This window comes from Oryza glaberrima, chromosome 7 (assembly GCF_000147395.1).
Source record: "Oryza glaberrima chromosome 7, OglaRS2, whole genome shotgun sequence".
NCBI classification, from domain to species: Eukaryota; Viridiplantae; Streptophyta; class Magnoliopsida; order Poales; family Poaceae; genus Oryza; species Oryza glaberrima.
Window position 1 is genome coordinate 16,916,980 of NC_068332.1, and position 70,472 is coordinate 16,987,451.

Here is a 70,472-nt window from a genome sequence, read left to right on the forward strand (position 1 = left end):
AGATGCTTCTATTCTTCTGTCTCAAGCTTTTGTACAATTGATCGCCCGATCCGTATCATATCGTGTAGAAGGCTGACTCGAAAACTTTTGGTGTGTCAGGGAATCAGCCGGCCTGTTCATGTGGCACTATACATGATGCATGCTGCGTTAGAATGCAAGTGCTGGTTGGTGTTAAGACATGTCATGACACGGCGATCTAGCTAGCTAGCACGGAGAACCAATGCATACGGTGGTCTAAGGTCTTCCCTAGCTAGCTAGGTTCGGTTCTCACTGCACCGGCCGGTTGGGACCCCTATCCATACCATTTTCCCTTTCATTTTACGTACTAACCCTTGTGTTTCACGAGTTATTATCATATCATTACTAATATTCTACTAAAACATTAAAATGTCAGTATTTATGTTAGTTAATTATAACTTGCTAATTGTTGATAATCCATTACTGGTATCGTACTTAATTAGTAATTCTGAATTAATTCTAGAATCATTAAATTTTGAAAACTGAAAACTAATTAGTCCCTGCTGAGTTTCCTTTTACTCGATACGTGTCTAAAGTGCGTTCTGATAACACTATCCACCTATTCAACAGTTAAATCTTTCTGTTTAATGTGGGATCATCAGTGTGCAATTAGTAGTTGGACATAAAGATATTTTTTCTAACATCATGTGTTAATGTTTTAGTATTAGAAAGATCAAATTCAATATTTCTGCTCGGGTTTAACCACAATTTTAAATTTCACATTATGACACAAATAAAAATGTTAGTACAAAGTGGCATGCAAAAATCATTTGATCTTTTTTTAATAATAGAATAAATCTGACCATTGCTTCAAAGAAACTACAACCCCCCCAACACACACACACACACACATATATATATATAGAAAAACTATTCTACGGGTATAGAATAGCTATTCTATACCCCCCCTCCCTCCCAAGGGTCAAACCTACCTCCCCTCCCTTTTAAAGGCTCAAAACCCACCTCCCACCTCAGTCAAAGGTCAGTCAAAGGTCAGTCAAAGCACCCCCACATCGGTCAAAGCCCGGTCAAACTGCCTACCAACTCCCCCACCACCCACCTCTTCCCAGCTCTCGTCTTGCGGAACAGTGCGGTAACGCGACAGTCATCGTGCAGTAACGCTGTGTCTTACGTGCAGTAACAACACTCAAATTTAGTTGAAATATAGTCATGATGGATCTACTTTTGATAAGCACTTTTTTCTAACATCATGATGCAAACGGTTTTAAAAAATCATACATCACATAAGAGATATTATTATTCGAAGCTTGGGTTTTTTTTATCTTAACTCTCCACAAGTAGTAATACTATAGCATTACTACTTGTTACTACTATCTGTTATCTGTTACTACAATCCCATCGTGACGTTACTGTAAGTGTGAAGTAAAGACCATAAGTTTTGTAGTAACAATGCGTCTTACTGCAATTTATAAATAGTGTTACTGCATAAACTGTGGTAACATGTACCTGCCATGTAGTAACACTTCCACTTTGTGCGGTAACAAGTATATTTAGCACGTGAGACTTTTAACCCATATTTTTCTTTTGATTTCTGGTTTACTATAATATCACCAAGATGTTACTGCCAAAGGTGCAGTAACGTTCTATATGTTCTACAGTAACAATGTGTTTTACTACAGTTCTTAGATTGTGTTACTGCATAAACATGCGGTAATGTATAACTGTCAGGTGGTAACGTGTATCTTCTGTGCAATAACACTTTCACTTTTGTGTAGTAACAAGTATAAAATTAGCATTTGAGACTTTGAATCCATATATTTTTGTTTCAATTCCTGATTTACTGCAATTCACCATAATATTACTGTCAGAAGTGCAGTAACATCATATACATGCATGCAGTAACACTATATTGGAGGGAGGAGACCGGTTTTCTTAAAAAGATGGAGGAAGAACGGTTTCTTGAGGAGGGGAGTACGTAGATGCATTTTGAAGTTTAATCCTCCGCATGCAGTAACACTATAGCATCATTGTGAAAATGGTTTTAAAAAAATAATACATAACTTGTGAGATATTGCTTTTCAAATATTGGCATTTTGAACTTTAACACTCCATATGCAGTAACATAGTATGTAATTTGCAGTAACATGCGTATATACATGTAGAAATATGGTTTTACCAAATGTATAAAATTGTTCAAAACACTTCTACATCAATCAGACCTCGCTCAAAGCTACCTACAGACTTTACCTATAGCCCACCTATTCGATCTTTATCTTGTAAAAATGACATAGTAAAACTACAATTATCGTGCAGTAACATAGCTACTTGAAAGTGGTAACATATACCTATTATGTAGTAACACTTCTACTTTTGTGCAGTAACAAGTATATGGTTAGCATGTGAGGCTTTAACCCATATATTTTTATTTCAATTCCTGGTCTACTAAAATTTTACTATGACATTACTGCCAAAAGTGCAGTAACGTCCTATGTGTTATACAGTAACGTCACATGTTACTGTACTTTTATAACAATGTTACTACTAGAGCATAGTAACATGTTATGAGTTTTAATAGTGAAAGATATTAGAATTAATAATCATATTACTTTCTCACAAAATTCTTGAAACAAATAGCATAATTAGATGAATTGGTTAGAAGAATGTGCTTTGAACTATGAGGTCATGGGTTTAAGTCTTGAATTTGGCAATTTATTTTTTATTGTCCTAGAAAAGAGGAAAAAAAATATTTCAGGGAGAAAAAAACAGAAAAAAAACGAGAGAGATCGGGAGGAGGGAGGGGAAGGAGAGATCAGGAGGGAGGGAGGGGGAGCGAGAGAGATAGAATAGTCTCACCCTATATATGTATATATGTATATGTGTGTATATATATATATATATATATATATATATATATATATATATATGTGTATGTATACGTATATATGTATGTATATATATATGTATATATATGTATATATGTATATATATATATGTGTGTGTGTGTGTTGTATTTATTAAAACAGCTTTGAATGGGGGCACCACGTTTGCTGTGGGAGTTAGAAATTCCCACATTAATTGGAGAAAAAGAAAAAAAAAGAAAAAGAGAGTCCAAGTAGAAGTACAATATAAAAATAGCTGAAATTCGGAATTAAACATAAGCAATATTGAATAAGCAATATTGAAAGAAGTTTTCATATAAGAGCCCAATACGAGATTAATGAAAATTCGAAATAAAAATAAAATAAAATCCAAAATTAGAAAATGAAAGGAGAGTCCAAGTAGAAATACAATTTAAAAATAACTAAAATTCGGAATTAAAAATAATCAATATTGAAAGAAGTTTCCATATAAGAACCCAATACGAGATTAATTAAAATTTGAAATAAAAATAAAATAAAATCCAAAATTAGAAAAGAAAATGAGAGACCAAGTAGGAATACAATTTAAAAATAGCTGAAATTCGGAATTAAAAATAAGAAATATTAAAAAAAGAGTCCATATAAGAACCCAATACGAGATTAATTAAAATTCAGAATAAAAAAAATAAATCCGAAATGAGCAAAAGAAAATAAAAGAAGAGTTCAAGTAGGAATACAATTTAAAATTAGCTGAAATTGGAATTAAAAATAAGCAATATTGAAAGAAGAATCCATATAAGAACCCAATACGAGATTAATTAAAATTTAGAATAAAAAATAAAATAATATCTAAAATTAGAAAAATTAAAAGAGATTTCAAGTACGAATACAATTTTGAAACAACTGTACATCTCCACGTCGCTGATGGCCATGATTATCATCTCCTCTGATCTGCTTCATTGAAGAAGTACCACTGTTGCTTGGGGCACCTGGATGCGCTTACCTAGACCTCCTCGCTCCTGTCCTGTCCTCCTCGACCGCCCCATCGTTGTTGTGTGGGGAGAGAGAGAGGAGAGAAGAGGGGATATAAGGCAACAATGAAGGAGAGGCCGTGGTGAAGTAGAAGCATAAGAAGCCCAACGGCAGGAGAACTCATAGTCGGGTGGATATTATGGTGCCCTCATCCGCTGCTAGGGGTGTTGCTGGGGGAGCTACCATCATTGGAGAGAGAGAGAGAGAGAGAGAGGAATGGGGAGAGTAGACAATTTCACTAGTTGCACCGCTGAGCTCACGTAAGAGGCTGCCACTTAGTCGTATTCTTCTTATTGGCCTACTGCATTTTTTATTATTAATTGAGAGTATGACATGTAGGTCCTTCCTATGTTTAATTTGTTTTTAACTAGAATGTCACATAGGCAACACGTAGAAGAATAGGTCAAAGTACCATGTTGGTGCCATATAGGGTGAAACCGTTGTCAAAGTCATTCAGTGGGGTAAATTAAACCGGATTTAACAATAGAGAAAATTCGATCAATAGCATAGGAAAGAAAGCGGTACCAAAGAAAGCGGTACCAAAGAAAGCGGTAGCAACAGGGCATACATAGATGAGAAGGTGGATTGGTTTGATAATGTTGAGGCAAAAACTTGGTGTGCTATTAGTTTAGATGGTTTCTTAGAAATGCTTGGGTATGATAAGAGTCCAGGCTTCAAGGTATATTGGTTGCTACCAGGCAAAACTCTTGAAGATGGTCTTAGGGTGATAGAAACACAGGCAGACTTTGAAGTAATGGCAAAGGTGGTTGACAGGGCAAACAAATTTGTGATTTATTTTGATCAGGATGATACAATTGCTGGTGTAGACTGGGATGATGTAGTTTCTCATCCTATTTGCCAGCTTCCCAAAGTGATGAGTCCTGGGAAGAAGTCAGTGGCTGAGAAGGCAAAAGGGAAGTTGTTTGAGGTAGTGGGAGAGAGTGATAGTGATGATAGTGCCAGTGATTCTGATTATGTTGACAGTGACTATGATTTGTCTGATTCTGATGATGACTTGTATGTGGACAATATTGATGTGGAGGTAGAAGAATTAACTGGAAAGAAGAAAAGGAATAGTAAGAAAGCTAGAGGCAGTGAACTGAAGGGCAAAGAAATAGTAGTTTGTACAAATTCAGAGGGAGATGATGAGGACTATGACACTGATGAAGGCTTGGAGGCAGCTGATTCTGATGGGGATGAAAGTGGCGTTAAGTTTAAGTTTAAGTCATTTAGTAAGGAGGATGTCAATAATCCAGTGTTTAAGGTGGGCATGGTTTTTTCCTGTGTAGAGTTGCTTAGGAAGGCAATCACTGAATACAGTATGAAGAATAGAGTTAATATAAAGCTTCCTAGGAATGATCAGCAAAGACTTAGGGCTCACTATGCAGAGGGTTGCCCTTGGAATTTATATGCTTCAAAGGACAGCAGAGCTAATGCTTTCATGGTGAAGACCTACAATGAAGAGCACAAATGCCAGAAGGAATGGATCTTGAAAAGGTGCACTGCCAAATGGTTGGCTGGAAAGTACATTGATGCATTTAGAGCAAATGAGAAGATGACATTTGGTGGTTTTGCCAAGACAGTGCAGCTGGAATGGAATCTGACACCATCTAGGAGCAAACTTCAGAGAGCTAGGAGGTTGGCTTTCAAGGCCATATATGGTGATGAGATCAAGTAGTACAACCAGCTTTGGGATTATGGGGCTGAGCTAAGGAGGTCTAATCCAGGCAGTTGTTTATTCCTGAACATTAGTGATGGCTACTTTGGCACATTGTATATGTCACTTGATGCATGCAAAAGAGGGTTCTTAAAGGGCTGCAGACCTCTTATTTGTTTGGATGGGTGCCACATAAAGACAAAATTTGGTGATCAGATTTTGACAGTTGTTGGAATTGATCCAAATGATTGCATATATCCTATAGCATTAGCTGTTGTTGAGACTGAATCTCTAAGCTCTTGGAGGTGGTTTCTACAGACCCTGAAGGAGGATCTAGGCATTCATAATACTTATCCTTGGACAATAATGACAGACAAGCAGAAGGTAGTTCTCTAAGCTCTTGATTTATTTCTTCTAAATGTCACCAAACTGTTTTGTGTTAATTGTTGTTCTTGGCTTGTGCTTGATTGCAGGGTTTGATTCTAGCTGTGCAGCAAATTTTTCCAGACTCAGAACACAGATTTTGTGTTAGACACCTCTACTCCAACTTTCAAGTTCACTTCAAAGGTGAAAATCTGAAAAACCAGCTCTGGGCATGTGCTAGGTCTAGTTCAGTTATAGACTGGGTGGCAAATATGGAGGAAATGGTTGGTCTCAATCAGGATGCACATGATTGGTTGAAAAAAATGGAACCTAGTACATGGGTTAGAGCATATTTTAGTGACTTCCCAAAGTGTGATATACTCTTGAACAAGAGTTGTGAGGTTTTTAACAAATACATCTTGGAGGCTAGGGAATTACCAATGTTAAGTATGTTGGAAAAGATTAAGCAACAGTTAATGACTAGGCACTTTAACAAGCAGAAGGAGGTTGCAGAACAGTGGACAGGTCCTATATGCCCCAAGATTAGGAAAAAAAGTGCTAAAGAATGCAGACCTAGCTAACACATGCTATGCTCTTCCAGCTGGCAAAGGAATCTTTGAGGTTCACGATAGAAACTTTAAGTACATTGTTGATATCAATGCAAAACATTGTGATTGTAGGAGGTGGGATCTCACTGGGATACCTTGCAGCCATGCAATTTCTAGCCTCAGATATTAGAGAATCAATGCTGAGTTAGTATTGCCAGCTTGTTATAGTGTACAAGCATTTTCAAATGCATATGAGTTCAATATTTGACCCTGTCAAGACACAGCTAAATGGGAAAAGACAAATGGGCCACATGTGAAGCCTCCTGTCTATGAAAAGAAAGTTGGCAGGCCAACAAAGTCCAGGAGGAAAGCACCACATGAGTTCCAGGGAAGGCATGGGCCAAAAATTAGCAAGCATGGTGTGGAGATGCATTGCAAGTACTGCAATGAGGCAGGCCACAACCAAAGGGGTTGCAAGTTGAAAAAAGCTGGACTCAGGCCCAATCAGCAACCAAAGAAGTCTATTCAAAACCCTGAAGTCATCACAACAGAGGTAATGCCATCTTTTATTCAATGATTTCCTTCTAAAATCAAAACTTTACATTTACCATGTCTTCTCTGTAGGTGCAATCTCAATCTCAGGTGCAAACTCAGTCTCATGTTGAATCTCAGTCCCAGCAGTTGCTGACACAGGTTAACAATGCAATGGTATCTCAGATGTTTGAGGAGTCCTCCCAAGTTACTTAAATGAACTTGGCACCTGGGCCTCTGCCTGACAACCAATTTGTCATGGCAAACCAACCAACAGCCAGGCCAATGCCTCTAACCACAGCAACAAAGGAAGGAAAGCTGAGAACAACAAAAAGAAAGGCTGCAGGTGATGGTCCTGGAAAGAGAGCTACCAAGAAGAAGTAGAACTGCTGATAGAACTGCATAAGAGCTAGGCTAGAGAGCTATCAGTACTTTCTTTTGTAATGACAAATGATAGTGTCAATCTGATTATGGTTGCCATGTCTCCTTTAGTAATTATGGAAGAAATGGCTGACATCTTTTATTTTGTAATGCCAAACTGAATCCAGGCATTAACTACATCTTTTCTGTTCTGGCTACATATTCTCTGAATGCAATTTCTGATTATGGCTTAAATTTCTCATTCTGTCTTAATTTTGCAATGCTCTACTATCATTGTCTGAACTTTGAAAAGTTCTACTGTTTGATGTGCACATGTATTATTCTGAGCCATGCATGTGCAAATGAACTATAGATTCAACAGAGACTGATGGATGTGCACATTATTTGTTCAGTGCAAACATAAGAAAGTTAAAAACTTCATCCAAAATTCAGAATTGAAATCTAACATTGCTCATTCATAGCACATTGCACATTGCACTTCATTTGAAACATCACATTTTTTTTCTGCATTGTTTTTCCTGAATACAAATTCACTTCACATAGCACATTGCACATACATCACTTAAACCACAGAACAATGCAAATACACAGTAGCAGACCAACTAAACACACACCACCAGCTTGGATTAGCTTCAACAACACCATCATCTTGGTCAAAATGAAAATCATATTTTCCAGCTGTTTGAAATGTCCAACATCGAGTTCCTTCTTGAATTCCTGAGCACTGCTCTTCTTCATCTCATCTCCATCCTTCATTTTGGCCTCTTTCAGCAACTCTGCACATGTAGCTTCATCAATGAAGCCACTCCTCTTCAGGAATTTGATGTAGGCTTCCTCCCAATACCAGAAATTACAACCACTTCCATCCTTCTATACATTTCACAGATTGCAACATGTAAATTTCAAGAAAAATGACAAAAATCCACAAAGGGCACTTTATCAGAGGCAAGAGATTTACCACGTGGTCTGGGCATGTGAAGAAAATGCGACCTCGATTAGCTTCCGTGGTCGCGGTTAGCTCCAAGATCTGCTTCACCCCGCATGAAGGGCACTTAATCAGCGGGATTGAGGGCCTCCTCCTCCTGCGACTTGAGTGGCTCGAGCTGCTTGCAAAAGCCATGCCAACGACGATGAACACACCTCGGTCGAGTGCCCTCCCTCGCCGTTGACTCTCAGCCGGAAGCCCTCCCTCGCCGTCGACTCTCAGCCGCCCTCCCACGCCCTCACTCACCGTCGACTCTCAGCCACCCTCCCACTCCCTCACTCGTCGTCTAGAGGAGAAGAGAGCAGAGAAGAGAGCAGAGAAGAGAGGGCTAGGGTTTGGAGAATTCGAGGGAACTGAGGGGCTTAGATGAAAAAGTGCACGGTGCGGGGCAGTGCGGTGTGGCATCACACGTGTCGCGACACGTTGCTGTCTACGTATGCACGAAACGGGTCAAAGTGTTCTCTGGACCGGATTGATACAATAAAACAAGATTAGTGACCTTGACCCCGTGTTTGTAAGTTCATGGACCTGGATGAAACCTCCTCACAAGTTTAAGGACCGCCAGTGCAATTTACTATTATTAATATATACTCCATTCGTAAAAAAAAACCAAACTTGATCAGTGGAAAAATACTCGGATGGCCTCCTTCGGTCTTTCCCAATTAAAAAAAATCAAACTCATACCATAACGTGAGACATTCTAATACAACAAATCATACATGATGTGCTACATCCTAATATGAGGTTGATCTTTTTTAGGACGAAGGGAATACTACTAGTTGCTAGAGGTAATTAATACGTACAACCTGTATATATGTGGTACAAGATCTATTCAACTTCCGACAAAGACATGAGGACTAAACTACTCCTAGTAAGATTTGTGAGCGAGTTAGGTGATGTTTGAATTCAGGGGCTAAATTTAAGTTCCTGCCATAGGAGATGTTTGAACACTAATTAGAAGTATTAAATGTAGACTAATAATAAAACTTATTGCATAAATGAGAGCTAATTCGTGAGACAAGTTTTCTAAGCCTAATTAATTTATTATTAGCACTAGCATCACATAGGCTAATCATGGATTAATCAGGCTCAATAGATTCGTCTCGCGAATTAGTACATGGTTATGGAATAGATTTTATCAATATTCTACGTTTAATATTTCTAATTAGTGTCAAACCATCAAATGTGATGGCATCCAAACAGGCCATTAGTAAGATTCGTGAGCGAGTGGAGGGTGGCACCACGCGACCAAATTGGCAAATTGTCGGATCAATGAAGATCCATTATCTAAAAGAAATTGGCAAATTGTCGGATCAATGAAGATCCATTATCTAAAAGAAATTGGCAAATTGTCACATCGTACAATCGGAGCGCTGGCGCTCCACGGTCCCCGTCGCGGGCAGCGTCTCAATGCGCTGAGATCACGGCTAATTATTCGGCGAATAGTCTTCAACAGGGAAACCCAACCAGCGAATCACGACGTGCCCAAACTCCGAATTGTTCTCGATCAAACCGTCTTTTCTGCTCATTTTTCCACATTTTGACCACCTAGTCGAAATTCGCCACCTCTACTGCGATACTTCTAGTACAAGTGTCACTGGTCGTGTAGTGAATTTTAACCTTATCTCGCAGGCAGCTAGTGTGATCAATCACGAGTTGTTGTATTCAATTATCCATTATTAGCTACTAGCTAGCTAGTCCAACTAATAGAGTGTTGCGCCGAACGAACACTACTGCTGCAGACGGTGATCAGCTAGAGAGCGAGAGTATGGCGACGCCGGCGCCGGCGCTGGTGCTCCTGCCGGAGTGGGGCTCCGGCCACCTCATGTCCATGCTCGAGTCCTGCAAGCGCGTGCTCCTCGCCGGCGCCGGCGGCGGCAGGGAGTTCTCCATCACGCTGCTCGTCATGCGCCCGCCCACCGACGAGGCGGGCTCCGAGGTCGAGGCGCACGTCCGCCGCGAGGCCGCGTCGGGCCTCGACATCCGCTTCCACCGCCTCCCCGCCGTCGACCCGCCCGCCGACGCCGCCGGCGTGGAGGAGTTCATCGCGCGGTACATCCACCTGCACGCGCCGCACGTCAGGGACGCCGTCGCCGGGATGGGGCGCCCCGTCTCCGCGCTCGTGCTCGACATGTTCGCCGCGCCCATGGTCGACGTGGCGCGCGACCTCGGCGTGCCGTCCTACGTCTTCATGTCGTCCACCGGCGCCATGCTCGCGCTCATGCTGCACCTCCCAGTGCTCCACGACCGGGTCGCCGTGGAGTTCCACGAGGTGGACGGGGAGGTGGACGTGCCCGGCCTGCCGCCTCTGCCGCCGGCGTCCATGCCGTGCCCGGTGGTGGACAAGAAGAGCCCCAACTACACGTGGTTCGTGCGCCTCGGCGACCGCTTCATGGACGCCACGGGCATCATCGCGAACACCGCCGACGAGCTCGAGCCGGGGCCCCTCGCCGCCATCGCGGACGGCCGGTGCGTGCCGGGGCGCGCCGCGCCGCCAGTGTACCCCATCGGCCCCGTGCTCTCGCTCGGCGGCAACGACAAGAGGGACAGCTCCGAGCCGCCGCACGAGTGCATCGCGTGGCTCGACGGGCAGCCGCCGGCGTCGGTGGTGTTCCTCTGCTTCGGGAGCATGGGCTGGTTCGAGGCGGCGCAGGTGGTGGAGATCACCGCCGCGCTGGAGCGTTCCGGCCACCGCTTCCTCTGGGTCCTGCGTGGCCCGCCGCCCGCCGCCGAGTCAGGCACCGGCGCGCCCGACGGGTCGGAGCACCCGACGGACGCGAACCTCGACGAGCTCCTCCCCGAGGGGTTCCTGGAGAGGACCAAGGGGAGGGGCATGGTGTGGCCGACGTGGGCGCCGCAGAAGGAGATCCTCGCCCACCCGGCCATCGGCGGCTTCGTGACGCACGGCGGGTGGAACTCGGTGCTGGAGAGCCTGTGGCACGGCGTGCCGATGGCGCCGTGGCCGCTGTACGCGGAGCAGCACCTGAACGCGTTCGAGCTGGTGCGCGACATGGGCGTGGCCGTGCCGCTCGGGGTGGACAGGGAGCGGGACAACTTCGTGGAGGCGGCGGAGCTGGACCGCGCGGTGAGGTCGCTGATGGACGATGCGTCGGAGGAGGGGAAGAAGGCGAGGGAGAAGGCGGCGGAGATGAAGGCCGTGTGCCGGAGCGCCGTGGCGGCGGGCGGCGGCTCGTCGCACGCCGCGCTGCAGAGGCTCTCCGAGGCGCTGCACCAGGGCGCGGCGCTCCCGAAGAAATGAGCATACGTGAAAATTGTTGCACGTCACGTTTTCGAAGTCGAAGTAATAAGAGATGATGCCGCTTGTACTGTTTGTGCCATATGCGTGTCTTGTTTGCACTACAGTAACACTGAAATGCAGTCTTGTACTCGGGTCATTATTAATGATGATTTTCTATGGACTTAACTCCTCTCAGGCTCTCGGCACCGTTTCTGCTGATCTGCACTCTGCAGCCTTACTCAGTTTAGTAATCAACTTTTTCTTCAAACTTTCAACTTTTTTATCACATTAAAACTTTCCTACATACATAAACTTCTAACTTTTTTCTTCAAACTTCTAATTTTAATCAAACTTTTAATTTTGACGTGGAACTTGAAAGGGTCAATTAGGCCTAGAGGGGGGTGAATAGGCCAATTTTAAACTTTATGCGAAAACTAAAACTGAAATAAGGTCGGAAAGTCTGATCCACAATCAGACTATCCGAAAATATCAGATAGTCTAATGTTGGATCAAACTGTCTGATCCACTAATAAAGCACAACAAGTAGATCTATCACACAAACAAGAGTAAAGCACAAACAACGACTAGATCTATAGCGGCACAATTAAGCAAAGCTAAAAGGAGGATGAAGGGAGATCACCAATGATGAAGTTCACGAAGTTGTTCCCGGAGTTCAAATCCTTGAGGGGATTCTACTCTCCGTTGAGGAGCTCACTAAGAGCCGGGTCTTTGCTAACCCTTTCCTCAAGAGGTTGCACTAAGCACTCCTCCTTCCACTAAGGGTTATCTCTTTCCTTGCGGAGGCGAGATCCGGCCTCCACAAACTTCTCCCGGCCAACCACACGTAGATCGGTAGCTCGGGAGTGACACCTAGCCGTCTAGGAGTCCTCAACCTCCAAGAGTAACAAACACCACACAACTCTTGGTCAAACCCTAGTGCTCAAGATCAAGTGAAACACACACTAGGCCCTCAAACACCAAATCCACAATCACCAAGATCCACCATACAAAGAACGAGGAGGGATTTGAGAGAGGGAGAAAGAGCTCAAAGATCCAAAGCACCTTAGCACCAAGCTCAACCCAAAGTAAATGAAAATGACATGAGTTGGGTAACCTAAAAAAAGGTTAGGTGGGGGGGTTTATATAGATCCCCAAAATATGATTGTTGGAGGGGAATCTTTCAGCCCACGTCGGATAGTCCGATACAAGATCGGATAGTCCGATATTTTAAACCTCCAAGGCAACGAGAAACAGAGAACGAAGTTCTATGAAATTTCGGACTTTCCGAGACATTGGACTATCTGATGTTAAATCGGAGTGTCCGATATTGTAGAAGCAAAAACTTCGTCCTCAAACAGAGACTCAAGTTCCATGAAATTTCGGAGTCTCTGTATCATCGGACTATCTAATCCAACATCGGATACTCCGACACATCGAAAAACTCACTCGAAAGGATTTTTCAAACAAAGACAGAGAGTGAAGTTATGTGAAAAATCGGATAGTCCGATACATCGGATAGTCTGATGTTGCTCAAGTAAAAATGCAATAACTTTTTACTCCGAACTCCGATTTCGAAGATCTTGGACTCTATGGAAAGCTAGTTTCGTGGGCTATCAAACCCAACATAAAACATGGTCCAAAACCTTCAAGAGATGTTGAAAAACTTGAAAAGAAACCCGGTGTAAGTGTTGTGACAAGTGAAACAACTCGGAATTGAAATTTTGGCTTAGGTTTTTCAACTCATACAAAGATGAAGCATTTTGAGCACTAGTGTTCTACCAATAATATGCATGTGGTATCCCTCTTAATAGTACGACATTCCTACGACATAATGCAAGGTAAAAGATACAATATACCATTTGATCATTGTCGCATTGCATCGTGATGTCGCATTCACGGGGTATGCATCTCATTACAACATGTCGAGGACATAACAACCTTCACATTTGCTTGAATAAAAGTGTTAGTCCTCTCTAATCGCATTGTAATCAATCATCAAAATTATTAGGTGCCTAGATGCACTTTCAGAACTAAACACAGTCTCAGAGTCTGGACACGACCTTATAGACCTAAATCCAGATCCTTTAAGTGCATCATCAACAGATTAGTAATAATACAACCCAAAATTCTGCTTTTAGGTTTTCTAAATTGAATATAAGAAGTGAAAATACTCACCCCTCCAAAAGAAAACCTAAAATTGATTTCCTAAAACAAAAAAAAACTGGGTCAATTAAACTAGGAAAAATATCGAATTACGACCTGAACTATTGTGGCAATCCGAATTACCCCTCTCAATTCAACAAACAGACATTCTTCATTCTCAAACTATTCATACTGGACGAATTACTCCCTCCTCGACTCCAAAACGATTTTGGTCTTATTTAACGCACATGTGGCAGTCCACTGAGCATAAAAAAGTTAAAAAAAATGGTGGGGGTCCACTTATCAGTTTAGCTTCTTTACTCGGTCACCACCTTTTTTATATTTTTTATACTGACTGGACGGTCACGTATGTGTCACGTAAAATTAAAACCGGTCCGAAGTTTGTCAGGAGTAATACGTTCTATAAAAAGTTGAAGGTGAATAATGTTTGGTTTTTGAATTTGCTAGGGGACGGGATACCGTCCCCCAACGGGATGCTCCTCCTCCACGACGCGATTCTCACCCACGCGACGCGGTCGAAGCCTTCAACGCGCACCAGGCCTCCTCTGTAGTGCCACACCTGCCCCCTGCCGCCGCCGTCGCGCTCGTCCCTGTCGCCGCCGCCGTCGCGCCCACGCCACCCGTCTTTCACCCTCAACGCGCACCAGGCCTCCTTTGCGGCGCCGTCGGCTCAGGCTCGGCCTACCGTGGGGGCGGAGGTCCCAACATTCGCGGAGTTCTCGCAGGCGGAGCTTCGGGTCGCCACGGGCGGGTTCGCGGCGTCGAACATCGTGTCGGAGAGCGGCGAGAAGGCGCCCAACCTCGTCTACAGGGGACGGCTGTAGGGGGCTGGCCGCGCCGTCGGGATGCTCCTCCCCCAACGGGATGCCCAACTATATCTAGTAGGAATCACCTGATACCTGATAACTCGCGAGTATCATGCGATTCATGGTAGAAATCGTCTGATACCTGACATGTATCACATGATACCTCACGAGTATCATGCGATACGTGGTAGAAATCGTCTGATACCTGACAGGTATCACATGATACCTCCCGAGTATCACGTGATACGTGGTAGAAATCGCATGATACCTGATAAGTATCACCTGATACTCGTAAGTATCATCTGAAACGTGTGTAGAATCGTCTGTTACCTGATAGGTATCACACCTGATACTTATTCAGGATCATCCAGTTCGAAAACGGGATTCCGTTATATAGCAACCCTCTTTATATAACCATAATAGTTTAGTTTGAGAGGGTAATTTGGATTTTTTTTTCCCACTAAACTACTAACAGAAATCCCGTTTTTCTCCTGCTCCCGTGCGGAGCGCGATCGCGCGTCCCTGCCCCGAAACCAATCTCCCCCCACGTGCTCCTGCCTAACGCAGATCTCCCCAGCGCCATCAGGAACCAAGCAGCAGGAACCAACAGTTGTTTTCAGCTAGCAGCCATCATGAGCGCTATTCCAGCGGCTTTCGTCATCAAACCGCCATACTAGGAGTAGCTTTCAGCACAGTACAGTCATCAACCATCACGAAGAAAGAACAGCGACAGAGCAACCACACATCAACACGATAAGGTGCATCAGGCAACTCAGGAAATTGAAGCAATCAACAGCTCTGCTCCATAGCAGCAGCAAGATCAATAGAAACACAACCCTTATGAGAGTTACACCTCATGCTTGCTGGACAGAAATGAACTAAATTTGAAACACTAAATCATTGCAATTCCCTAAATGCTGGATGTATCTTAAAGAGAAATATAACATCAGATCAGCTTCTGTAGTCCGAATGGAAACTCAAGTTAAAACAGAAATGACATACTGAACATTTTATTTGTCAGACCAAAATTTGCCAAAATGTTCTATATATCTAAATCTTTGGGGTAACAAGAAAAACACTGAACAATTATTTATCGTCTCATGTTTTCAGCTTACTATTTTCCAGAACAATCAACCTACATACCATCTTGTGTTCAGAAAAATCAACCTACATACCTACACACTGCATTTTTCTTGATGAGTGGAAGACAAAATTATTTCCTTGGCTTTGCCACATCTCTTTGGTTCATCTAATTCTACTGTACTGCCACTGCTAGTGTACTACTCCTACTTACCAGCTTATCCATAAAAAAGTCCCAACTTAGTTTCATCAGCTACATCATTCCATCACAGAGTCATCGCTGGAAATTTCATAACAGTGAAAATTTACTTATAGAAAACTTACATGGTTTAAGTTTCATTTTTATATCACAGGCAATTTCATTGCTCAGCTTTGAAACAAAACCAAAAACAAACAGGAACAGAGTCTCATGGTACTGGCATAAAAAAAGTTCAGGTAAACACAAAAGCCACTACCGGGGACAACAGCAACCATCAAGCTCATTCTCGCCTGATAGACCTAGCACACAATTTCATACATACACCAATGTCATGAACATTTGTCAGTTGGTAGTACATTTGTCACCGAGCTATAGCACGTGAAAAGAGCAAGTACAATATTTTTTGAATATTTATTGGATGAACGATAGAGACTAGAGAGAATTACAAAATGATCCCATAGCAAGTAGTAACATATTACAAGATAGCTATTGCATTACCGATATAGGTCCCTTTTGGTTCAGATTAGATTTCTTTTCTAATGGTTTGTATTAGACCTCAAATTAATTTAAGATGAGAATCCTAATTCTATTTCATACAAATAAAAAAATTATTAAAACCATTTCTTTTTTGATATCCTCGTTAGGTTTAGACTTATTAGTTTAGACTTTCAAGATGATTTCTGTTTTCCTTTCAGAATTTAAAAGTCAGTAGCTTTTTACGACTTAAGTTTAAAGGTAAAGTCCTACCTTCACTTTTTATAAGGAAAAATTAGAAACCTACAACAACCTATCTTTTAGTGTAAAAATAATTTATGACTTAAAAAATCAAATGAAAAGATACATGCTTGTTTAGCTTGATTTTTTGAAATCCTGCTTTAAACTTTTGAAAAATTGTAAAAATTCAACAGTTCTGTTATATGTTTGCTTTGGCTTTAGGGTTTGACTTGTAAGCCGACTCACCTCGTGTGTTCGTTTGGTCAGGTTGGGAACTAGCACGTAAAATAGAGCGACTCATTAGCGCATAATTAATTAAGTATTTGCTATTTTTTTTAAAAAAAGAATTAGTATGATTTTTTGAGAGCAACTTTCATATAGAAACTTTTTACAAACAACGCACTGTTTAACAATCTGAAAAATGTGTGCGTGGAGAACGAGGACGGTGAGTTCCGAGGATGGATTCTAATCTCTCGGGTGGACATCCACCTGTTTCTTTCATGCCACCTAAATGATTATGAAAAAATTCGAAAAAATTTTATAAGATAGGTTAATATGTAATATATCACTTCACAAACATACAAGTTCAAATTCGACTTCTACAAGTTGTAATAAAAATAACAAATTAAACTCTAACTAGTATACGTATATTCACAGTCAGATTTGTTATTTTTGTTACAATTTGTAGAAGTCGAATTTGAACTTGCATGTTTGTGAAGTGATATATTACATATTAACCTATCATGTCAATTTTTTTTAAAAAAAATCATAATTATTTAGATGACATGAAAAAATGGGTGGACATCCATCCGAGTGTTTAAAACAGTTTTCCGGTGAGTTCCTCGTAGACAAGACAAGGATGGCCTCACTTGAGGGGAGTGGATTTTGATCTCTCGAGGGGATATCCCCTCATTGTTGAATGTCACTTAAATAGTTATTAAAAAAATTGAGAAGATATATTAACATGTAATATATCAGTCCACAAACATAGTTCAAAATCAACTCCTATATCTCATAAAAAAATGTTTTTTCCCCTCACGTGAGCTATAGCCTATAGTCAGCGGCTACCGCTCTTGTTGTGCTTGCTCTAAACAGTCTTGCGGCTATATTTATTATTTTATTTGCGTACTTTCTCTAAACTACAACAATTCAATGCCGCTTTGTAGATAAGGTGCCTAATTCTACTGTTCCGTGTAGAAAGTGCTTCGGCGATTTGAGCTTTGATCTAGTAATAAGATCTACCGTAAAAAGTTACCACCGGATACGCATCACTTCATGAGAATCGTCCCAAATCCCACAGGCCCAGATGGGCCGGAGAACGTGTGGTGCAACGCAACGCAGAATTGGTACCTACCCACCGGTGGTTGTACACACGCAGCTCGCGCGTGCTTTGGATGCAACCAACAACCACAATAATTCACTCACCTTTTATAGCTTCTTCGCAACTCCAAACTTCCCGAGCATCTTATCTTTGCAGCTAATAGTAGCCATCTCGCACTAAAATGGCGATCCCGACCCTCGTGCTGCTGCCAACCTGGGGCACCGGCCACCTCATGTCCCTGCTCGACGCCGGCAAGCGGCTGCTCGGCTGCCGCGGCGGCGGAGGCCTCTCGCTCACGGTGCTCGTCATGCAGCCGCCGAGGAAGGAGTACGCGTCCGCCGTCGCCGCCACCGTGCGCCGGGAGGAGGCATCGGGCCTCGACATCCGCTTCCGCCACCTCCCCGCCGTCGAGCCCCCGACCGGCTGCGCGGGCGTCGAGGAGTTCGTCTCCCGCTTCGTGCAGCTCCACGCGGACCACGTGAGGGCGGCCGTCTCCGGCCTGGACTGCCCGGTGGCCGGCCTCGTCATCGACTTCTTTTGCACGACGCTGCTCGACGTGGCCCGGGAGCTCGCCGTCCCGGCCTACGTGTACTTCACCTCCAATGCCGCGTGCCTCGCGCTCTTGTTGCGCCTGCCGGCGCTGGAGGGGGAGGTCACCGTGGAGTTCGAGGAGATGGACGGCGAGGTGGACATCCCAGGGTTGCCGCCGGTGCCGCCGTCGTCGCTGCCGATGCCGGTGATGGACAAGAAGAACCCGAACTACACGTGGTTCGTGTACCACGGCAGGCGTTTCATGGAAGCCAACGGCATTATCGTCAACACGGTGCGCGAGATCGAGCGGAGCGTCCTTGCCGCCATCGCCGACGGCCGCGTCACGCCGGGAGTCCGTGCCCCGGTGATCCATCCGGTAGGCCCGGTGATCTCGTTCACCCCGCCCTCCGATGACCCGCCGCACGAGTGCGTGCGGTGGCTCGACGCGCAGCCTCCGGCCTCCGTCGTGTTCCTCTGCTTCGGGAGCATGGGCAGCCTCGCGCCGCCGCAGGTGCTCGAGGTGGCGCACGGCCTGGAACGCAGCGGGCACCGGTTCCTGTGGGTGCTGCGCGGCGCTCCGGCCGCCGGCGGCAGCATGAATCCCACCGACGCCGATCTCGACGAGCTTCTCCCGGAGGGTTTCCTGGAGAGGACGAGAGGGAGAGCTCTCGTGTGGCCGACGTGGGCGCCGCAGAAGGAGATCCTCGCGCACGCCGCCGTGGGCGGGTTCGTGACGCACGGCGGGTGGAACTCGACGCTGGAGAGCCTGTGGTTCGGCGTGCCGATGGTGCCGTGGCCGCTCTACGCGGAGCAGCACATGAACGCGTTCACGCTGGTGGCCGCCATGGGCGTGGCCGTGGCCATGAAGGTGGACAGGAAACGGAACAACTTCGTCGAGGCGTCGGAGGTGGAGCGCGCGGTGAGGTCGCTGATGGGTGGGTCGGAGGAAGGGAGGAAGGCAAGGGAGAAGGCGGCGGAGATGAAGGCCGTGTGCCGGAAGGCTGTGGAGGAGGGCGGGTCGTCGGACATGGCGGTGCATAAGCTCTACGAGGAGCTCTCCACGCAGACTGCTTAAAATACTACACTCTCCATTCCAAAAAGAATCAACTTAGAAGAGCATGTGACCCCTCTTAGGACAATTTATATATACACCTCTTATATCCACATACATAAACAGGAGTCACATTCCCTTCTAGGTTGATTCTTTTTAGGATGGGGGAGTAACTGATTGGGAGTTTGGGACACAACAGCTGTGATACTGTTATTTACCGTACAGCCTGTTCGTTAATAATTGATTTATTTTTGGATTGGTTTATTTAGACGGATGGAGTAGACCAATATCTCGTTCGGAAATTTTGTAACTATTTGGACGACACATGGATCATCTCTTGCGAGAGCTTTTGCAACGCCACGAACGACGACCCGTCTTCCTCCACGGCGTTCCGGCACACGGCCTTCGCCTCCGCCGCCTTCTCCCTCGCCATCCTCCCCTCCTCCGACGAGTCGTCCATCAGGCACCACACCGCGTGCTCCAGCTCCGCCGCCTCCACCAAGTTGTCCCGCTTCCTGTCCACCTTCATCTCCACGGCGACGCCCATGGCTGCCACGAGCTTGAAGGCGTTCAGGTGTTGCTCCGCGTACAGAGGCCACGGCACCAGCGGCACGCCGTTCCACAGGCTCTCTAGCGTCGAGTTCCACCCGCAGTGCGTCACGAAGCCACCGATGGCCGGGTGGGCGAGGATCTCCTTCTGCGGCGCCCACTTGGACCACATGAGGCCCTTCTCCTTGGTCCTCTCCAAGAACCCCTCCGGGAGGAGCTCGTTGACGACGGCGTCCGTTGGGTATGGCATGCTGGTGGCTGGCTGGCCTCGCAGCACCCATAGGAAGCGGTGCCCGCTGCGCTCCAGGCTGTGCGCCACCTCAAGTACCTGTGGCGGCGTGAGGCTGCCCATGCTCCCGAAGCAGAGGAACACGACGGAGGCCGGAGGCTGCGCGTCGAGCCACTGCATGCACTCGTGCGGCTTCTCGGGCGGCGGCTTGAAAGACAGCACGGGACCGACCGTGTAGATGGCCGGAACGCGGCGTCCCGGCACGCACCGGCCATCGGCGATGGCCGCGAGGATGGCCGGCTCGAGCTCAGCCACCGTGTTGATGATGATCCCCATGGCCTCCATGTAGCAGTTCCCGTGGTACACGAACCCCTCGTAGTTGCAATCCTTCTTCATCACAGGCGTCGGCAACAGAGCCGCCGGCACCGGCAGCAACCCCGGTAAGTCGACGTCGCCATCCATCTCCTTGAAATCCACAAGCACCTCCTTGTCCAGCGCCGGCAACCGCAGCACGAGCGAGAGCATGGAGACGGCGGACGTGAAGTACATGTACCCAGGGAGGCCGAGCTCGCGGGTGACGTCGAGCAACGTGGTGCCGAACAAGTCCAAGACCACAGCGGCGACGCGGGACTTGAGGCCGGCGATGGCCTCCCTGGCGTGCGACGCGTGCTGCTGCATGAACCGGGACATGAAGTCCTCGCCGCGGCGGTAGTCGGGGAGCTTCTCTATGAGACGATAGGACTCAACGCGATAATCATATTGATACCGATGTGGAGTACATATAGGCACACAACCTTCCTGAATCTACTCAACCGATTTATAGAAACAGAACCGGGAGAGATATCCGGAGGTGTGGCCAAAATGGAAACATGAAATACATGCCAAATAGATAAGATACGCTAACACCCCCCCGCAGTCACAGCGTCGGCCTGACGGACGTTGAGATTGGACCAAAATTCTAAGAACACAGTCGTAGGCAGTCCCTTGGTGAAGATATCAGCAAATTGTGATGTTGTGGGCATGTGAAGAACTCGTACAGCTCCAGCGGCAACACGATCATGAACAAAGTGAAGATCGATCTCAACATGCTTGGTCTGTTGATGCTGCACGGGATTGGTGGAAAGGTAAACTACGCTGACATTGTCACAATAAACAAGAGTAGCCGTGGAGGGAGGAATATGTAACTCATGGAGAAGTTGGCGAAGCCAGCATGTTTCAGCCACTACATTGGCGACAACCCTATACTCAGCCTCGGCACTGGAACATGAAACCGTGTTCTGACGCTTAGATGACCAAGAGATGAGGTTATCACCGAGGAAGATAGCGTAACCGGAGGTGGAACGCCGTGTGTCGGGACAACCGGCCCAATCAGCATCAGAATAAGCCACCAGGTCAACAGTGGGAGAGCGATGGAAGCGAAGACTGTAGTCCAAAGTACCACGCACGTATCGGAGGATGCGCTTCAGAGCAGCAAGGTGCGGTTCTCGCAGGTCATGCATGTGCAGGCAGACCTGCTGAATAGCATAAGCAATATCCGGCCGGGTGAAGGTGAGATACTGAAGAGCACCAGCAAGGCTGCGAAAGTTAGTCAGGTCAGCAACCAGAGCGCCATCGGCGGAGGAAAGCTTGGCGTTGGTATCAATAGGAGTGGAGCAAGGCTTATAGTCGGTCATCCCAGCACGCTTAAGAATCTCAACACTGTACTGTTGCTGATTGAGTGCAAGGCCAGACGGAGTGCGGCAGACACTGATCCCGAGGAAGTGATGTAAGGCACCAAGATCCTTCATGGCAAACTCTGACTGGAGAGCACGGATGGTCCAACGGAGAAGGTCACCAGTAGAAGCAGTGAGTACAATGTCATCAACATAGAGCAGAAGATAGACCATGTCAGTCCCGCGACGGAAGATGAACAGAGAGGTGTCAGACTTCGCTTTTGTGAATCCAATGGAGAGGAGGAAGCTGGCAAAACGGCTGTACCAAGCGCGGGGAGCTTGCTTCAAACCATAAAGAGACTTGTTCAGACGGCATACAAAGTCAGGTTTGGAAGCATCGACAAACCCAGTAGGCTAAGAGCAAAACACTGTCTCCTGTAAAGTCCCATGCAAAAAGGCATTCTTGACATCAAGCTGGTGAATGGGCCAGTCCCGAGAGACTGCCAAGCTCAGCACGGTGTGGACAGTGGATGTCTTGACAACCGACTAAAGGTCTCATCGAAGTCGATGCTGGGGCGCTGAGTGAAGCCACGGAGAACCCATCGTGCCTTGTAGCGGTCGAGGGAACCATCCGCCTGAAACTTGTGTCGAAAGATCCACTTGCTGGTGACGATGTTGGCGCCATGAGGACGCGGGACGAGCTCCCAAGTGCGATTGGCCAAGAGAGCATTGTACTCTTCCTCCATGGCCATACGCCAGTGTGGGTCGGCCAGTGTGGCACGATATGTGCGGGGTACTGGAGACAGAGGAGCAGCATGCAGCTTGAGGCACTGAACTAGACAATGTATACCGGCCTTCGCACGCGTGACCATTGTGTGGTCGTTGACAGGAGCACCGACCTGTGATGGCGGCGGCAAGGTACCAGGAGCACGGGCGTTGCGTGGACGCATGGTGGCACCACTTGGTGGAAGAAAATGCGTCAGATCAAGTGGCACCGTGACAGGTAGAGACGCCCGTGTAGAGGAAGAAGCAGCCGACGGGAGAGCCGAGTTGATGGACCACGTCCCAGGAGAGGCAGGCGGCCCATCCGTCGGTGATGCAGGCGGCCCGCGAGGTGGCGAGTCCGGCTCGGTGGAGGAGCCAGCTGGGGAGGCCGGCCCAGGCGTAGCGGACAGCCCGGTAGAGGAGCCAGCCGGGAAGGCCGGCCCAGGCGATGCGGACGGCCTGGCAGGTGACGCGGACGGCCCGGTAGAGGAGCCAGCCGAGGAGGCCGGCCCAGGCGACGCTGGCCCGAGAGGCCGAGGCGGCCCCGGAGGCGAGCCGGCCTGGGAGCCAGCAGGGGAGATCGATGCTGGGACCGATGCTGGGGCCCTGGTGTGTTGGCGATGTCTAATCGGAGCTGGTACTGTAGCAGAAAAATCCTCGAGAAAATCAAGGTTAGCAGCATCTGCATGGTTGGCCATCTCAGCATATGGAAAAGAGTGCTCGTCAAACACCACATGACGCGAAATATAGACCCTGTTGGAGGAAGGATCAAAACACCGGTACCCTTTGTGATCCTTAGGATATCCTAAAAACACACACATGACGGAGCGAGGCGCGAGTTTGTGGGGAGTGGTGGCGGAGAGGTTGGGGTAACACTTGCAGCCGAAAACTCTAAGGTGTGTGTAGGAGGGATGGGCACCATAAAGGGCGAAGAACGGTGTGTAGTGTTGGAGAGTCTTGGTGGGATGGCGGTTAATGAGGTGGGTGGCTGTGTGGAGGGCTTCTACCCAAAAAGGTGGTGGGAGGCTGGCCTGAAACAGGAGGGAGCGAACTATGTTATTAAGGGAACGTAACATGCGCTCGGCCTTACCGTTCTGGGGGGGAGGTGTGGGGGCATGACAAACGGAGAGAGACACCGTTCGTAAGGAAGAAACTTCGTGCACTGGAGTTGTCAAACTCACGACCGTTGTCACACTGTATGTTCTGGATAGTGGTGGAGAATTGTGTCTTCACAAAAGCGAAAAAGTGGGACAAAGTGGAGAAGGTGTCGGATTTAAACTTTAACGAGAAGGTCCACACATAATGAGAAAAATCATCAAGGATAACCAAGTAGTATTTAAACCCAGATACACTAACAACTGGAGATGTCCACAAATCACAATGAATAAGCTCAAACTTTGCTCTAGCTCTAGTAAGACTCGTAGTAAAGGGAAGTCGGACATGCCGACCAAGCTGACAAGCGTGACAAAGGGAGGTGGCGCCTTTCGGGGGAGGAATGACGGAAGCCTGAGCCAAGCGAGTGAGAGCCTCATGACCAAGGTGGCCGAGCCGGCGATGCCAGAGGTCGGTGTTGGAGGATGAAGCTACAAAGGCGTGGGTAGAGGCTGCCGAAGGGAGAGTGTCCGCTGAGAGGGGGTAGAGGTCTCCTGAGCTATTGCACCTGGCGATCTCGATCCTGGTTTGATAATCCTTCACAGAAAGGCCAAAAGTTTCAAGTGAAACAGCACACCAATTATCACGAGCAAAACGGCGAGCAGAGATGAGATCCTTAATAATATGTGGAGAGACTAAAACATCGTTAAGCACAAAAGAGTGGTTAGGGTGATGTAAATAGGCAGTGCTCGTGGCAGTTATAGGTATGAGAGAACCATTACCGACAACTATGTGGGAGGGTTGTAAGTGGTTTGGTGGAAAGGATGCACTAAGGATACCGGAATGAGCAATCATGTGAGAAGATGCACCTGAGTCCATGTACCACTCGTTGGAAGGTGGTGGAGTCAACGTTGCCGTGTTGAAGGAGCTCGCGAGCGCCTGTGGGTCCCACTGGGAGGGGCCGGCCCACTGCGGTGATGGCACCACAACAGGAGAGGGTGGCACCACCGAAGGGGCGGCCGAGTACACCGATGGCCCAGGGAGCTGGAGGGGCGGCAGACTCGCGTGCGGTGGGAGAGCACCAGGCTGGTCGAATTGGCCCAGCCCAGCACTGTATGCGGGAGATGCCTGCAGCCCAGGAAAAACTGCCCCAGCAAAAGGAGGCCGGCCCAATATGCTTGGGGCCTGCCCAGGCCACATATGTATAGTGCCAGCCCATGGGTTGAAAGGAGTGGGCCACTGCTGGGCCTGGCGAGGGGCGCTGGCCTGTTGGCCGGCCAGTTGACCGCCCGTGCCCTGTCCTCCCTGTGAGCCGGCGGTCTATCCGCCGTGGCCGCCGCCTTGTCCGCTGTTGCCGCCACCATTGTTGCGTCCGTGACGACGGTTGCGGGAGTTGTTGCCGAAGCTGCCGCCGCCACCGCCGCCGCCACCTTGGTTGTTGGGGATGTTCTAGGCGGTGCGGGCGCCAGCGGTAGACGCGACGAACGCCGTCGCGGTTTCGGACGCCGGACGATGCCCCTTCGTGATTTCTTCAAGCAGCAGTTGCGATCTAGCATGGAGAAAACTAGGAAGCGGAACTTGCATGGGGAGTAAAGACTGCATATTGCCATACTTGGGGCTCAACCCGTTGATGAGGGTGAGAACGAGCGTGTGATCGCTCTGTGGTTCACCGAGATCGGCGAGGCTGTCCGCCATGGTGTGAAGTCGACGGCAGTACTCCGTGACGAAGAGGTCGCCCTGCTGGAAGGTGTGGAACTCGGCGGAGAGGTTGACGGCATGGAGCTCGCGGTTGCCGAGGAATTGGAACTCGAGGTCGCGCCACACCGTGCGAGCAGAGGCGGTCGGCGACATGACTTCTTGAAGCGGGTCATGTGATATTGTCCCATACAACCAGGCAAGGACGACACACTCCATCTGTGTCCAATCGGCCTAGTCGAGAAGAGGGACGTCGGAGGCGACGTGATCCATCAAGGCATATTTGCCGAGAATCACGAGGAACAGACCGCGCCATCAGGAGTAGTTTGCAGCGGCGAGGTCGAGCGTCACCGGGACAAGTGCCTTGACGTTGAGGACGGCAACGGCTTCAGTATGAAGGGCGTTGCGGGCGTCAGCATCGAGGACTTAGGGTGGTGGCGTGTTGGTGTTGTCGAGGACGGCGCCAATGGTTGGAGCCGAGATCGATAGGCCGTCGGCGAGACGGGCGAGCAGCGCCGCGATCTCTGGGAGGGTGGACGGTGATGTAGTTTCCGTCGACGGAGGGAGGTCAGACGCAGCCAGCGGCGCTGGAAGGTGTGTGGAGAGCACGTCGCGCACAGCGGCGGAAGCCTTGTCAGCGGCGGAGTCGGCAATGGATTTGGTGATCACATCGTCGACTTTGAGACCGGGAGGAGGCTGGTAAGATGCGCGCATGGCATCGGCCACTGCTGTGACAATGTTGTCAACGAGCGCATCGTGGGAGAGGGAGGAGCCGGCGGTCGACATGGCCGCGGCGAGAAAAATAGGGTTTAGGAGCGGAAGCGGTGGATCGGGGAGTCTGATACCATGTGAGACGATAGGACTCAACGCGATAATCGTATTGATACCGATGTGGAGTACATACAGGCACACAACCTTCCTGAATCTACTCAACCGATTTATAGAAACAGAACCGGGAGAGATATCCAGAGATGTGGCCAAAAGGGAAACATGAAATACATGCCAAATAGATAAGATACGCTAACATTCTCGGCGGGGAGGCAGTGGAACCGGATGTTGGGGCCGGAGCCAGCCGCCGACGCCTCCGCTTCCCGGCGGATGGTCTCTTCGTGATCGGGCGCGCGGACAAGCTCCGGCAGCTGCGCGAGGAGCACGGTGAGCGACATGGCGCCGCGGCCGCCGTCGGCGTTGCCGCAGAAGCCAACGCGGAGCATCCGCTTGCCGACTTCCAGCATGGGCGTGAGGTGGCCGGGGACGCAGAACGGGATCAGCACCACCGTCGCTGGGCTCGCCGTTGCTGGAGCCATAGCTCACACAGATCACTGATTACGCGCGGGAAGCAGGCCGGAAACGAGATTGTGTTGCGTGCTTGCGTGAGGCTTACTGCGTTTCTTCTTTCCGCTTCTTCCTCCTCCTTTTGGAGTGTACATGGGGGCGCCTCAAATGGGGATGGCTAACAATCTAACATGAATGCACAGCAACTGATGGGCCACCGGCCGCGTCACTAATGCACTGTTTGGTTGGTTGTCTAACATCCAAATACTCCTGGCTATTTGGAACATATGCGACGTGGGTTTTGGAGAAGGTCCTAAAGAAGGAGAGTGGGTTCTAAACTCTCGAGAGGACGTCTCCTTATTATTTGTATGTCATTTAAATAGTTGTGAATAAAATTGATAAATTTAAATAGATGTATTAACGTGTGATATATCACTCACAAACATGCAAATTAAAATTTATACTTCTACACGTTGCAAGAAAAAACAAATTTAACTATGCATATTAGTTTAATTGGTTTTTTCGTTGCGAGAGCCGAGATGCAGAAGTTGAATATGAACTTACATGTTTGTATGTATCACATATTAATACATCTTCTGAATCTTTTTATAACCATTTAAGTGGCATGCAAAAAACGAGCGGGCATCTCCTCAAGAGTTTAGAATAGTTTTTCCTTGAGAGTTTAGAATAGTTTTCCCTAAAGAAGAGAGAAAGAGATAGTACCTGCCATAAACATTGTATAGATGTTTTGTCAACCGATTCTAAGGTTGTGTGTTTAGATCCAGGGGTGAAAAGTTTTGGCGTGTCACATCGGATATACGGACACACATTTAAAATATTAAACGTATAATAATAACAAAACAAATTACAGATTCCGCTTGTAAACTGCGAGATGAATTTATTAAGTCTAATTAATTCATCATTAGCAAATGTTACTGTAGCACCATATTGTCAAATCATGGAGCAATTAGGCTTAAGAAATCTGTCTTGCAAATTAGTCGCAATCTGTGAAATTAGTTATTTTTAGCCTATATTTTGGTTGTGTTCGGTACTGGGAGTTCCCAACTCCCCTCTCTCATTTTCTGTGCGCACGCTTTTCAAACTACTAAATGGTGTATTTTTTTTGCAAAAATTTATATACAAAAGTTGCTTAAAAAATAATATTGATCCTTTTTTAAAAAAAATAGCTAATACTTAATTAATCACGTGCTAATGGACTGCTCCGTTTTCTGTGCGTGGGTGATGGGTTCCTAACACCCACCACCGAACACAGCCTTAATACTTTGTGCAAGTGTTCAAACGTTCGATGTGATAGGATGTAAAATTTTAGTGTGGGATCTAAACACCACCTAAAATGGAGAACGGCACTAGCTCTAGACTTTAGTTCCTGGTTCCATAGGAGAGAGAGTTTAGACCATTGTTAGGCTCTCCAACTTTTTGAAATAGTAGTGGGTCTCACGTATGCACCTTTAAGAGTCTTTTAACTCTTTATGTATATAACTATGACGAAAGCTCGCCTATTTTCATGGGCACTATATTTAATTTCCATAAAAAATTTACCGTAAATAATCGAATATTTAATTTTAGGTGATTTACAAGCTACAATATTATCCCTTGAAAATTATTATGGAATTTTTTTCGAGCATTCTTTAATGATTTTGTTGAAAGGTCCAAATTTGAATTATTAAAACTGTAGAACATTATTTCTGCTCCGTTTTTGATGGAGTCTTGGGGACGCGAGTCGTGACGTCCTCGCATAGAGCCTCTGTCTCGTAGCCGCTTTAATTTGATCCCTTCCCTTCTCTCTCCGACACCCGCACCGATGACTATATAGAGGGGGATCTTGTCTCGGTTCTGGTTTAGTAAGCTTTATGGTTTCTTAATCACAAAGTTTTTTCAATTAGATCTATTAGCAAGCCTAGGGTTTAGATTTGTCTTTTGTCTTCTTTCCTTTTGGTCAGTGGTTTCTTCGTCTGCGAGGTCCTCTGTGAAGACCTAGAGAGTCTTGTCCGTCGGGTTGTTGACAGTCCAATCGACAATATCGTTTTTAAAGAATATATTAGGGAATGACGACTTAATCTGTTATCTGTTATCTGTTACTACTTATCTGTTATATAAAAATTTATAATGTTTCCGTCGTCTGTCTTATCTAAAAAAAAGAGCGATCATTAGAAAAAAAAAACGCGGCAACGGAAAAAAAAAAGGCGAATCGGAGGCGGAAAAAAATTTTCCCCTCCCGTCTCCCGATCTATTTTTTTATTTCTAAAAAATAAATAAACAATCTAAATTCCTAATAACAAAAGAGAAAAAAAAATCTAATCTCTTATAGCTACTTAAAAAGTTAAAAAAGTTTCCGTAATCTGTATATAATAAAAAATGTGGAAAAAAACATTCAATTTCTATTTGTTTTCGTCGTCCGTATATATCTCTTTATCTCTAATCTAATCTAATCTAATATATCTATCTAATCACTAAAAATATATATATCTATCTAATCTAACTACTTAAAAAAAATTTCCATCGTCCACTAAAAAGAAAAAACACGCGAGAAAAAAAAAAGAAAAAAAACAAGCGAGAAAAATAAAGCAAAAAAGCGCGAGAAAAAAATGTCAAAAAACGTGCAAGAAAATTACGATTTCCATCGTCTGTATAAAAACATTGTCAGTGTATATATATTCTCTATGTAATCTAATCTAACTACTAACGTAAAAAAAAATGTGCGAGAAAAAAACAGTTTCCAAAAAACTCACGAGAAAAAAAAACAAAAAACACTCGAGAAAAACCAGCAAAAAATCCGTGAGAAAAAATGTCAGAAAAAAGGGGGCAAAAAAGCTCGCAAGAAAAAAAAGCGCGAGGAAAATTCGATTTTCATCGTTGGTAAAAAAAAAGCAAAAAAAAAACATGCTATGAAAAAGCTGTCAGAAAGACGTGAAAAAAGTCCGATTATATGGTAAAAAGAACGTCGTATATATGTGCAATTACGATCTCATATGTAGCGCTATGTAAAGAAGTTGAATTTGTGTTTCAATTGATTACAAAATGTAAATATTTCTCAATGTTTCCTCAATTGTCTCGTATTTTCTTCCCGTTGCAACGCATGGGCACTTTTTCTAGTATCAAATAAATAGAAGAGGTGAAAGTTTGAACTTAGACCGGCTAGCCCATCACCTTATAGAGTTAGCTGAAAGATACCTAGGTGTTTCTCTATTTAAGGTTTGGATCACTGATTTTTTTTATTATGGCATCTGCCTGAGGTTCTATTAAAAAAGTGAAGATGATGGCTAGTTCAGGTTCCCTACGTCGACAAAATGGGTGGGGGAAGGGGTGGTGGGTTGTCAAACATCAAATTTCAATGTGCATATTGATCAATCTTCGTGTGGTGCTAGTTGCTAAAGTTTACAATGAATACAATGAACTAAAATGATATATAGGAACGTGATCGCATGCTAAAAAAGTGGGACCACTGGTTTCAAGAACGAATTAAGGTTAAGAAAAAGAAAGAATGAATTAAGGTTTGATTTTTTTAGTTTATTTTAAGAACTTTTTGCATTTTGTTTAATGTCTTATAGGCTTTCAGAACCGGATGTGTAGTTTAATTATATGCATGTTTACCAAGTAATATGTGACGATACACTACAAGGAGAACGGTTATTCCATGCGGTTGAATCAGATTTTCGTGTGTAGGTGGGCGGCCCGCACGCATCCAAGGATCTACGAATATCGCAATTTTTGCATGCGGGTGGTGCAGCCGCACGCGAAAATCGGATTTTCACATGCGGTGCTTATGTCGTCCGCACGGAAAAATAAAAATCCAAAATAAAATAAATTTTCAAAAAAACGAATTCGGCAGCCACCTCCTTGTCGTCGTCGTTGTCCTTCTCATCCTCCTGCTCATCGTCGGCGGCCGTGGACGCCGCTCCTGCCCTCGTCATCATCGGCGGGAGCCTCCGCGCCGCCCGCCGCCGTCATCCGCGCTCCCCCCGTCCGCACCGCCGCCGACGCCCCTCCCCTCCGTCGGATCTGGGGAAGGAATGAAGGGGAGGGGAGGGGAGCTGGATCCGCGCTTCCGCCGGCCTCCAAGCTCTCCTCCAGCCGCACCGCCGCTGACACCCCTCCCCTCCGCCAGATCTGGGGAGGGAAGGAAGGGGAGGGGAGGGGAGCGGGATCCCGTGGGGGAGAGGGCGGGCGGCCGCCGAATCCATGCGGGGATTGCCGCTGCCACTGAATCCGTGCAGGGGTTGGCCGTTGCCCGCCAAATCCCGCTCGCCGTCGCCGCATCGCCGCGCCGCCGCGCCCCGTCGCTGCCGCCACCTTTCGTCGGGACTCGGGGAGGAGAGGAGAGGACGGGGAAGATGAGAAGAGAGGAGCAAAAGAGGAGAGGAGGGAAGAAAAGGAGATATATAGGAGAGAGAAGAGTAGATAAAGAGTGGAAAATTTAAAGTGGATACGAGGGAATGAGAGGGTAGGTATTTTTGCGTGCGGGTCACTTAATAGGTCCACACGCGAAAATAGGCTCATTTTCGCGTGCGGTCCATTTAAGAGGAACCGCATGGAAAAAATCGATTTTTCCGTGCGGTCCTCTTAAATGGACCGCACGCAAAAATGGGCCATTATGGTCCGTCTGCAAGCTAAATAAGTTATGTCTAGGAAAATCTTTTGTGTAGTAGTGATATAATCTATATTACCGGTCTTTGGTAATTTTTCTACGATAGTTGGGTGTATATTTGGCCATAAGGCCCGAGGCCCCGCGGCCCAAGGCATGGCCCGACTCGATAGTTGGGCCGTTCCTGGGCCGAGGCCTTGGTATAGTGGGCCGGCTCGGCCCGGCCCGGCACAATCGAAAAAATAGTAGAGGGAATGGACTTAATAACCATATAAGGCAAGACGAAAAAAAAGAGGAATACAAAATAGATTTATTTCTAGCCATTGAAGACAGCCCAAAGAGTTGAGGGATGACAAGTAGACTTATTCCATATAGAAGCACGATGGACTATCATACCTTTAGCCCAGCCCGAGTCTTATTGGGCCATGCCTGGACCGTGTGTAGCCCGTAGGCTAGCACGGTATGACCCGACGTGTAGATCGGGCCGTGCCGACCCGACTGACCTCGGCCTATGCACGACTGTACATGGGCTGTACCGGGCCAGGCGGCCCATTCGATCATCTATAGTTGGGTGGCATGTAAAGGGTGAGGATATGACAAAGAAACAGTGGAGGGAATGTAGGACAGATCGACGTACGAGAAGATCAGCGCGGGTACGCGACACGGGTCGTGACGGAAACATACGGCATCTCAGATCAAAAAAATCCCGTTGGAGGCTTCACCGTTCCATACACGATACACGTACCGACCTAGCTTGGTTCAGTTCGTTACGTTACGCCTACCGAGAGTTCGAACCGCTTCCGACCTCTTTTTTCCGACACGTAGTAAGAACCATATACACGGGTAACTACTCTTTCCGTTTCATATTATAATAAATACTGTCCTTTTTTCCTTGTTAAATTAAATCATTTTAGATTTAATTAAGTTTATAATAGAAATTAGCGACATCTTAAAACTAAATTAATTTTATCAAATATAACATTCAATATATTTTGATATATTTGTTTTGTATTAAAAATATTGTTATACCATTTTAGGATAAATTTGAAAAGGTTTGATTAGGAAAAGTTAAAATGTTTATAATTACTCGTTTCGTCATATTATAAGTCGTTTGACTTTTTTTTCTAATCAAACTTTAAATTTGGCCAAGTTTATAGAAAATATAATAATATTTTTAACACAAAACAAACATCTTACCAAAATATATTAATGTGAGATTTATTGAAACTAATTTGATATTTTAGGTGTTGTTAAATTTTTCTATAAACTTAGTTAAATTTAATAAAGTTTGAATAGAAAAAAGGTTAATCGACTTATAATATGTAGCGGAAGCAGAAAACAGAGGAGAGAGGAGATAGTTAATAGTTTCAGTTCGATCAGAACTGACACTCAAAAAAGTTCGATCAGAACTTGATCATCTGCATTATAAAAATCCTATAAATTACCTAACCTCTGCAAAACAAGTTTTTTTCCTTAAAAAAAGACCGCTGCAAAGACCCAACCCTAATTAAACCATAAACCCTACCACTATCACCCGCGCCAAAATCCACTGAAAAGAGGAAGCGAGACGACGACGACGACGACGACCATGGCGGAGCACGACCTGACGGCGCGGATGGCGGCGCACATGAACTGCCACCTGGTGTTCCCGCTGCTGGAGTTCCTGCAGTGGCGGCCTGATCGGGCCTACGCGGTCGAGGAGATCCTCCAGGCCAAGCTGCGCCTCCTGATCCAGGGCACCAACATGGTGGATTACGCCATGGACACCCACAAGCTGCTCCACGGCGACACAGACGACGACGTCGTCGTCCCCGTCCCCGACGACATGGTCTAGCGCCGCCACGAGGTCGTCTCCAGGCTCGGGGCGCTCGCCGCCGCCGCGGCCCCCATCGTCTCCGCCCTCAAGAACCACCAGCTCGGCCCCGACAAGGAGCACAACATCCGTTTGCTCCATGAGCGCTTCCAGGTTTTCTCTCCCGCTAGCTAGATTTGTTCTTCGTCTATATAGTCACCATGATTAATTATATATCCATGGTAATAATTGTATGCGTTCTTGGGGTAATTAACGATGATATGCAGATTGGTCCTGATCAGATCGAGGCTCTGTATCAGTATGCCAAGTTTCAGTTCGACTGCGGGAACTACCCAGATGCTGCTGAAAATTTGCATCGATACCGTGCTCTGTGCACGAGCAGCGAGAGGAGCTTGAGCGCCCAGTGGGGGAGGCTGTCGGCCGAGATTCTGAATAACAACTGGGATGTTGCACTGGTGGAGCTCAATCGTCTCAAGGAGATGATCGATTCAAAGGTTTGCTTGGATGACTGATTTTGGAGACTATGATTTATCACTTTCTGTTGGGGGTGAGATCAGCTGTTTTATACTGTAATAACTTTGTTTGTTATACTTGTTTGTTTATTATTCTCGCAGAACTCCTCTTCACCGCTAAATCAGATCCATAACAGGATATGGCTCATGCACTGCAGCATCTTCATTTTCTTTAACCATGGAAACGGCAGCTACGGGATCATCGATCTGTTCTTCCAGGACAGGTTTGTTCGCTAAGATCCCAATATTATTTCTGTTCACTTGTCTTTCTCAGTTACAGCTACTCTGGTTTAACAAACAATATGCAATGCATATGCCATTAAAAACTAACTTTAAATGACTTATTTTCACTAGCAATGTTTAGTTTGTCATATCAAATATTATCTCAGCTAACTTTTTCAATTTGCACTTTTCGTCTTCCCTCCAGGTACTTGAATACGATCCAGACAGATGCACCACATCTTCTGAGGTACCTTGCTGTAGCAGTTGTTGTGAACAGAAGGAGAAGGAATATGGTTAAAGAGTTGGTTAAAGTCATTCAACAGGAGCAGCACAGCTACAAGGATCCCATTACTGAATTCCTGGAATGCCTGTACGTTAACCATGATTTTGATGGCGCACAACAGAAACTCATAGAGTGTGAGCAGGTAAATTAGCTTGTCGTTTTAAACCTTTTTTTTCCCATCCCTATGACTAATCTGCCTTTTTCTTTTAGTTACTGCATTATTGTTGAAAATGTAAAATATTGAAAGATAATTTCCCCTCTCTTTCTTTATAGGTCATACTGAATGATCCTTTCCTGGGAAAGCGAATTAAGGAAGGGAATTCAATTACTGTTCCTTTGCGAGATGAATTCCTTGAAAATGCTCGTCTGTTGATCTTCGAAAGTTACTGCCGTATTCATCGGTGCATTGATATCGGGTTGGTGTTTCTGTCTGTCTACTCCCCTTTTTTTTTTCTGTTGGCATGCAAAATTAGTTCATTTAGATGAATTGCAGAGAACTGTAGTTTTAAATTATCAATTCACTAAATCATTCAACGAATACAACTGTAATGCACTACGTGGAGTTGTGGTTGCATCTTTCTTTAACTATATTCTCACAAGGTTCCAAAGTTTTAGCACACGTTTTGTACAGGTCTATTATTCTTTATAGTTTATCATATGGACCATGTAGGCATGTTTCTTTTTTTCAAATCTAAGATATTCTTCCAATGTTTTGCAATGAACAGCATGCTCTCTGAGAAGCTGAACATGAGCTACAGTGAGGCGGAATTGTGGATCATGAACTTAGTCAGCAATTCAAAGCTCGACGCCAAGATTGATTCAGCGTCTGGAACTCTTATCATGGCGGCCAATCATGCTAACATGTAAGTTTGCTTCAGCCATACATGCTGCACTGTATGCCAATTCATGCTATGTGCTTATGCATACCAAATACTTATCTATTTCTCTATATCATCTATTTACAAGGGATTTTTTTCCAACATTTTCTTCATTGCAGCCATGAGCAGTTTATTGAAAGCTTGAAGAATCTTGACATGCGGACTTTCATGCTAGCAAAGAGCACTATGGAGCCAGCTTAAGCAGCTCAACAGGAACTCGGCGAGATTGACAGAGAAAATTACAGTTTTGAGGCGCCTAAAATTATTTAAGTAGACGGCCTTGTAAACTTTTGGAGTTATTTTGCTTTTATTTAGCTCCTTTTTCTTTGAATTATTCGAGAAGGAGAAATTTCAGAAATATTACCATCTTATGGTCTAGATTAAGAATTTCTTTTTCACTGGCTAACTTCTAACTTGCCATCTGGCCCAGGTGACATCTCAGATAATTTTGTTCTTTCATTTGTATAGAAACAGCTTCAAAATTATGAATCATACGGACGTCTAAGCTCCAATTTCATTGTATAGTCCTTATCTGACAAATGTTTTTCACATCTAGTGAGATGAACAAATTCCAATCCTCCATGATAGAGGCAATGGCTAGGATGCGCTTAATTAACACATCCAACGGCAGATGGTTAATTAACATTCTTGTCACGTCCATCCCGGCCTCACCTGTACCGTCTCCGTCTCTATTTCCTTTGTGCCTTCGTGTTTATCGTCACTTCACCTTAAACGAAAAACAAAAATATTAAATGGCTGTTGACAGAAAATTTAAGGGACCACCTATACATTTGTCGATAAATTTTCTCCTAAAAATTTGATAAATGTAATTATAGTACAATCGTAGTGCACAATATAAATCATTCTAGCATTTCCTATATTCGTATTGATGTTAATGAATCTAGATAGATATATATGTAAAAATTTATTAACATCAATATAAATGTGGGAAATGCTAAAATGACTTACATTGTGAAACGGAGGGAGTATAAATTTTTAACCTTAGAATTGCCTTCAAGACTTGTGCACCAGCGACCCCCACCCTTCTCCTCTAGCTTCGGTTACCAGCGATGGCCCGGCGAGTTAGGATTTAAGATTCACTGTGTTGGTCTAAAAGAGAATGGGAAAATATTGGTTTGAACATCGAGACAAGGCCTTCTCCCCTGTGTTATTTTAGAGAGCGAGATGAGGCCTTCTCCCCTATGTTGGTTTGTTGGTTTGAGAGAATCTTGGTTCGAAGATCGAGATGAGGCATTCTCCCCTGTGTTGGTCTGAGAGGAATATACTTCAGGCAGCAAGGTGAGACTTTGATGACGTGAAGCCACGGCCCGCGACAAGTGGCCACGGCAGTTGGCGGGAGCAAAGCATTAGTGGCGGTTTAAACAATGGAATAAAGTATATCTTATTTTCTGCACGTTAGTGTAGTGTTAAAGTAATAATAAAAAAAATTTATTTTCGTCTACTACCAGCTAATTGATAGAGCCTGTTTTAAGAACAAGCTGCCGCATGGTCTCATAGAGCTAATTCACGATGTTTGCCATTAGATCACCTCTTGATCCACAATGCAAATAATGGAGGACACTCGAAGAAAATTGCTACAGGGAGAGCATTACTAAAGAAGGTAGCCACTGAAGTGTTCCACTCAATACGAGGATAATGCCTACAGGTTTTACGACTAGAGTAAAAGGGGACTGGAAGGGACGCTGGTTGCCGATGGAATTATAGTCTTTTCTGGTATGTAGACGTGATGTATAAGTCTTGCTGATGTTTTTCTTTGTTTTTAGAGTAGTTGTGTTGAGCTTGTTGCTTCATAGTGTGTTGGCATTGTCGATGCGGTAATGTCTACTATTCATGTGGTTTTGTAAAAGAGGCGCGGTTGTTTCCTCATGCCGTTTTTAGTTTCACTGGTGAAATGGGAGAGAATATCCCATCTCTTTTTTTTTTTCAAAAAGGAAAAACTACTATTAGCAAATTGATGATGTCTGATTGGCAATATGGCCGTCCATATGGAACCAAAGTTCAAAGCCCCTCTGTGCATGGAGCGGAGTTTTCATGTTCTGCACGTGAGCACGTTCAGGAGGGGACACAAAGCATATGCAGAATGGAAAAAGTACACCGAAGGTCCCTCAACTTGTCATCCGGATACAAAATCGTCCTCCAACTATAAAACCAAATATATAGGGTCCCTTAACTATACAAAACCGGTCAAAATAGGTCCCTCGACGGTTTTAACCCCGGTTTTATCCTACGTAGCAGCTGAGTCAGCGTGGGACCCACATGTCAGTATGACACTTCATCTTTTCTGTTTCCCCTCTTTTCTTGTCTCTCTTCCTCCCCTTCACTCGCGCCGAGCAACGCGAGGCGCGGCGAGCCGGCGAGGTGACGGTGGTCGCGACTCCGGCGGTGAAGGGCGGTGGCTGGCCCAGAGCTCGGTGGGGCTAGGCGGAAGAAGAGGAGGGCGGCGCCGCGACGACGGCCAGCGACGGCTGCGGCGGTGGTGGTCGCAGTGGCTAGCTCCACGGCGGCCAAAGATAGGACCGGGGAGGCGACAGCGAGGAGCCGAGCGCCGCCACTGCGCTTCTTCCTTCTCAGCGGCCGGACGCGCCACCTCGTCGCCACGTCGGGAACCTGGAAGCGGCGGCGTGTTGGACAAGTAGTCCTCGTCAATCCAGAGGCGGAGCGCGTGCGGGGGCAGCGCGGAGAGGCGGAGCAGGAGCGGATGGAGGCGGGACGGGTGGGAGAGCGAGGCGGTGAGCGACCCGTCGGGGGTGACAGCCACCGCGCCACCACCGCCTCCTCCCAACCGAGGCGGCGTCTTCGCTGACCTCCGCGCCACCGCCGACTCCTCCCAACCGAGGCCGTCGTGGCCTCCCCCTCCTCGTCCTCCTCCCCGCCTTCGCCTTCCGCCACCGCGGCCGCCAGCCGCCTCTCCCCGCTCGCGCGGTTCCTCCTCGACGCGTTCCGCCGCCACCAGCGTTGAGGCCCGCCCGTCGTCGCGGACCTCTCCAAGCTCCGTCGTGTGGCTCCTAAGCTCGTCGCCGAGGTCCTCAGCACTCGCCCGCCACCGCCGCCGCCGCTCGCGTTCCCGTTCTTCCTGTGGGCGGCGCGGCAGAAGGTTCCCGGTGTTCCACGTGCACGCGAGAGAGAGAGGGGAAAGATAGAGAGAGAGAGGAGGAAGGGAGATAAGAGGGGAAAGAGAGGGTGACGTGGAGACCTGACATGTGGGGCCCATGTAGGTCCCACCTGAGTCAGCCGCCATGTAGATCAAAACCGGGGTCAAAACCACCAAAGGACCTCGGGTGTCCGGTTTTATATAGTTAAAAGGGACCCAGCATATCTAGTTTTGCGGTTCGAGGACGTTTTTTATCACTACGACAAGTTGAGGGACCTTCGGTGTACTTTTTCCTATGCAGAATATGGGCTTCCACCAGCAGGTTCAACCCTCGATGGTCTTGGACTTTGGAGTGAAGTGGACCACTTGACGAGGCCGCGCAGTGGGCTACGCTGTGAGCCACGTGAAGCCTGGCTGCCGAGCGATCCATCGTTGGGCCGCCGAAGCAAACTGCGCGTGGGATTTGTTGTGTTGAGTAAAATATCGACGCGGAAAAAGTACTTTCAAGTCCTTATCTAAGGGTAAAATCAGGTACAACGTATGGAGGATAAGAAAAGAGAAAATGAACGGATGACAATGTTCTTAAAAAAAACGGATGACATCAATTTTCCCTTATAATTGACAGGGTTCTACTATATTTATTTCTTTTTTTCTAATTGTTACACCATGTAAGCTCTACCACATGCCCACGTTATATGGAGATCGAGTCAACACATCACGTGGGTATCACATTTCGGCTGATACCGCCCTCCAAACCATCTTTAGACTATATGGTTTTAAAAGATGAGGTATGTGTTGTATAAGGTTTTATAGTCTAAGGCCCTGTTCTTTTCTTCAATAAAACTTAACGAAAATAAAGATTTTCGTGACACGTTTTTCAAACTGCTAAACGGCGTGTTTCGTGTGAAAACTTTTTATATGAAGTTGCTCTAAAATGTCAGATTAAACTATTTTCTAAATTTTTAATAATTAAAACTCAATTAATCATACGTTAATGCCACATCGTTTTGCGTAAAAAACTTAATTTTATCTTCAGGAGAAAAAAACACCACCTAAAGGATGCAATCGAAACTTGACGCTTAGATGAGGATCTAAAATGAGCTTTTCGGATCGATGATGGGTCGGGATTCAATAAAAGGCGGTGTATCTAGAGAGAGTAGTAGCGAAATTTTAGCAAAAGTTCATAACTGTCCTGTGTTACTTGCGCATAGTTACAATTGAATTACATGCTCGGCCATGCATTATGATATTTTTTTTTTCTTGTAAGTTCATGTCTGAGGGGTGATTTCTGTAGATTTAGACCATTAAATTTAATAGAATAGCTTTGGCGTACATTATGGTTATTTTTTATCGACGAGTAGGCCTACTTGTTCTGAATAAACATGACGCCATGTGCGGCGTATTTCTTTTTTTTTTTCAAAGCAACCCGGGAAATCTGGACAGTCAGCGGGAAAAACAAGGGTAGTCAGCATCCATTGTGACGTGGTCCATTGACTGCATTCATGTTACCCCTCCCCTCTGACACCCGATGTGCACGCCAAAATGACAAGCCTCCGCAGGGTCTGTTTAGTTTCTAAATAAAAATTTTCCACAATGTCACGTCAAATGTTTGTTTATATATATATATATATATGTGAAATATTAAATATATAAAAAAACTAATTATACATATTACGTGTAAATTACGAGATAAATCTTTTAAACTCAATTACTCCATAATTTGATAATTTACTAATGACGGATTAATTAGGCTTAATAAATTCGTCTCGCAGTTTTTAGACGTAATATGTAATTTATTTTATTATTAATTTATATTTAATACTTTAAATATGTATATGTATATCCAATTGTACATTTCAAAAATTTTCGTTTGCTAACTAAAAAGGCCCTCAGTCCTCAGCTTCAGTGCCTCACGCTTGCAACAATATCGTCCTCCCTGTCCGTGTACTGTGAATCTGCCATCTGTGACTTCGTGAGACATGGCTCCAGCGATGGCGAGCTCAGCAGCGACGGTGGTGCTGATCCCGTTCTGCGTCTCCGGCCACCTCACGCCCATGCTGGAAGTCGGCAAGCGGATGCTGCGCAGCCGCTGCTGCGGCGACGACGACGACGGCCGCCCCGCCATGTCGCTCACCGTGCTCCTCGCGCAGCTGCCGGAGTCCCACCGCGCTCCCGAGATCGACGAGATCATCCGCCGTGAAGCGGCCGGCGCGTCGGAGGACTCCGGCTTCGACGTCCGGTTCCACTGCCTCCCCGCCGAGGAGCTCCCGGACTTCCGCGGCGGCGAGGACTTCATCTCCCGGTTCATGCAGCAGCACGCGTCGCACGCCAGGGAGGCCATCGCCGGCCTCGAGTCCCGCGTCGCCGCCGTGGTCTTGGACTGGTTCTGCACCACGCTCCTCGACGTCACCCGCGACCTCGGCCTCCCCGGGTACGTGTACTTCACGTCCGCCGCCTCCATGCTCGCGCTCCTGCTGCGGTTGCCGGCGCTGGACAAGGAGGTGGCCGTGGATTTCGAGGAGATGGGAGGCGCCGTCGACTTACCGGGGTTGCCGCCGGTGCCGGCGGCTCTGTTGCCGACGCCTGTGATGAAGAAGGGTTGCAACTACGAGTGGCTCGTGTACCACGGGAGCCGCTTCATGGAGGCTGCGGGGATCATCGTCAACACGGTGGCCGAGCTCGAGCCGGCCGTCCTCGAGGCCATCGCCGACGGCCGGTGCGTGCCGGGACGCCGCGTCCCGGCCATCTACACGGTCGGCCCCGTGCTGTCGTTCAAGACGCCGCCGGAGAAGCCGCACGAGTGCGTGCGGTGGCTCGACGCGCAGCCGCGAGCGTCGGTCGTGTTCCTCTGCTTCGGGAGCATGGGCAGCTTCGCGCCGCCGCAGGTGCTCGAGATAGCCGCCGGCCTCGAGCGCAGCGGGCACCGCTTCCTGTGGGTGCTGCGCGGCCGTCCACCCGCCGGCTCGCCGTACCCGACGGACGCCGACGCCGACGAGCTCCTCCCGGAGGGGTTCCTGGAGAGGACCAAGGGGAGGGGCATGGTGTGGCCGACGTGGGCGCCGCAGAAGGACATCCTCGCCCACGCCGCCGTGGGAGGCTTCGTGACGCACGGCGGGTGGAACTCGACGCTGGAGAGCCTGTGGCACGGCGTGCCGATGGCGCCGTGGCCGCTGTACGCGGAGCAGCACCTGAACGCGTTCGAGCTCGTGCGCGACATGGGCGTCGCCGTGGAGATGGAGGTGGACAGGAAGCGGGGCAACTTGGTGGAGGCGGCGGAGCTGGAGCGCGCGGTGCGGTGCCTGATGGACGAGGGATCGGAGGAGGGGAGGATGGCGAGGGAGAAGGCGGCGGCGGCGAAGGCGGCGTGCCGGAACGCCGTGGACGGAGGCGGGTCGTCGATAGCGGCGTTGCGGAAGCTCACGCAAGAAATGGCCCACATGTCATCCATATAGTTAACATAAATACGGAGTATCAGGCAGCGAGTATGCGCAAGATACGGTAAGTATCGAACTATCGACAACATCAGGCAGCGAGTCATCAACCGATCATCATGAACAAGTGGAAGTCTGGATGAGATAAGTCGGCAGTCAGATGGACGAGGGGATGGACAAGATCATCCTTATTGCCAGATCCTAGAGAATGTGATGGGTGTATGCAAATCCATGATTTTTTTTCTTTAATATATTGATTCCGTGCAAAAATGTAGACACTTCTCTATCTGGACGAATGTTTGCCAATATATATAGCTAAAAGTTACTACTCCCTCTATCTCAAAATGTTTGACACCGTTGATTTTTTAGCACATGTTTGACCATTCGTCTTATTAAAAAAATTTGTGAAATATGTAAAACTATATGTGTACATGAAAGTATATTTAACAATAAATCAAATGATATGAAAAGAATAAATAATTACTTAAATTTTTTGAATAAGACGAATGGTCAAACACGTACTAAAAAGTCAACGGTGTCAAACATTTTGAAACGGAGGGAGTACTTCACTATAAGTCACTTATCCAATATAATCGTCCTCACTAAATTGTAAGCTATAAATAGAATCCCTTCTCTCACAAAATTATACTCCCTCCGTTTCAAAATGTTTGACACCATTGATTTTTTAGTACGTGTTTAACCATTTGTCTTATTCAAAAAATTTAAGTAATTATTTATTCTTTTCATATCATTTGATTCATTGTTAAATATACTTTCATGTACACATATTTTTACATATTTCATAAATTTTTTTGAATAAGACGAACGGTTAAACATGTGCTAAAAAGTCAACGGTGTCAAATATTTTGAAACAGAGGGAGTATAATCTTAAGATGAATGATCAAAAGTGCAAATTATTTGAAAAACAACACAACAATATAATATTCTCATATGTACATATATTAGCGACTGCTCTCTTACTCTTTTTCTCCACATTTCTATAGTTACACCCAGGATTGATAATATTATGGTAATTGGTGCGGCGGACCTAGCCAGGAGATAAGGCCTGGGGCGGATTATGTAGTTTTGTTGGGTGATGTTTCTCTGACGTACATCAGTGCGACGTGTTTTAGTGACGAGTAGGTTCATGAAAGTAGGCCCTATAAAGATAGACCCACTTGTTAAGCACTCATATCCCTCTGACTCTATGTCAGAGGAGCTGCATGCATCCAATTTTGTTGTGACTTTATATCAATTTTTTATTTTACATTTTTATTAAAATATTGAAAAATAATATTTTCTTTAAAATTTACTCATCTAGACATCTCACGCCTTTTAAAAATCGCACTTCCAAAAAACGTTAAGGAGCCTAAAGGCAAATATTTTATTTTTATTTAAACTTTTTTCATCGATTTTAATTGGTAAAATACTAGTAATGCTTATTCTATACTTCAAATGATTTTAAGAAAAAAATAATAAATTACGAAGTTATAGATCTCATCGAGGAGCACGACGTGAACGCCCAACACTATCAACTGTCGCTAGGGCTCCCACATTGCCTCCTTTTCCCTTGCCCGCTCATGGCTATAGATGGCCAAATGGGCCCCCTGGCATGGTCTGGCCTAGGCACGATCGGGTACGAAGTTAGTTGCCCTGGCCCGGCACAACCTACATGCCGGGCTAGGCTGTGCCCGCTCACGAGCTGCACCAACGGCCCAGGCATAGCCCAATAAGACACGAGTCGCGACGGGCCGGTCCGAAGGCACGACAACCCATCGTGCTTCTCAATAGAATAAGTCTATTTTTCCTCCTCAACTCTTTGGGTTGTGTTTTATATGGCTGGAATAAGTTTATTTTTCATCCCTCTTCTCTTTGGGGCATGCCTATATGGCTAAGTTAAGTCTATTTTGCATCCCTCAACTGGTTTTCTTTGATCATGCCATTTCGGGCCAGCCCACCGTGCTAAGGCATCGGCCCAGGCACGTCCCAACTATCAGGTTGGGCCGGCATGGGCTTAACACCAATCGTGTCATGTCGTGCTTGGGCTGGGTCAAATGGCCGTGCCGTGGGCCGGGCCTTGGGCCTTATGGCCATTTATACTCCCAGCCACCCCAGCTCTTGCCTCACTAAACCCGAGGGAGGCGAGAGGGCGCCGCACCCCTGCTTTCCCGAGTCGGTGTCGGGCTCACCGCCTGCCTTCATTCTAATTTTTGAATCGCTGAAGAAAATGGGGTAGACTATTGGTACACTAAACCTACGGGGAGAAAAAGGAAAGGGAACCGACCACCTGGCGTTTACTCACTCACTAACCATTCATGTGAACATTCACTCATTGGAAGTCAGCGAGAGGATTCTCCGCAGCTGCTGCAACAACGACGGTCGAGCCATGTCACTCACCGTTCTCCTTGGGCAGCTGTCGGGGTCCCACCGAGCGGACTCTGGCTTCGACGTCCGTTTCCACTGCCTCCCCGCCGAGGAGCTACTGGACTTCTGCGGCAGCGAGGACTTCATCTCCCGATTCATGCAGCAGCACTCGTCGCATTCCAGGGAGGCCATCTTCGGCCTGGAATCCCACGTCGCCGCTGTGGTTTTGGACTTGTTCAGTACCACGTTCCTCGACGTCACCTGCAACCTCGACCTCCCTGGGTACGTGTAATTCACTTCCACCGCCTCTCTGCTCTCGCTCGTGCTGCGGTTGCTGGTGTTGGACCAAGAGATGCTTGTGGATTTCGAGGAGATGGAAGGCGTCGTCGACTTACTAGGGTTGCTGTCAGTGCCGGCGACTCTGTTGCCGACGCCTGTGATAAAGAAGGATTGTGTGGAGATTATGGGTACCATATGCCCACACGGTTGGATTATCCAACTGGTTATAGAGGATAGATCATATGAATAGAATATGTATAGGATTAGAACTTGGTTGTTATGTTTACTTGTGTATCAAGGAAACATCCCATAGTTTTGGTTTGGTCCAATTGTAAAGTAGTTATAGAGATTTAAACTATGAGGAGTAAAATTTCTATCTTGTAAACCTGCCTCCTCTTACTATATAAGGAGAGTAGGGTGTCTCTCGAGGGATATAACCACACTTGAGATTATTAGATCAATACCACAATTGACGGATTCAATCCCCAAACAGTAGTAGGGTATTACTTATCATCAAGAAGGCCTGAACATGTCTAAAATCTTGTCTCATAACCCATCCACTTTCCTTCTTGTGCACTACTCCTTTTCATATTGCTAACTTCTAGTTTCAATAGTTGGCACGCCAGATAAGGGCAGGTCAAGTTTCTTGTCGATTAGTGCGATGGGATCTCCTTCAGGCAAGGATGATTTCGTCTTCCTGCCAGGGCAGGCGTCCCACTTCGGCAACCTCAACTTTATCATGGATGACTTCAGCAAGATCTCTCTCCTCGACTCGGATTCTCGGATTTGAGAATCATATTTGTTATTTTTGTTACCACTTATATAGGTTAAATTAAGATTATGTATTTGTGGATTGACATATTATATATTGATCTCATCTTATCAAAATTTTTATGGCTATTTTAACAAATGAAAAAAACGAGCGGATATTCTCTTATGCGATGATAATCCATCTCCAAAAGAAAGGAGCAGTGATTAGTAGTCCTTACCAAAAAACAAAGGTAATTAAAAGCACAGGGGTGTTAAAATCACAAAAGATAAAGGGACTATCGGCAAAATGCAACATCTAAAACTGATGATCTCAGTGTCCTTCGAAGCCTACAACAAAAAGACAAGTAGAACTTTATAATTTTCAACCAAAAGAAGACCTATGCAAATTGCAATAACTAGGTAAAAGTAAATACATTACTTTTCAATATTTGTTTCCTTTCATGTACTTGAAGCGATGAATCACGATTGGCCTGATTGGTAACTTATCAACCTACTGGGCGATCGTCACTAACCAGCTTATGTTGAAAATTGTACATGCAGCTGTATTTTTTCTTCTCTCGTCCAGATTCCCAATTCAGACTAAAACCCAACAATCCCATAAAAAAATAGGGGGAGAGCAAATTTTGCAAATATATAGAAGCTTTGATCCAACAAACAAAAAAAAAATCCTCAATTCATATAATCCATATCTGGTTAGTGGCTTTTTCTCTGATTCGTTTTGCATATTTACGCCAGGGGCATCAATATTTCCTAGATTTCGGAAATTTCAGGCCCTCGACACAACACTATTTCACCCAAGACTTTCTCTTTTGTTTTTGAAATTACGCAAAATTTGTAAAAGAAAATGTAATTTTGGGAACTCTTTTAAAAAAGGGAAATTTTGCTATAGGACACTGCTTATGTGTGGTTTTAGTCCTAGGACACTGCCCAAACTCACTTTTCGAGAAAAACACTCTATAAACGTGGTAATTTGCCAGTGGACATCGTGCCGATTAAAATAATAATTTATGGTTGAAGAGGAGAGAGAAATCGCGTGAAATATCAACAATGCCCTTGGGCCCATGTGTCGGCTCTATCTCCTATCACTCTTCTCCTCTTCCTGCCCACATGTCGCTCCCCGCCGTCCGCTGGCCGCCGGCCGTGCCCGCGTAGATGGCAGCGGAGGCAGCGGCGAGCAGCAGCAGCACCCCGGCCATCCGGCGGCCCACCAGCCGCAGCGCGCGGTGGAGCTGCAGCCGCTCCTTCTCCCCGCCGCCTCACCACCCCACCCCCTGCCCCTGCCCTTCCACCCGCCGCCGACCGACGCGAGCGAGCCGTAGCTCCCGCACTGCATCCCCAGCGTCGACGCCGAGCCACTCATCGCCACTGCTGCAGCCGCTGCCGCCCTTCTCTCATCCCAATCGCCAACTCACGACGCCGCTACGGGGCGGTGGCTCGCGCAGCACGCAGGCCGGCAAGGCGGTGGCTCGCGGATCCGACGGCGTGGAGCGGGGCGGTGGCGGATGACGACGACGATGGTGACGAGTTCGAGGAGGAGGAGGACGCGCGCCGCTCCTCCCCCGCCGCCCGCTGCTCGTGCGTAGCTCCTCCCCCTGCCGCCCGCACGCCGCTTCTCCCCTGGCCGTTTGGGCGGCACAGGACTGCGGCAACAACGGTTCCTTCTGCCGCCCCCGCTCGCCGCCGCTCCGCCAGCTGCCGTGCGATCGCCTGCCGCCACCGGCGCTCCACTCCACCTGCCACGCAATCAGCTGACGCTGCTGCTCCACTTGCTTCGGCCGCCAGCTCCGCTCTGCCGCAGCCGACGCCCTGCTCCACTCCGCCGGCCGCCGTCCTCGCCATCTCCTCCGCCGCGACGAGCACCGCCCCATGCGCCTCTGAGAGAGAATATATATATAGAGAGAGAGATGAGAAGAGAGATAGGAGATAGAGCTGACATGTGGGCCCAATGGCATTTTTGACATTTCACGCGATTTCTCTGTCGTCTTCAACCAGAAATTATTATTTTAATCGGCGCGGTGTCCACTGTCAAATTACCACGTTTATGGAGTGTGTTCCCCCAAAAGTGAGTTTGGGCAGTGTCTTAGGGCTAAAACCACACATAAGCAGTGTCCTGTAGCAAAAATTTGCCAAAAATTGAATAAATTGACTCAATTTGTAAAAGTAAATTGAAAATTTCAGGCGAAATAGTTGCAAACACTGCTCCAAAAAAATAAGAACTAAATACCCAAAAAAACAGAGACCCTTGGCGTACTGTTGACTTGTTGAGTATGTTGACATGTTGTGCCATGGTCGGAACAAGAGGAGACACGGCGGCAGCGAACGGCGAGGACGTACATCCCCGCATGCATCTGCGTCTCGCGATCGGAAACACAAAGGCGAGTCGGGACAGCGCCGGCAGAACAGTAACGGGAAGCCGCTCCGCTTCCCACCCAACAACACAATTCGACTCGGACTCCATCGATCGGGCCTCGGTGTCAATCCGTATCCGTGTAAATAAGGCGGTTGATTTCTCCCCCCTCGCGTCACGCTATTAAAGGCTTAGCTCCACGCGCACGCCTCACCTCACATCCCGTCATCCCTCCGAAGCCACCAAACAAAAAGCGCGCAAACGCAGAGAAGAACAAAAAAACAAGAAAAAAACGTACGAGAAGAAGAAGAAAAAAAGCTTGAGGCGATGTACGGCTCCCCCGACGGCGTCCGCTACTGCCAGCAGTGCGAGCGCACCACGTCCATGGTGCTCGACCACGACACCGGCGACGCCATATGCACCGAGTGCGCCATCGTGCTCGGCAACGGCAACGACCCGCGCCGCCCCGCCGTCGCCTCTGCGGCCACCAAACACGGCGGTGCCGACGCTCCTGCCGATGATGATCCGTTGCTCCAGGGCAGCGACGTGGTCGCCGCCGCCGCCGCGGAGGTGGCATGCTCCGTTGCCCCGACCAAGCTGCAGGCTGAGGGCGCTGCGCCGGCGGCGCCGCCGAGGATGCGGGGCGCTGTCGTGGCGCCGAAGGTGCGAGGCGGCGGTGGCGGCGCCGTGACGAAGGCCCAGGGCGGCGTCCCCGACACGAACAAGTCGCTCGCCGAGGGGTTCGACGCCATCGACAACATGGCGTCCCGGCTCGGGCTCGCGGGCAACGTGCGCGACCGCGGGAAGGACGTGCTGAGGAAGGTGGAGGAGGCCAAGGTTTGCGCCAGGGGGCGGAGCCGGGACGCGCTCTACGCGGCGTGCCTCCACACCGCGTGCCGCATGGAGGGCGCGCCGCGGACGCTCAAGGAGCTCATCGCCGCGACGCCCGACGCGGCGGCGACGAAGAGGGACCTGGGCAAGTTCATCCACGCGATCAAGAGGCTCCTCGGGAGCAACGATGAGGAGGCCGAGGCCGGGCAGGATCAAGCGGGCAGCAAGGCGACGAACGGCTGCGGCGGCGGCGGCGGCGCCGGCGCGGTGGTGCGCGCCAGCGACTACCTGCTCCGCTACGGGTCGGCGGTCGGGATGAGCGGCCAGGAGGTGAGCGCGGCGCAGCGCGCGGCGAGCAGGCTGGACGAGAGCCTCGACGTGCGGCGAAACCCGCAGTCCATCGCGGCCGCCATCATCTACATGGCCGTGCAGCGCGCCGGCGGCGGCGGCGGCAGGAGCAAGAGCGTCCGCGAGGTGTCCGCCGCCACGGGCGTCAGCGAATCGACCATCAAGGACGCGTACAAGGACCTGTGCCAGCACGCCGAGGTGCTCTTCGGCTAAATACATATGGCGACGCGACGCTACAAAATTATTTTCGTTTCTGTTGTTTGATTAGTTATTTTTCGAAAGCCCGCATGTACACTCGTGAGTTTGGACTTCTCATTTGAAATCGTATACTGTTAGTAATTTTTTTAATCTGAAATCATCTATATTAATTTCAATTCCTTGGGCCTTCCCAATTAACGTCTAGTCTGCTTCTTTCTTTGCCGGTTTGCCCTAGTAGGTTAGTACGCATGGCCGCCGCCATCCTCCCGCGCACGCGAAATTAGTGATAGCCTGTTGATTAGTTTTTTTTTTGCTCTGGTATGGTTTTGAAGGTAGAAGTGCTCCAAGATTTATGGACGCCAGGTGGCAAGATCTTGATGGGGTGCCATGCATGCTTTGTTGCATGGGGTGCTATACAATTTTTTTTCCTCTTTCCATTGGCTGAATTGCACGTGCATTGTCACGATAAAAGAAAAGATAATGTCTAAAACAAATACAAATATACTTCCCATAAAATGAGTTTTTTGGTTATATGAATATTTATATTAATTTGATTCTATATGTGGTATTGTTTTAATATTAAGAAGTTGAGGAGTTGACATATTCAGTGCTACATTTTTCAAAGGATTATAGATTATATATGGCTTTTTCTTTAGATTTTATTATTTTTTTAATATTAAGAAGCAGTGAATATTACTACTTTTAAAAGAGTGTATTATATATATATATATATATATATATATATATATATATATATATATATGAAAATGGTTTTATACACCTAGGTGTATGTACTCCCTCTTGCATCCATCGTTCATCCGAACAACCAGATACGAGTTAATCCGTGTACACCTTAACGGGTGTTGACTCAGCGGACTCGGTATGTATATCGTGAATTATGGAATTAATTATTCAGGGCAAAATTATCTTACCGCTAATATCGGAACAGATCCAACAACGCATCACGAAATTTCTAGGTTTTGGGAGGCAACGAGGTGACGACTCCTCCTCGGATTGACCCCACGGTGATTCAGCGGCGACTCGGCGGCTGGTGGAGGATCATAGAAGCGATCTATACTGATCATTGAATCTGCTTGTTCCTTCCTCCAGTGATGGCTCCTCCTTCACCAATCGGAGATACTGAAGCAGAGGTAATCAATCTGGAGGATCTGCCACCCGTTGGTGTCCTAGGAGCAGAAGTCATCGATCTGGAGTCGCCTGAATGCAAGAGCGGGGCAGCCGGGGCAAAATCGAGGAGTCACAGTAGTGGTCATCCAAAGCAGCAGGTTAGTATTTGTGTATTTTATACGGCAAGATCGACGCTCGATTCCTAAATTTTTCTCGCTTGCAGAGTCACGGGAGAATCAGTTTGTCACCGCAGTCCAAGGAATGTCACCAGAAATTGATCATCTTGTTGCCTATAGAGAGGGGTTATGCATAGTTCGGTTCATGCATGATCTCAGTTGTGGATGGCAATTTCTTGACTCTGAATGCATATGCTGTTTTATTTGGGATAATGTATATGCCGATTTTACACCCTGAAGTATATGCTTTCCATACATGGGTATGTACTTATTTTTTTTAAACATAAGTATCTATTGAACATTGTATATTCTGCATTTCTGTGGATTGGTATATGCTTCTTTTTTCCATAGAGAGGTATATACTGACTGGTACATACTGGATTGGTATATACTGCAATTATCCTTAGAGAGGTATATGCTGTTTTTTTTCGTCAGTAGTATGTTCTGAACTTTGCATATACTGCATTCCTATGGATTGGTATTGAACCTTGTATATACTGTATTTCTATGGATTGGTATATACTTCTTTTTTCCATAGAGAGGTATACAGTGACTGGTACATACTGGATTGATATATACTGACTGGTACATACTGGATTGGTACACAGTATGTACTGCATTTTACAAAGATATACTACTTATTTCCATAGACATGCTTACTTTTTCAAAGAGGGGGCAAATACAGGCTGAATTTGCTTCACAGAAATATATCCTTCATTTTTCATTTTTCCAGAGAAGGTTATATGCAGATTTTTTAAAACAGAAGTACATGTTGAATTTTTAAATACGCTCAATTTTTCTCAGCCTTAGTATTTGTTATATTTGTGTTCTGAAAAATAATTATTCGCAGGCTTTCAAGGTCTCAGGCACAAGGGGTAGCCTTCAAAAGACGGCTGCACGGGTGGTATCTAGGTATCGGCAAAGCAGGGTACTAAATAGACAGAAGAAAGACAACACTACCTTTGGTATCAATTGTAGGTGCTAGCCCAAATGCATAGTGAATATCACTAAAGACTTCGATGATAGGAAGAAGGAGTTGATTGCCGAAATTGGATTTGATGGAGTTTTGGATATCAAACTTACTAAGGTAAACAGGCAGTTTTGGGCATGGCTTCTGAGCAAGGTTGATCCAAAATCAGGCACTATTGTTACAAATTTCAACTAGGAGTTGCCATTTGGTCCCAACGATGTCAATGCAGTTTTTGGCTTGCCATGCTCAGGTCAACTTATTATCCCTTGCTCACAAGATGAATTAGACGGGAAGAAACAAAAATTGTGTGAAATATTTGAGATTCCAAACTTTTCACACCTGAAAATATCACTCTTAGAGAGAGTCCTAAAGAAGCAGTATGTTCATCCCATGACAATAGATGAAAAGAGGGAATTCAAGGCGGCTTTTGTGTTATATGTCACAACAAAGCTCTTGGCACCGCAATCCTGCGCAAACTTCATATCTCCTAGGTATATTAGAGCTGTGGCTGATGTTGACAACATAAAACAGTACAACTGGTCCTAGTTCGTCGTAGATGAGGTGAAGAAAGCAGCAGAATCATTGCCCAAACGCTTTCTGAATACGACGCAACAATCCATTAACGGGTGTATCATCTTCCTAATGGTTAGCACTGATACTTGCCTTCCTAATGCAGTATATAATCAACACACATATTGACATTTTGAAGCAATTGTGCAGGAAAAATATTTGAGCAAACTCGTGATACAGAAGGTTGGGATCACGAGTGTTAAATCATGCCACATTTCTTAGTTCGAGGACAATCAAATTGCTATGATGATCCAACAAGATATAGTCAGTAAACATAATCCAGGATACCCTTTCCCTCGTTATGGGAAGCTCCAGGTATGTATGGTACCCTAACTCTAATATACCTATTTAAGGCTGCAAAAATAAGCTAATTAGCAACGCATATGTTCTTCAGTTGATGAAGGCTCCAAGAGAAAACTACCCCCAAGCGCCAGAGGTGTCTCCCCTCAACTTATCCTCCGTTTCGAAGATACAATGCAGAGGCAATGATGGAGGCGCCAATTTAATCAAATTCCTGGAATCACACTTCAATTCGTTAGACGTGAGTGCAATGGTTGGGCCACAGGTACGTGAACCATAGTTACAGTATGCTACTTCAGACTATATCCGACAATGGGATTAAATATAATTTATGGTTACTATGATTAAAAACACAGGCCTATAAGGAGTTGAAATCTTACGTTCAGGATGGATTCAATCAGATTGATGAGATTTTGCCTAGCATAGCAGATTTCGTAAACATAAGCAACCTCAAAACTGCTACTGAAGCAGCAAACATGTTCAAGAAAGCTTTCAAGTATAATATGGCAGCGGCAGTTAAGATAGCGACGAGGGCAGCAGTTAGGAATGTTATTGATACCATTGAGGATATGCAAGGGCCTCTCCATCCATGGGGAGACCCCTCTGCCATGGGATACCACACACCCACGAACTACTCCACACATGCCACAGAATATGAAAATCCAGTGGAGCAACCAACAGGTAACGCTTGACTATTAACAATATGAACACACAAAATCCTTACAAAATGTGACTTTAACAAATTTCTTACATTCTTCATTTATCAGATACCCGACACTGTGATCACAAATTTGGAGCCTCGCAGTGCACTCCTACAAAATTTAATGGAGCTCCAGGTTGGTGTGCTAAAAGATTAAAAAATCAAATAAAAAACCTGATTACTGCGTACTAATCAGTCTCACATATCCAGGTTCGAAAGAGACTAATTCTTCAATGTCACCTACGTCGGGAACACGCATGACTAACCAATGTTCAATTATGCTAATTGAAGAATTTGGAACCAACGAGCAAAAGAAGCGCAAATATACTGTTGAAAAACCACCTTCTCACTTGCTGAAACACAAATCAAAGCGTGCAGTTAAACCAAACAGGAAACTCATGTCGCCTTTCCTGTCAAAACAATGTTCGACTGAGAGGATGGACTCCAGGACTGCTGATGAATTGTATTCCTATGTTATGTCTATTTCTAACGAGGCATCGTTAGAGTAAGTCCTGATATTCAACTATACCAAGTATCGCACCCCACCTAACCTGACATTCCTTTATTCTCTTATGGTTTATTTCAGCGCAAAATGGCTGCAAAGTTCCTATCCATTCAGGATTTCATTGACACTACGAAACATCCAGGAGACTATAAAGATTGGGAGCCGAATGGATTCAGATTCTCTCAACCTTTCTATTCGAATAATGTTCCAACAAGAAGTTGAGAGATTTCAAAACACAAACTACTTGGGTTGGAGGCATTTCATTAACCAAGATTTTGGGGTAACATTGCACACGTCAAAAAAATATTCTTCTTTTGCTAATGGGCATTCAAATTCAATGATTTCTTTTAGATGTATGCTGTAGCTGGAGATGAATTTTGGGAAGCTAGTCATCAACTTGCACACTTCACGGGCCCGAAGTTGTATATGATGTTTCAGATAGTCACACGGTGAGTTTGATTTTTCAGTACGTAATCTGTAGTCTTATTTGTGAACAATAACAGATAAGCCATCCCACTGAGAAACAATTACTTTGCAGATACTGATACCTGTTCACCTATTCAAACATTACGTGTTGTACGTATTTAACATGGAGAGCAAGAAGGTATTAGTCCTTGATTCACTGAACACCCAAGATCCACTGGGGGAATCACGTTTCACCAGGCATGACAAGATTAAGATCATGGTGTCCCGGTGCGTAATGGAATGCATGCGTCTGGCATCTCCAGGGTGGAACAAGGACATACTGAACTGGGACTTTGAGGCAGTGGAAAATATACTAGAGCAGCAAAACGGGTGAGTTACTACTCCACCAAACAGTATACAACCTCTCCACAGTTTGAACTGACAATACTTTTACAAAAACACACAGGGATGACTGCGGCTTTCACGTATTCAACAATATGGTGAACTAGGATGGTCTTCGTCTTGTGAACTCTACTTCACAGGTATATTGATGAGGACATCAACACCGTCGATACATCCACGTCCCCCCATGTACAGCATGATGGTCCTATTACCCGCGCTCGTGCACGTCAACTAAATTATCAGGTGAGTTCTTTCTTGAGTTCATATTCCTCGTCTTTATACCCCGGAGACGCGTGCACTCGTGTTTTACTCAGGAACGATGGAGAGGATCCAAAGGGAAGAGGATTCGCGCGGGGTGGATTCGGACTGCAGGGCAGCGCCAACTTCTGACGGCCGCCACGACTTCATGTGAACTCCGATTTGGGCATGCAAGTACTTCATGGAAAGCTTATCAAGTCTACTTTCAAATGGATCCAGCCACATGTCCATATCTCTTCTGGAGCGGTCGCAATTGTCATTTTACTCCCGACTGTTTTCTGTCCATGGTGCTGCGCCACCTCTTTTGGCCCAATGGGCTGTGTATCCAAGTTGGGCCCATTAGGGGCGCGTCCTAGGGTTGGAGCACGACCCTATGGTCGTTCTTCCCCTCTTCTTATACCTCTAGTCGCCGCCAAGAACAGGCGGGTTTTGATGATAGAGATAGCTACTTGCTACCGGCTCGCAGCGCGCGTGTTGGCTAAACCGCCCGTCTGCCTGTAATCGGAACCCCACCATATTGTGTTTGATAGCGAAACTTTCATCTTTATCTAGCAATTTCAGTGCTTGTCCTACTTGTTCTTGCTTGTTCTTCGATTGCTTGCAGGACGAGTGCCCTCGTGGCCGGGTTGACACGCACCACAAGTTCGCGGCGACCATAGGAGACGGTGTATCGGTTGCTAAGGCGCAGCGTCTTTGGACGGTTGTAGTCGGGCCGTGAACGTCGTCTTCATCCAATCGAGTTATCCCTTACCTCTCATCGAAAGATCGGGCCACAAACCCTAGCGGGTTCGCATCAGGTGGTATCAGAGCGTGGTTCATCGGTGAGAGAATTTACCCTTCCCTTCGTCATTAATTTTTTTTTCCTATAGTCCAGAAAAGACCAACAAAAAAAAATATAGTAGATTAGTTTTCCCGTGATCCTATAGACCATTGTGCCTTTTTACTAGTACTGCTTAGTTAAGGCTTGTTGAGTTTTCGATTGCATCGGTTGTGTTAATTTGCTGGTCTTAGCGTTAGGCGATTAGAGTTTCGAGTTCTTGCCACCACCGCACATCGCCACCTTCATCAATTTTGCCGTCATCACCACCGTCACCACCATCGCAGTCACCCACCAAATCACTTTCTATTTGTGTTTGATCTATTGCCGATAGCTTTTGTGAGTTGCCTTGTAACCTGCCGCCACTAGAAAGGAAATAGAACCCTGATTCGAGTGACCTTCCTTAAAACAATCATATCTTTTTCATACGGACTCGAAATTAGGCTTATAATATATCCACGGACATCTACAAAAAAAGTTACATCCGTTTCTCCCCGGCTTTGCCGGGTTCGGCAAATTTAAAATCGCCAAATTCCTCTTGCAAAATTCTGTTTTTGTGGCGAGAAGCTTCGGGACCTATTCGCATAGCACTTTGAAAAAATTCTACAAGCTTCATACTTTGTCCGTTTGAGATAAGATTTTCTGTGGTTGGTTCCAGTGTGCTCCTGGTTGTGAAAAAAATATCAAAAAAATAAAATAAAAAAAAAAAGTTGTGTCTCTCTCCTCAGCACTAGAGAGAGCAAGCAAAAAAAAAAAAAAAAAAAAAAAGAGGATCCAGCGAGCACACCCCACCATTCCCCCTTTGTCACCACCTTCCACCACCGTTTCTTGTTTTCGTTGCTGTTTGGGTTTGTGTTTTGTGGCGTCCTTTGTGGTTAGGCTCGCGTCTCTACTTCGACCAGCCTAGGACCAGCACTGTACACTATACCCTTGAGCGATTATTCAATTTGCTTTGGCTAACGTGGTTTCTAGTTTTCTCTTGAGCATTGCTTTCAGCCCACCAACAGCTCCACCACAAACCCGACTACAGCTTGACAGGTCTTGTTGCTACAGCACCGATACACCTCGTTCCACGGTTGCTAACTTGTGGGTTGCTGTCCCCCTCCTGTGGGCAAGGTAAGAACTGGTAAGAGCTTGTGAGACAAGCTGCGAGTGAAGTGAGAGTGAGCGTCTTGCAAAAAGCTACATCCCAATAGTTGTGTAGGGCTTACATTACATCCTCCATTGTTTTGTTGTCCTTCATTTCTAACCCATGGCAGGTCCAGAGGATAAAGATGAGGAGGGTGCATCTCATTCCCCACGCACCAAAGGCATCATCCAATACTTTACAAGGCAAGTGAAGCAGCACACAGAAGGACTTGATACAGATTTGCAGGTGACAAATGAGAAGATTGGACAATTGGAGTCCACGCAGATCTCCACCAACACTAAGCTTACAGGGCTGGAGACAGCGGTCGCCCGCATTGACACTAGCCTTGCTGCTCTTGTGAGGCATTTTGATGCTCTCAATGCTGGAGGCACTGGTGGGGGTAATGACGATGACGTTGACGGAGAGTACGTCGAGGATAATTTGGAGGATGAATATATTGCTGACACTGAACAAGATGATCGAGATGCTCGAGATCGTCGACGGCTACACAACAATCGACGAGGTATGGGTGGTCGCCGCCGACGCGAGGTACGCAACAATGATGATGCTTTTTCTAAAATTAAATTTAAGATTCCTCCTTTTGATGGAAAATATGATCCTGATGCGTACCTCTCTTGGGAGATTGCTGTTGACCAAAAATTTGCATGCCATGAGTTTCCTGAGAACACTAGAGTTAGAGCTGCTACGAGTGAGTTCACCGATTTTGCTTCGGTTTGGTGGATAGAACATGGCAAGAAAAATCCTAATAACATGCCACAAACTTGGGATGCTTTGAAACGGGTCATGCGGGCTAGATTTGTTCCTTCTTACTATGCACGTGACTTGCTGAATAGGTTGCAACAATTGAGACAGGGTGCAAAAAGTGTAGAGGAATATTATCAGGAGTTACAAATGGGCTTGCTTCGTTGTAATTTAGAGGAAACTGAGGACGCTGCCATGGCTAGATTTTTGGGTGGGTTAAACCGCGAGATCTATGACATCGTAGACTATAAAGATTACACTAATATGACCCGATTGTTTCATCTTGCTTGTAAGGCTGAAAGGGAAGTGCAGGGACGACGTGCTAGTGCCAAGGCTAATTTTTCTGCAGGTAAAACTTCATCATGGCAGACACGCACCACTCCTCCGGCCGGCCGTACTGCTTCTCCGTCTTCCACACCCACAACCAGTCGAGCAGCACCTCCTCCATCTAGTGACAAGTCAGCGACAAAGGCTGCTCAGCCAGCACCGAGTGCTTCTTCAATGGCATCCACAGGCCGAATGAGAGATGTTCAGTGCCACCGTTGCAAGGGCTTTGGGCATGTGCAGCGTGACTGCCCTAGCAAGCGAGTTTTGGTAGTCAAAAACGATGGTGAGTACTCCTCTGCTAGTGATTTCGATGATGATACACTTGCTTTGCTTGCGGCTGACCATGCAGATAATGAGCCACCGGAAGAGCACATTGGAGCTGCATTTGCGGATCACTATGAGAGCCTCATTGTGCAGCGTGTCCTTAGCGCACAAATGGAGAAGGCGGAGCAAAATCAGCGACACACGTTGTTCCAAACAAAGTGTGTCGTCAAAGAGCGTTGTTGCCGCATGATCATTGATGGAGGTAGCTGCAACAACTTGGCTAGCAGCGAGATGGTGGAGAAGCTCGCACTTAGCACCAAACCGCACCCACATCCATACTACATCCAATGGCTGAACAACAGTGGTAAGGCGAAGGTAACAAAACTGGTGCACATTAATTTTGCAATTGGAAATTACCATGATGTTGTTGAATGTGATGTTGTGCCCATGCAAGCATGTAATATTCTGCTAGGTAGACCATGGCAATTTGATAGGGATTCTATGCATCATGGTAGGTCAAACCAGTACTCTTTTCTGTACCATGATAAGAAAATTGTGTTGCATCCCATGTCTCCTGAAGATATTTTGCGTGATGATGTTGCTAAGGCTACCAAATCCAAATGTGAGAGTGATAAAAAAGCCCAATCTGATGGCAAGACACCTGAGACAATCAATTTGAAACCCAAATGCTTACTTGCTACTAAATATGATATTAATGAGTTGATTGCATCACCTTCAGTTGCCTATGCTTTGGTATGCAAAGATGCTTTGATTTCACTTCACGATATGCAGCATTCTTTGCCCCCTGCTGTTGCTAACATTTTGCAGGAGTACTCTGATGTGTTTCCCAAGGAAGTGCCACCGGGGCTGCCACCGGTGCGCGGCATTGAGCATCAAATCGACTTGATCCCAGGTGCTTCCCTACCGAACCGTGCGCCATACCGAACCAACCCTGAGGAAACCAAGGAGATTCAACGTCAAGTTCATGAGTTGCTTGATAAAGGGTATGTACGCGAGTCTCTTAGTCCATGTGCGGTTCCGGTAATTTTGGTACCTAAGAAAGATGGTTCATGGCGTATGTGTGTTGATTGTAGAGCTATTAATAACATTACCATTCGATATCGTCATCCTATTCCTAGGTTAGATGATATGCTTGATGAATTGAGTGGCTCTATTGTGTTCTCCAAAGTTGATTTGCGTAGTGGTTACCACCAGATTCGTATGAAGTTGGGTGATGAATGGAAAACAGCATTTAAAACGAAGTTTGGGTTGTATGAGTGGTTAGTGATGCCTTTTGGTTTAACTAATGCACCCAGCACTTTCATGAGGTTGATGAATGAGGTTTTGCGTCCTTTCATTGGAAAATTTGTGGTGGTCTACTTTGATGATATCTTGATTTACAGCAAGTCTATGGGTGAACATTTTAATCATTTACGTGCTGTTTTTAATGCTCTTCGTGATGCACGTTTATTTGGTAACCTTGAGAAGTGCACCTTTTGCACAGATCGAGTTTCTTTTCTTGGCTATGTTGTAACTCCGCAGGGGATTGAGGTTGATCAAGCCAAGGTTGAGGCAATTCAGAGTTGGCCGACTCCTAAAACGGTCTCACAAGTGCGGAGCTTTCTAGGACTCGCGGGGTTCTATCGCCGCTTTGTGCAGGATTTCAGCACCATTGCTGCACCATTGAATGCGCTTACAAAGAAGGGAGTGCCTTTCACTTGGGGCACATCACAAGAGAACGCCTTCCACATGTTGAAAGATAAGTTGACCCATGCACCTCTTTTCCAACTTCCCGATTTTAATAAGACTTTTGAACTTGAATGTGATGCTAGTGGGATTGGATTGGGTGGTGTTTTGCTACAAGAAGGAAAACCTGTTGCATATTTTAGTGAAAAGTTGAGTGGGCCTGTTCTGAATTATTCTACTTATGATAAGGAATTGTATGCTCTTGTGCGAACTTTAGAAACATGGCAGCATTATTTGTGGCCCAAGGAATTTGTCATACATTCTGATCATGAGTCTTTGAAGCATATTCGTAGTCAAGGGAAACTGAACCGTAGACATGCTAAATGGGTTGAATTTATTGAATCTTTTCCTTATGTTATCAAACACAAGAAAGGGAAGGAGAACATCATTGCTGATGCTTTGTCTAGGAGATACACTTTGTTGACACAACTTGACTACAAGATTTTTGGCCTGGAAACAATCAAAGACCAATATGCGCATGATGCTGATTTTAATGATGTGTTGCTGCATTGTAAGGATGGCAGAACATGGAACAAATTCGTCATCAATGATGGGTTTGTTTTCAGAGCTAACAAGCTATGCATTCCAGCTAGCTCCGTTCGCTTGTTGTTGTTGCAGGAAGCGCATGGAGGCGGTTTGATGGGCCATTTTGGTGCCAAGAAGACACATGACATCCTTGCTAGTCATTTCTTTTGGCCACAGATGCGAAGAGATGTTGGCAGGTTCGTTGCTCGTTGCGCTACATGTCAAAAGGCTAAGTCACGCTTACATCCACATGGTTTGTATATGCCTCTTCCTGTTCCTACTATTCCTTGGGAAGATATTTCAATGGATTTTGTGTTAGGATTGCCTAGGACCAAGAGGGGGCGTGATAGCATTTTTGTGGTTGTGGATAGATTTTCTAAAATGGCACATTTCATACCATGTCATAAAACTGATGATGCTTCTCATATCGCTGATTTGTTCTTTCGAGAAATTGTTCGCTTGCATGGTGTGCCAAACACAATTGTTTCTGATCGTGACACAAAATTTCTTAGCCATTTTTGGAGAACTTTGTGGGCTAAATTGGGGACTAAACTTTTGTTCTCTACTACTTGTCATCCCCAAACGGATGGACAAACTGAAGTGGTGAATAGAACCTTGTCTACTATGCTTAGGGCTGTTTTGAAGAGAAATATCAAGATGTGGGAAGAATGCTTGCCTCATATTGAATTTGCTTATAATCGTTCCTTGCATTCTACTACAAAAATGTGCCCATTTCAGATTGTGTATGGTTTGTTGCCTCGTGCTCCAATTGATTTGATGCCTTTACCATCTTCTGAAAAACTGAATTTTGATGCTAAGCAACGTGCTGAGTTGATGTTAAAACTGCATGAGACAACTAAAGAAAACATAGAGCGCATGAATGCTAAGTATAAGTTTGCTGGTGACAAAGGTAGAAGGGAATTGAATTTTGAACCTGGAGATTTGGTTTGGTTGCATTTGCGAAAAGAACGATTTCCTGATTTGAGAAAGTCTAAATTGATGCCTAGAGCTGATGGACCATTTAAAGTGTTAGCAAAGATTAATGAGAATGCATATAAGCTTGATTTGCCTGCAGATTTCGGGGTTAGTCCCACATTTAACGTTGCAGATTTGAAGCCGTATTTGGGAGAAGAAGATGAGCTTGAGTCGAGGACGACTCAAATGCAAGAAGGGGAGGATGATGAGGACATCAACACCGTCGATACATCCACGTCCCCCCATGTACAGCATGATGGTCCTATTACCCGCGCTCGTGCACGTCAACTAAATTATCAGGTGAGTTCTTTCTTGAGTTCATATTCCTCGTCTTTATACCCCGGAGACGCGTGCACTCGTGTTTTACTCAGGAACGATGGAGAGGATCCAAAGGGAAGAGGATTCGCGCGGGGTGGATTCGGACTGCAGGGCAGCGCCAACTTCTGACGGCCGCCACGACTTCATGTGAACTCCGATTTGGGCATGCAAGTACTTCATGGAAAGCTTATCAAGTCTACTTTCAAATGGATCCAGCCACATGTCCATATCTCTTCTGGAGCGGTCGCAATTGTCATTTTACTCCCGACTGTTTTCTGTCCATGGTGCTGCGCCACCTCTTTTGGCCCAATGGGCTGTGTATCCAAGTTGGGCCCATTAGGGGCGCGTCCTAGGGTTGGAGCACGACCCTATGGTCGTTCTTCCCCTCTTCTTATACCTCTAGTCGCCGCCAAGAACAGGCGGGTTTTGATGATAGAGATAGCTACTTGCTACCGGCTCGCAGCGCGCGTGTTGGCTAAACCGCCCGTCTGCCTGTAATCGGAACCCCACCATATTGTGTTTGATAGCGAAACTTTCATCTTTATCTAGCAATTTCAGTGCTTGTCCTACTTGTTCTTGCTTGTTCTTCGATTGCTTGCAGGACGAGTGCCCTCGTGGCCGGGTTGACACGCACCACAAGTTCGCGGCGACCATAGGAGACGGTGTATCGGTTGCTAAGGCGCAGCGTCTTTGGACGGTTGTAGTCGGGCCGTGAACGTCGTCTTCATCCAATCGAGTTATCCCTTACCTCTCATCGAAAGATCGGGCCACAAACCCTAGCGGGTTCGCATCATATATAATGGCTTCCACCCTTTGTAGACCACACTCTACCATAAAGTCTTCGCCAATAAGCTATAACGAAAAACTGTAACATTCACAGGACCCGTACTACCTCTGGCGACAATTTTTGATCCACCTATTGACTCTGCGTGATAACGAGGCAATACTTCCAGAATATGTGGTGCACCGTCTTCGACATATTAAAGACAATTAGTTCAACAATTTTATCCTTATAGTTTTACCAGAACTTTTCGTGTAATTTTCAATATTCACTTATGTCTTCGCTTGACAGAATCTTAAATTCGTTGCTATGCATGGACAAAGAAACATCTGTGTTCAAATGACAGTTCCACGTACTTAGTTATTTCAATTTTTCGCTACCCTAAACAATAACAGTATGCACATGTTTATTCAACTGATTGTATGGCTTATTTTTGTATCTACACCCAATGGTACCATCCATAGGGATGTGGTTATTCACTCAATCATCCTTCCAAAATCCCCGCTGCCGCGCTGCAGCTTAAACATGACCTGGATGGAGCAAACCAAAATCCTTCGGTCCTGGCCTAATGAAGTAGTATGTGTCTTCGTTGATGTAGAAAATACAACTCAAACCCACACAAGTGCACATACCTTTTCCAAAGGATAAACAGCACAAAAAAACACTTCCATTTCTCTCTTTAAAGAGAAAATACCATCATGCAAATGATATAGATTCCTGTTAACACACATCCATTTGTTTCCACTGAAGATACAACCACCAAAAATATCCAATTGTAAAAAATTGAAGCAAAATTTACTTAATATAGAAAAAACTGACCAATCCACCACTTCCATAATCATAATAAATTGCTCACAGCAAGCAAACACAAACATCTCTCAACTTAATAGGAAACAACTTAAAGCAAGACCACTTTAAACATTCAGAAGGGGCTATACAAAACTACAATGAACCATATACTAAAATTTTCTCTTGTACGTAGACGTCCGGCCGCAGGTTCTTGAATTATGTCCTGCTTGGTGGCATGTGTGGCAAAACCTACGAGGAAAAGGCATTTCATCCGCATGATCATTGTCTTGGTTTTCTTCTTCAACGGAATCACCCTCATTTGCTGCTTTACTCTTTTCACTCCTTACTTCTTTTCTTCTTTTCATGCTGGCAGCCTCACCGCCAGATTTATACCTATTCACTTTTGGCCTTCCTCTGCTTCTCTTTCTCACGGGTGGAAGTACATCACCAGTATTATCTCCACTCTCTTCCTCACTCGACATATCATACACACTGTCAATGTCAGCAGCACCAACATCTTCATTTCCATCTTCGGATAATACTGTTGGCCTTGATATTTGTCTAGTTGCTCGCTTTGGGGCTGCTCCACTATTGTCATCGTCATCCAAAGATAACCGACTTTTCATGTCTTTCAAAAGTTGATTCATGACTGTCATTGCCATCTTAAATGTCTGCACATCTTTGTTTGCAACACTAGCCACCTCCACAGACTTTTTATTCAGCATTACATGTCTGTAACTCCTCGATTGTGAAGCATCGACATCATCTTTGTATCCATGTAGATGAGGTGGAACAGAATCCCGTGCATTCTTCGTCCATCTTTTCAATATGTACCTATCTGGAATTTTTGACAACCCATACTGAACAAGCACCTAACAGGACAAAACAATGAATTACAAAATAATCAAGAATACTTCAATAAAAGTTGCAAAGGAAGAAACATATACCCTTAAAACGTGGCTGCACAGTATCCCCTTATGCTCAAACATCTTGCAGACGCATGAAAATTCCTCTCTTTCCACATCATAGTACACCAGATATTCCTTCCGAAGGAATGAGCTAGACTCTTCTGTGCACATTCGTACAACTTGCACTGTGCTTTCGTCCTCCCCAGGTTTCACCATGTATGATAAACTATCAGTTAACTCCTCAGAGAACAACTGAAAACAGCTCTAGTATATACTTGGGAAGCATGAATCTCTATCGGTGAGCTTGTTTTAATTTCAACCTTGTCCTGCACCGACTGACACCAAAAGATAATTATAATAATCAATTAAATAAGAACAACAAAAATGCCAAAATGGATACTTACATTACTAGTTTGGAATTCCTCTGAGTCATCCTTTTGCAGTTTCTCATTGAAAAACCGGTCATACCTCTTAACAAACCTGTTCATAGAACTAGAGGGTTTCACAAACATTTTGAACACATGGTTTGCAGACTCACTTCTTTGCGTAGTAGTCATCCCAGCAAAGAACCTATGGGCAAAATATACAAACGCCCATTTGCGCCTTATGTCCCAAATGTGACGCAAATATACACTGTTTTCTAGTTGGTAATCACTAATCAGTTTGTGCCAAGCAGCTTCAAACTCCTCCTCTGTCAATGTCTGCGTGAGAACCTTGTGAAATGCTTTCTTGAATGATCGACGCTTCGAGTAGATGTTCCCCATAAATTCTTTTGCTTTCTTCAAAACGTGCCACTTGCACACACGATGGATTGTGTTGGGAAATACCTTTCGAATGGCAGCTGCCATTGAAGGACAGTTGTCTGCAATAAAAAGGTCAAATACTTACAATAAGCATAGTAAACTTTGAAATCCTATCGAACTCTGAAAACGACCAAATACGCGCATACCTGTTAAAATTCCAATAGGTTCCTTCCCATTCATGCACTCTTTGAATGTCTCGAACAACCATGCAAACGATTCTTTGGTCTCTTCTCTCAGCAGGGCACACCCAAAGAAGGTACTCTGAAAGTGATTGTTTACTCCAACAAATGGTGCAAATGGCATATTATACCTATTTGTCTTGTACGTAGTATCAAATGTAATGACATCACCAAAATGATCATAATTCAATCTAGACACAGCATGAGACCAGAATATGTTCTTCACACGGCAAGCCTCGTCGAGCTGTATACTATAAAAGAAATTCTTACTCCTTTTCTGCAAATCCTTCAGGACATTTAGTGTTTTTTGCATGTCGTCGCTGCACTCATCCCGCCTAATTGCATACGCTAGCCTATCCATAGCTTTTCTCGTGAATGGAACCATGGAAGCTCCGCCATGCATGCCAGACAACAAGCCATACATATTTGTCAGACTCATGCTATTGTCCACCATCTCTTCAATAATACCCCGAGTCCCCTCATCTATTTGATTGTGTGAATGATAATTCTTTGTAACCCCTATACTCTTTTTCATTGGATAGTTGTGTGCAACGACGACCTTAGTTACTGTCCAGCTTCCTGCACCTTTCGACCTATTTATCTTGATCATTGCTGGGCATCCAATTCGAATAGAAGGTTTTTTGGTATTTGTGTTCTTCCCCTGCAGGGATCAATTACAAATTAACACATACTCCATCACAAAAAACTATTAGTTCATTGCCACAACAAACATACTGTCATAAATGTTGGTACCTGGTGTGAACAACAAATCTGTCGCATTGTTCTCTACTTATTAACATTAAGGCGCTCTTTATTCAGACGGATCTCAAATCCTTTACTAACAGCATAAACATTATAAAAATTAAAGGCATCTCTCTCAGTCTTAAATCTTTGCCCCAATGCGGGAGCAAGAATATTAGGATCAGCATACCCCGGAGGAATGGCAGCACTACTGTCAACATTATCTACTACAATTCTGAAAAGATTGTATTCATTCAGTCTTCAGAACATACCACCAACAACATGCCATTAAAATCAAATAAAGTGAAAAGAAATCAACATGAGATCCAAACCTTTCCATCGGTATCCCTGCCCCATCTTTTTCAGCTGGGTTTCCTTCAGTCCAATCTAGTGAAGGAGCACACTTCTGTAATAGAGATAGAAAAGGATTTTATACTACTCAATTCCAAAGTATATTATCAACTGACAACTATGCCAAGAAAGATACCTTGTCACCGGAGTTCCATGACCTGAATCATGCGAGCCAACCGTCAATGACACGTCCTCCTCCATGGCTACAGGACTGCAGAACACAACTCAATATGCATCAGTATTGGCCGATTATTTCTACAATTCAGAAAATATGGTATCTTGATCTCACCTTGTCTGGACACCATGTGGGATTGAATCACCATCAGGTATGCTGAAGGAAGGGTTGCATTCATCCATAATAATTTGACTGAATCAATGATCCAGAATCATTCTTGTTCACACCCATAAATCAAACGAAAAAACCCAACGGCACATACTGAAAAATCAATCATCAAATCAGTATAACATACCTGGACCCTGTGGTACAATTGAAATCGGTGTGGTTCTTCACTCCGTCATCCATCCAAAATCACCAGCTCCGCGCGGCGGCGTATACTCGACCAGGACGGAGCAAACCAAAATCCTAATGAAGCAGTACGTGGCTTTGACGATGCAGATACCGTTCCTCTCCACCCACTAGCTACACTGACCTATTCTTCAGGTGGTTAGTTATGCATTATCGGTAATTAATCACTTTTCAAATTAATACCACGCATCGTTCGGCGAATGGGTACATACTGCGTGACTCTGCACTGCCAACTCGTTAACAGGTATGGATCTCAAAGTTAATCAATGGTATGAGGAGAGGGAGTATGTACACCCGGGTGTATATAAGAGTCATCCTATATATATATATATATATATATATATATATATATATATATATATATATATATATATATATATATATATATATATATATATATATATATATATATATATATATATATATATTTATTTATTTATTTATTTATTTCAGAGATACTATGGCAGTTATACCCTTGCCTCTTCCCTCTATTCTGGCCTCCTAGGCGGCTAGGCCCAGCGCTCAACCGCCACGATAGCCTTAGCCTGCAGGATTGCCACGATCTCCTCAACCTTGCTTTGATCTGTTGTTGCCGTTTGTCATACTTGTTTTAACAGTAAAATTTAGTAAGCCCATAATTATCACGTCTCCAATAGTCAAATTCATGCTATATATTCGGTTAAGGAAATTAATCTATTAAAGAAAGCTTATCCAGAAGTAATCGAGTTCAAGAGGATATGGTATGGCGAGTTATCTATTAATTAAGAATAGTTTGTTAGTTTCCTTATATCTATAGTAAAGTGTGTTTAGTGTCCTATAAGGACTTTATGTTTTCCTTTTATCTTTTAGGAAAGTTTCTTTCTTGTCCTACCAGGACTAGTATATCCCCATGGGTATAAATATATACACTCGGGGTCAATTTAAACTATCTCTCGATCAATACTACTCTCGGCGCATCGCCACCCTCTTTTCTGAAGTTTTACTTATCAACCGGCGGAACTGGGCACCTGACGCGGGGCTGCATCGTTTTAGTTTGATCTCCGGCGAAGGGGTAAGTCCTATGTTCCGCCGGCCTAGCAATTGTATCATCTATGTCGGCATCGTTCAAGGCTGCATCAGTACATTCAACCTCTTGGATTACTCTGGTTCGGTTGATATATTTGACTACCTGATATTTCAATTCTATCTCTAATTGCATTATGTTTAGAGACACATCGGTTTAGTTGGGACTGTCTCGGTTAGGTCTGATCTCCTATCTTAGCCAATATATCTCTACAATCACAATATTGTTCTAAATAGATTTGTCATATCCATCACATTAGACAGATCTATTGGCTCATCGAGTATTAGATTATCATATACAATCTCGTGCTGCATCAGTTAGTTTTGGCCTACTAGATTGTTGTTGATAATATAAGTCTTGTTAAGCCGATAGGTTCATGCTAATGTTTGATCGGGGTGCTAGCCAATAAGTTATCTGGACATTGCATCGGCTTATAAGAATTGCATATACATATAAGTTGGATTTAGCCGATGACAACAAAGGTTTCATTGATTTATCTAATCTTGTGGATTTAATGACATCGGACTTCCAGCCGATGTATGCTTTAACCATCGGATTAGTACTTATACTATCATATTACTATTAGCCGATTGGTTTCTATTGGATTATATTATTGTTATACTCCCTCCATTCCAAAATATAAGGCACATCCACCCTTAATCCAAAGACCAAGAAATAATTAATATCTCATCGTTGTCATGAATCACCACAATTAATACAATACATGCAACCAATAGAATTAAAGATCTTGTGAGTATAGGATTTATAATAATAATAATTTAGGGGAGAGAATGTGCTAATTAATTACATGCATGTATGCACGTCTTATATTAGAAACCACATTAAAAAGTAGTTGTGCCCTATATTTTGGAACGGAGTAGTATTATATTATCATAAGTTGATCGCCTTTATATTGTTATTTACATCAAGCATCAGAATCTACATCAAACATACAGTCGATTGCTCAAAACCCTATCGCTATCGGCTGGTATCGACATCAGCTGGAGTTACTCCATCGGCTTGACAGCCGATCGGCTCATTGATCTACAATTTACATATCTTGTCAGTTGCAGGGTCAAACTGACTGGCACGCCCGCATCTCATCAAGATTTGGACCTGCACTAGAGTTAAGCATATCTCCTAAGCCAGTGTGTGTTTTTTGCGTCAACAACTTGCGGCTCCTAAGTTTACTGTTCTATCATTTGAGAGCCATTTTTGCTCATTTCTCATGCAAAAGAGTCCTAAGGCCATGAAGAATACAAGCCACACCTATAAGTAGGAGTGATAATGGGATGTGTATTTTCCGTCCGACCGACCGCCTGATCCAAAACTCGCGGGAAGAATATGAGAGAGAACTATGGATTAGGATAAGAGAATACTTGTATCTTGTCCGTATATCCCATATTATAAGACATATATGAAAATCCATTTTAAGTCCACCGACAACATGATAAAAGATTGATTAATCACTATTTACGAGTTTACATGTAATATTATATAATTTTTCTATTGATGTACTCTTTTAACACTTTAATTATCTTCTTATATTTACTATCTAATTCAAATAGATATCCGTTCTCGAAATTAACTCGGAGGAAATAATATTGGATACGATATGGGATGAGTGATATGTTATCCGGCACTACCCGTACCCGGCTTCGAATTTGAAGGAAACTATGGGTTAGAATATGGGAATGCCAATAATCTGATTGTACCCCACCCATTTTCATCTCAGGTGCTACATAAGCTTAGGCCACACCTTCTCTCGCGCAGTGCAAAATGATTTTAGTGGTGGCTTTAATTTTTCATGTCAAACTTGGTATTTTATATATCAGTTTTCATTTTTTTTCTAATTTATATTTAAGTCCAACATTTTACATTAGGCACTCTAAAAACTACAACTAGTACAAGATACCCCCTCCTCTCCTCTCCCCTTTCCCTTCCCCCTCTCTCACTCTCACTCTCACTCACACACACTCTCATTAAGCTCTGTTGCAGTGAGATCCCCTTTCTCTTTGGCATATGCTACCCCTTCCACCCATCGCCGAGGCAATATCCAGTAGCGAGGTCGTGGAGATCGAGGAAAAAGCCGAGATGATCATAGATATTGGCATATTTTGTAATGACCACAATATAAAAATGATAATGATGTTAGAATACAGTAAAATTAAAAAACTGTCGGTATAAGAGAAATTTTTTTTATGTTTCTATTTCCATATTTTTTATCATTTCTATTTTCATTTTTATATGTAACCATCTCCACACGACTTGATTAGATAAAAATCAGAAACAAGTGTCGGTTGGTCAAGAATTTCCGTGACTGTTTTCACCCCTCCACCCAAGAGAAATGTGATATCATGACAAAAATAAGGATAGCGTTGTGAGATCTCAAGTACTCAGTAAAAAGAGGGGTACACCATTTATATGTGGCCATATATAAAATTTCCAAGCTAAAAAACAATATGTTTCTGAATGGTTTTTATGTTAAGCGGGACTATATATATACATTTGTCGACAAATTTCCTCCTAAAAAAATTATCAGATGTAAAATTTACATGTAACTACATTGTAACTGGTACGTAACTTTCATGTAATTTTAAAATCGTTAAATTTGCTTTAAGATTTGTACAAACGGAGAAAAAAAAATCACGATGCATACACAAGAGAGGGAATTTAGTCATGTTATCTCCACATCACGAAAATAGCATGTTATCACAAAATTTTTTAAAGTTACATATGAGTTCTATTATAGTTATATGCAACTTAGTAATAACACTACGATTATAGTACAATATTTACATCTGTCAAATTTTTGGAACAAAATTCATCTACAAATGTATAGCAAAACTGCAAGTGATCAGGATTTACGGCAGCGAAGGAGTAGCGATTACAAGTTCTTACCAAAAATAAAGTTGAAGTGAATGGGACATAAAAATCACAAAAATATATATTGACTATTGAGAAAAAAGAACCGATCTCAATGTCCTTCATAGCCAACAGCAAAATGGTAGTAGAGTTTTATATTTTTCAACTAGAATACTCTACAATAACTATGTAAAAACAAAAAAAACATTAATTTTCAATATTTACGTTCTTGCATGTTCTTGATGCAATAAACTACGGTCTCATTGGTATCTTATACCAGTAAGGTCGTAGGCAAGATAATCAGTAGCCAATTCAAGGTGAAAATTGTTCATTCGACCGGAATTTTGCTTCAGTTCCCCCAAATTTCCCAATTCCAAGTTTAAACCCTAACAATGCAATATAAAGGAAAAAAACACATCAGAAGGCAATAATCACATAATCAGTACTATCTTATTTTTCATCTATAGAGGTTCTTATTTGCACTAATCATTGCATAGGCGAGT

General features: G+C 45.2%; 5 protein-coding genes and 1 pseudogene across 5 annotated transcripts; 5 read left to right on the top strand and 1 right to left on the bottom strand.

Annotated features, from left to right (window-relative positions):
- Positions 1-9,982: 9,982 nt before the first annotated feature.
- Positions 9,983-11,762, top strand: LOC127778325 (anthocyanidin 3-O-glucosyltransferase 2-like). The gene has a single exon (XM_052304912.1). It carries the CDS (start codon positions 10,103-10,105, stop codon positions 11,591-11,593), a length of 1,491 nt encoding a protein of 496 aa, XP_052160872.1. The 5' UTR covers positions 9,983-10,102; the 3' UTR covers positions 11,594-11,762.
- Positions 11,763-17,918: 6,156 nt separating this feature from the next.
- Positions 17,919-19,773, top strand: LOC127778401 (anthocyanidin 3-O-glucosyltransferase 2-like). The gene has a single exon (XM_052304997.1). The coding sequence runs from the start codon at positions 18,037-18,039 to the stop codon at positions 19,459-19,461; it is 1,425 nt and encodes a 474-aa protein (XP_052160957.1). The 5' UTR covers positions 17,919-18,036; the 3' UTR covers positions 19,462-19,773.
- LOC127780247 (anthocyanidin 3-O-glucosyltransferase 2-like) lies at positions 19,748-26,902 on the bottom strand. The gene is made up of 2 exons (XM_052307173.1): positions 26,445-26,902; positions 19,748-20,935 (listed from the first exon to the last, which is right to left on the bottom strand). The coding sequence occupies exons 1-2, from the start codon at positions 26,724-26,726 to the stop codon at positions 19,748-19,750; spliced, it is 1,470 nt and encodes a 489-aa protein (XP_052163133.1). The 5' UTR covers positions 26,727-26,902.
- A 5,983-nt stretch (positions 26,903-32,885) lies between these two features.
- On the top strand, positions 32,886-35,206 carry LOC127780626 (eukaryotic translation initiation factor 3 subunit E-like; annotated as a pseudogene).
- Positions 35,207-40,044: 4,838 nt separating this feature from the next.
- Positions 40,045-41,875, top strand: LOC127779919 (anthocyanidin 3-O-glucosyltransferase 2-like). The gene has a single exon (XM_052306850.1). It carries the CDS (start codon positions 40,097-40,099, stop codon positions 41,567-41,569), a length of 1,473 nt encoding a protein of 490 aa, XP_052162810.1. The 5' UTR covers positions 40,045-40,096; the 3' UTR covers positions 41,570-41,875.
- Positions 41,876-47,571: 5,696 nt separating this feature from the next.
- Positions 47,572-48,701, top strand: LOC127778400 (transcription initiation factor IIB-like). The gene has a single exon (XM_052304995.1). The coding sequence runs from the start codon at positions 47,637-47,639 to the stop codon at positions 48,699-48,701; it is 1,065 nt and encodes a 354-aa protein (XP_052160955.1). The 5' UTR covers positions 47,572-47,636.
- Positions 48,702-70,472: the final 21,771 nt, after the last annotated feature.

Bases quoted from the DNA above. Each gene is read 5' to 3' on its own strand.
- LOC127778325 (XM_052304912.1), top strand. From the start codon at position 10,103: ATGGCGACGCCGGCGCCGGCGCTGGTGCTCCTGCCGGAGTGGGGCTCC.
- LOC127778401 (XM_052304997.1), top strand. From the start codon at position 18,037: ATGGCGATCCCGACCCTCGTGCTGCTGCCAACCTGGGGCACCGGCCAC.
- LOC127780247 (XM_052307173.1), bottom strand. From the start codon at position 26,726: ATGGCTCCAGCAACGGCGAGCCCAGCGACGGTGGTGCTGATCCCGTTC. The intron at 20,936-26,444 runs GTTAGCGTATCT...CTCATAGAGAAG, and splicing joins ACTGCCTCCCCGCCGAGAAT to CTCCCCGACTACCGCCGCGG.
- LOC127779919 (XM_052306850.1), top strand. From the start codon at position 40,097: ATGGCTCCAGCGATGGCGAGCTCAGCAGCGACGGTGGTGCTGATCCCG.
- LOC127778400 (XM_052304995.1), top strand. From the start codon at position 47,637: ATGTACGGCTCCCCCGACGGCGTCCGCTACTGCCAGCAGTGCGAGCGC.